The sequence below is a fragment of the Oncorhynchus nerka genome, linkage group LG15, assembly GCF_034236695.1.
Source record: "Oncorhynchus nerka isolate Pitt River linkage group LG15, Oner_Uvic_2.0, whole genome shotgun sequence".
Classification (NCBI taxonomy): Eukaryota; Metazoa; Chordata; class Actinopteri; order Salmoniformes; family Salmonidae; genus Oncorhynchus; species Oncorhynchus nerka.
This window is the reverse complement of record NC_088410.1, coordinates 29,250,525-29,320,214: the sequence shown is the minus strand read 5'-3', so window position 1 is coordinate 29,320,214 and position 69,690 is coordinate 29,250,525. Positions and strand designations below refer to the sequence as shown.

General features: G+C 44.4%; 5 protein-coding genes and 2 non-coding genes across 7 annotated transcripts in view; 4 read left to right on the top strand and 3 right to left on the bottom strand.

Moving 5' to 3' along the window:
* Positions 1-14,411: 14,411 nt before the first annotated feature.
* On the top strand, positions 14,412-22,223 carry LOC115142385 (TAF5 RNA polymerase II, TATA box binding protein (TBP)-associated factor). The gene is made up of 12 exons (XM_029681790.2): positions 14,412-14,821; positions 16,135-16,375; positions 16,649-16,796; positions 16,913-17,080; positions 17,260-17,423; positions 17,760-17,895; positions 18,134-18,254; positions 18,457-18,586; positions 19,099-19,263; positions 19,472-19,649; positions 21,205-21,382; positions 21,596-22,223. The coding sequence occupies exons 1-12, from the start codon at positions 14,422-14,424 to the stop codon at positions 21,808-21,810; spliced, it is 2,244 nt and encodes a 747-aa protein (XP_029537650.2). The 5' UTR covers positions 14,412-14,421; the 3' UTR covers positions 21,811-22,223.
* Positions 22,224-22,232: 9 nt separating this feature from the next.
* Positions 22,233-23,584, bottom strand: LOC115142386 (ATP synthase membrane subunit K, mitochondrial-like). The gene is made up of 4 exons (XM_029681791.2): positions 23,477-23,584; positions 22,736-22,834; positions 22,557-22,647; positions 22,233-22,357 (listed from the first exon to the last, which is right to left on the bottom strand). The coding sequence occupies exons 2-3, from the start codon at positions 22,820-22,822 to the stop codon at positions 22,558-22,560; spliced, it is 177 nt and encodes a 58-aa protein (XP_029537651.1). The 5' UTR covers positions 22,823-22,834; positions 23,477-23,584; the 3' UTR covers positions 22,233-22,357; position 22,557.
* A 137-nt stretch (positions 23,585-23,721) lies between these two features.
* LOC115142387 (protein RRP5 homolog) lies at positions 23,722-49,671 on the top strand. Its single transcript, XM_029681792.2, has 35 exons — positions 23,722-23,822; positions 25,000-25,130; positions 25,328-25,465; positions 25,728-25,892; positions 26,641-26,802; positions 27,110-27,230; positions 27,549-27,724; positions 28,017-28,124; positions 28,309-28,515; positions 28,943-29,067; positions 29,631-29,694; positions 29,960-30,106; positions 32,405-32,656; positions 33,103-33,228; positions 33,439-33,633; positions 33,901-34,074; positions 34,386-34,599; positions 34,801-34,953; positions 35,190-35,299; positions 35,602-36,095; positions 36,245-36,307; positions 36,399-36,495; positions 36,593-36,682; positions 36,863-36,968; positions 37,219-37,396; positions 37,827-37,883; positions 38,094-38,216; positions 38,541-38,663; positions 38,928-39,096; positions 39,553-39,825; positions 40,590-40,840; positions 46,281-46,449; positions 46,698-46,851; positions 47,205-47,370; positions 49,146-49,671. Exons 2-35 carry the CDS (start codon positions 25,023-25,025, stop codon positions 49,315-49,317), a joined length of 5,430 nt encoding a protein of 1,809 aa, XP_029537652.2. The 5' UTR covers positions 23,722-23,822; positions 25,000-25,022; the 3' UTR covers positions 49,318-49,671.
* On the top strand, positions 26,872-27,019 carry LOC115143811 (small nucleolar RNA SNORD15). The gene has a single exon (XR_003865708.2). It is a non-coding gene; the product is annotated as a small nucleolar RNA SNORD15 (small nucleolar RNA).
* Positions 44,737-44,926, top strand: LOC115143825 (small nucleolar RNA SNORA53). The gene has a single exon (XR_003865721.2). It is a non-coding gene; the product is annotated as a small nucleolar RNA SNORA53 (small nucleolar RNA).
* Positions 49,672-49,722: 51 nt separating the features above from the next.
* Positions 49,723-55,892, bottom strand: LOC115142389 (RING finger protein 122-like). Its single transcript, XM_029681795.2, has 7 exons — positions 55,703-55,892; positions 54,695-55,109; positions 52,860-53,017; positions 52,054-52,096; positions 51,781-51,822; positions 51,455-51,537; positions 49,723-51,166 (listed from the first exon to the last, which is right to left on the bottom strand). Exons 3-7 carry the CDS (start codon positions 52,961-52,963, stop codon positions 51,046-51,048), a joined length of 393 nt encoding a protein of 130 aa, XP_029537655.2. The 5' UTR covers positions 52,964-53,017; positions 54,695-55,109; positions 55,703-55,892; the 3' UTR covers positions 49,723-51,045.
* Positions 55,893-67,726: 11,834 nt separating this feature from the next.
* LOC115143548 (zona pellucida sperm-binding protein 3-like) overlaps positions 67,727-69,690 on the bottom strand; it is a 3,860-nt gene continuing 1,896 nt past the window's right edge. Inside the window, exons 5-9 of the mRNA XM_065001479.1 lie at positions 68,620-68,731; positions 68,419-68,510; positions 68,260-68,339; positions 67,878-67,982; positions 67,727-67,780 (exon numbers count right to left, since the gene is read on the bottom strand). Of these exons, the coding sequence (XP_064857551.1) occupies positions 67,761-67,780; positions 67,878-67,982; positions 68,260-68,339; positions 68,419-68,510; positions 68,620-68,731 (409 nt within the window). The 3' untranslated portion in view covers positions 67,727-67,760. The remainder of the gene's footprint in view (positions 67,781-67,877; positions 67,983-68,259; positions 68,340-68,418; positions 68,511-68,619; positions 68,732-69,690) is intronic.

Here is a 69,690-nt window from a genome sequence, read left to right as displayed (position 1 = left end):
GGGGAGAGGAGATGGGAGTGGAGGAGGGAAGGGGAGGGGACAGGAAAGGAGATGAGAGAGGAGGGGAGATGAGAGGAGAGAAGAGAGAGGAAAGGAGAGGAGCGAGGAGAGGAGAGGGCAGGAGAGGAGGAGGGTGGAGAGAGGAGTGGAAAGGAGAAAGGAGAGGAGAGTGGAGAGAGGAGAGAGAAGAGGATATGAGAGAGCAGAGAGGAGAGGGGATAGAGAGGGGTTAGAAGAGGATATGACGGGCATGATAGACTAACACAGGATGCCGCGCGGTAAAACATTCATTTCAATGGAAGGAAAGCGGTGAGAAGCGGAGAGGGGGGGAGGACCTTTGGGGAGTGCAAAATATCAACTTGCACCAACTTTATCTTAAACACCAGCGGCGAACGCTAGGCGGTGACCAATCATATTGAGTGGTTCCCATGACGAATTTGACACTATGCGACCCAAGGCTGGAGACTTTCTTCAGCAAATGATGACTGAAAATTGCAAAAAATGTACAGTTGACAGGAATATGTTAGTTAATGTTAGTTAATGATTATGCATATTTTTTTTTATCATAAAGTTAATATACGAAAATTGTGATTTAGCAAACTAGCTGACTAGCTAACAATAGCCAGCTAGCTTTATGGGTGTTGTGACATGAGTATGAAATTGTAATTCTGGTTGTTTAAAGTTTTAGGGACAGAAACAGCCAGCAAACCAGGCTGTCGTTGTGTGAAACAGTGGATGTAAAGAATCTAGCTAGCTAAAGGATTCATGTGCAAAATGTAATGTAGCAAATACCTTGCCTGTGGATGTGTAGCTTGCCTGTGGATGTGATATTTGTATGCCTGTGGATGTGTAGCAAATGCAGATGCCTGTGATGAAATAACTGTATGCCTAGGATGTGTTCTTGCCTTGGATTGTGCAGTGGAGGATAAATAATGCCTGTGGATAGCTAAATACCTGTATGCCTGTGGATGTGTAGCTAAATATCTGTATGCCTGTGGATGTGTAGCTAAATGGCCTGTGGATGTAGCTAAATATCTGTATGCCTGTGGATGTGTAGCTAAATACCTGTATGCCTGTGGATGTGTAGCTAAATACCTGTATGCCTATGGATGTGTAAATATCTGCTAAATACCCTGTATGCCTATGCCTGTGTGGTATGCCTGTGGATGTGTAGCTAAATATCTGTATGCCTGTGGATGTGTAGCTAAATACCTGTATGCCTGGATGGATGTGTAGCTAAATACCTGTGTGGATGTGTAGCTAAATACTGTATGCCTGTGGATGGATGTGTAGCTAAATACCTGTATGCCTGTGGATGTGTAGCTAAATACCTGTATGCCTAATGTGTAGCTATACCTGTATGCCTATGGATGTGTAGCTAAATACCTGTATGCCTGTGGATGTGTAGCTAAATATGCCTGTATGCCTGTATGCCTGTGGATGTGTAGCTAAATACCTGTATGCCTGTGGATGTGTAGCTAAACACCTGTATGCCTGTGGATGTGTAGCTAAATACCTGTATGCCTGTGGATGTGTAGCTAAATACCTGTATGCCTGTGGATGTGTAGCTAAATATCTGTATGCCTAATGTGTAGCTAAATATCTGTATGCCTGTGGATGTGTAGCTAAATACCTGTATGCCTGTGGATGTGTAGCTAAATACCTGTATGCCTATGGATGTGTAGCTAAATACCTGTATGCCTGTGGATGTGTAGCTAAATACCTGTATGCCTGTGGATGTGTAGCCTGTATGCCTGATGTGTAGCTAAATATCTGTATGCCTGTGGATGTGTAGCTAAATACCTGTATGCCTGTGGATGTGTAGCTAAATACCTGTATGCCTATGGATGTGTAGCTAAATATCTGTATGCCTGTGGATGTGCTAAATAGCTAAATGTGTAGCTAAATACCTGTATGCCTGTGGATGTGTAGCTAAATACCTGTATGCCTATGCCTGATGGATGTGTAGCTAAATACCTGTATGCCTATGGATGTGTAGCTAAATACCTGTATGCCTGTGGATGTGTAGCTAAATACCTGTATGCCTGTGGATGTGTAGCTAAATACCTGCCCTGTGGATGTGTAGCTAAATACCTGTATGCCTGTGGATGTGTAGCTAAATGTATGCCTGTGGATGTGTAGCTAAACACCTGTATGCCTGTGGATGTGTAGCTAAATACCTGTATGCCTGTGGATGTGTAGCTAAATACCTGTATGCCTATGGATGTGTAGCTAAATACCTGTATGCCTGTGGATGTGTAGCTAAATACCTGTATGCCTGTGGATGTGTAGCTAAATACCTGTATGCCTGTGGATGTGTAGCTAAATACCTGTATGCCTGTGGATGTGTAGCTAAATATCTGTATGCCTGTGGATGTGTAGCTAAATATCTGTATGCCTGTGGATGTGTAGCTAAATACCTGTATGCCTATGGATGTGTAGCTAAATACCTGTATGCCTGTGGATGTGTAGCTAAATACCTGTATGCCTGTGGATGTGTAGCTAAATATCTGTATGCCTGTGGATGTGTAGCTAAATACCTGTATGCCTGTGGATGTGTAGCTAAATACCTGTATGCCTGTGGATGTGTAGCTAAATACCTGTATGCCTATGGATGTGTAGCTAAATACCTGTATGCTATGGATGTGTAGCTAAATATCTGCCTGTGGATGTGTAGCTAAATACCTGTATGCCTGTGGATGTGTAGCTAAATACCTGTATGCCTATGGATGTGTAGCTAAATACCTGTATGCCTGTGGATGTGCTAAATAGCTAAATACCTGTATGCCTATGGATGTGTAGCTAAATATCTGTATGCTGTGGATGTGTAGCTAAATACCTGTATGCCTGGATGTGTAGCTAAATACCTGTATGCCTATGGATGTGTAGCTAAATACCTGTATGCCTATGGATGTGTAGCTAAATATATGCCTGTGGATGTGTAGCTAAATACCTGTATGCCTATGGATGTGTAGCTAAATACCTGTATGCCTATGGATGTGTAGCTAAATACCTGTATGCCTATGGATGTGTAGCTAAATATCTGTATGCCTGTGGATGTGTAGCTAAATACCTGTATGCCTATGGATGTGTAGCTAAATACCTGTATGCCTATGGATGTGTAGCTAAATACCTGTATGCCTATGGATGTGTAGCTAAATATCTGTATGCCTATGGATGTGTAGCTAAATATCTGTATGCCTATGGATGTGTAGCTAGCCATCTAGCCAATCTGTGTATGGACCCAAACGTTTGTTATACATAAAAGTTCAGAACCGAGCTATGAACCTCAGCTCTCATAGCCAGTAGTATCAACTTCAAAACAGTCTGAATGATATTAATGAAGCCTATGGATTGAGTAGAATATAATATCACTTTGTGTCAAGGATGCAAGTCGTATATTCATGTAGTTATTACCATGTATGAGATCCCCACATTGTAGCCTGTACATTTAATATTGTTACGGATACAGTTATCCTGTGTGTGTGTATCCTGTGTGTGTTTCTTTTCTCTCCTTCTCCCCTCACAGGTGAAAACCATCACTCCCCAATCAGTCAACAATCAATCATCAATCAGAAGACACACCTCCTCCTATTTCCTACCCTATCACAGTTCCTTCCCCATGGTTTAAAAACCCCATCATTTGTTTTTTCTAGAGCAATCTCTAGCTCAATCTCTAGCTCAATCTCTCTGTAAATGCCATGTCTGTAGGTCTCTGTGTTTCACTCTCGCTTTGTGTCTTAACCTCTCTTTTGTTTAAGCACCACATAGCACTTTGTCATCACCTGTGAGTATTGTTTTTGGGTTATGGTGTTTGTTTGTTTGCTGGTGGGAAAAGGGGAAACCAAGACAAGTCGCCCATGGGCATACACTACCCGTAGGTAAACTTTGTTAAATACACTAGTTAGAACTGGGCGGACCACCCACTGTATTTTTGGTTAGTTAGTTAGCTGTTGTTAAAGTAGGCTAGTCTAGCTTAGGGGTGTTTTGGATGCTTATTGTTTCTTTCCTTGGGTCCAGCTCAGCCCCTTTTCCTGCTCCCCCCATTACCGTGTGTTTATAAATAAACCTAGAGTTTGACGGTAGATTTCTGTTGTCGTGGTTATTTCGTGCACACTTTTACTTTGTCACAATAATAATTTGCATGAGTTATGTTACGGGTCTCATTACCATCCCCCCTAGACTGTCGGGCCAAAAGGGATTCGTAACAAATATAGTGACTGGTCATGTACTCTACCTTGGCAAATAAAGGTGCAATTCAGGTATGAATGTCTTTGAGATTATTGTTCAGTCATATCCAATACCAGGACTATCAAATTCCAGTCTTTGAATGATGCTGTGTCTGCATGTATGTATTACAATTATACACTTCAACAGTGTTTACCAATCTTGGTCCTGGGACATCAATGGTTACATATTGTAACTAGTAGACTAGAAACAGGATTTAGCTAGTTAAAGACTGATTTGTCATTCATGTATACAGAAATATAATTTAAAAAACAGTACACTGCACTTCCTATGCATCATGTAAATAGCCTAAAACCGGTTCTTCTCAATATCTAATGCCCTTCATCTGCATTGATCTGATAAACACAGGATAGGTGTAGTATTTCGTCAAATGGAGAGACCAGTAGAGAATGTCAAACGCTTTATTGAAAGAAGTTCATCATCCAAGTGTTATAAATACATGCATTCTAAATATTATAATTGTAACATTATAAATACAAGTTCAATCTGTACTTCAATGCACATCTGTTGTGTATCATAAAAACAGAGGAAGAAAGAGAAGGTGGAGAGAGAGGTGTAAAAGCAGGCGAGGTGGCGATGACGGGACTGGGGGTTGGCATCTTCTCTCACATCAAAACATATCTGCGGACGAGATGCAGAGGGAGAGCGAGAAGGTGGAGAGAGAGGTGTAAAAGCGGGCGAGGTGGCGATGACTGGACTGGGGGTTGGCATCTTCTCTCACATCAAAACATATCTGCGGACGAGATGCAGAGGGAGAGAGAGATAGCATTGTTTAAGCCTTGTGTTTCTATTTTTTATTCTAACACTGTCAGTCATCATAATCATCAGGAGGTGAAATGCAAAACTGACCTTGGATCATTATCTCTGGGACGACTGCATCTCTATCTGCATTTCAATCTGAGGCATCTCATTAATAATACTTCCTGTTGACCTGACCAAGTGACCTCTCACCTCTGATCATGCTGTGCCCTCTACGTAGCCAGTTCAGATGCGGGAGGGGTTCACCGACACAGCTGATATAACCTAGAGGATTTATGGAGAAGATGAGAGAGGGATGAAGTGAAGGAGAGAGACTTATTGAGAAAAGAAGGTAGTTAAAGAGACAGTGTTCAACAGGAATCTGTGTGTGTGGCCTCACCTGGTGTCCACACTGAGTGGCTGCAGAGGACTTTTATACTGAAAAACATGAACGGACACACGAGGACAAACAATATAGCGTAGTTATAGAAATAATGAAGAGTCTTACTATTCTCCATGGGTGGCCCTCTTGCCTATTCTTTGAAGGTGGAAGGAGCCACAGTTATACACCTGAGCCTGCTTACTGCACAACACAATCCATAAATCAGATTGATACATGAATGTGTAGGTGTGGGTTATAGGGTGTCTAATTGTTCTACATTTTTCAATATGAGTGATTTAAAATAGCCTGTTTTGTTTTTGTACGGACATCACACCCTTACCTAAACAGCACCCTCTCTTGAGAAGTAGAAATCAAAGGGAGAGAAACTGGGAAATGAATAACTGCAGTTGACATAGCTAAGTAAATGGAAGAATACTCTTATTGCAATGTGAATGGCTCTAAAAAGAGCCTCTGGTGGTGCATAGTGTAGTCTATGGTGTTACCAGGGAACAGCACCCTCTTCCAAGAAGAGAGAAGAGAGAGGAGAGAGAAGAAGAGAGGAGAGAAGAGTGGGGGAGGTCAGACCGGAACCACACAGAGAGATGAGGGAGTGTTTTTATCAGACCTGAATTCAACAGCATTTGTTTTCTTTCAGCATTCTTTGAGTGTTTGATTGAGACTGCCTGGTGTGCCAGGTGGGAGTGTTTTGCACTTTTGGGACTAATCCATTAATTCCATTGCGCCAGGCAAGTCCAATCAAGCTCAGCTAGAATATTTGTAAGAAAACAGATACTATTTGAACCTAGGTCTGGTGAGAGGGCTAGCCCAAGGCTTTACAAGGGAGATGAGGGGGTGTCCTTGAACTTACCCTCTTCACCATCAGATCTGTCTTTGAGGTTGGCAATGAAACAATGTGGGGGTTGGATGGAACAGTAATTGGATGTGGGGGATATGGAGTGGGTTGCCAGATTGACAGATGAAAAGGTTCATATAATGACTGGTCTGCTGGTGCCTCAGCTTGCCAGGTGGGGGATATGGAGTGGGTTGCCAGATTTACAGATGAAGGGAAAATAAAACAATCCCACTAGGTCACCTGTGTGACTCAGGTGCAAATGAAAGACAAGAGGCTGGTATCTGCTGTGATGTGAGGCAGCTAGGTGAAAGCATCTGTTGGTGCATGCCCGTTAGGCATTCAGGGGTTGCCCTGGTAGCCATAGGCGAGGGATTAATTTCTCTCCAATAGGTTTTGATTAGGGAGGATGGGGGCTGATGAAAGAGGTGTGCCTCAAGGTGAAAGAGGGAAGGTCTCCTGGATTCGCTCTCTCTACCTCCTTCCCACTTTTCTACATCTCTCCCTCTCTCTCTTTTCTACTACATCTCCACGTGCCATATTCATCTCCACCTCCTCCCTTTCTACCTCTCACTCTCTCCTCTCTCTCTCTACCTCCCTCTCTTCGACACATAGCCCATTTCCACTTTTCATCCCCATCACTCTTTCTACCTCTCACTCAATTTCTCTCTCTCTCCTGCACTCTCCTCTCTGCTACATCCTCCACCTCTCTACATTCTCCATCCTCCACCTCTCTACGTCCTCCACCTCTCTACATCCTCCAACTCTCTACATCCTCCACCTCTCTACATCCTCCAACTCTCTACGTCCTCCACCTCTCTACATCCTCCAACTCTCTACATCCTCTACCTCTCTACATCCTCCACCTCTCTACGTCCTCCACCTCTCTATGTCCTCCACCTCTCTACATCCTCCACATTATCCACCTCTCTACATCCTCCACCTCTCTACGTCCTCCACCTCTCTACGTCCTCCACCTCTCTATGTCCTCCACCTCTCTACATCCTCCACCTCTCTACATCCTCCACATCATCCACCTCTCTACATCCTCCACCTCTCTACATCGTCCACCTCTCTACATCCTCCACATCATCCACCTCTCTACATCCTCCACCTCTCTACATCCTCCACCTCTCTACATCCTCCACATCATCCACCTCTCTACATCCTCCACCTCTCTACGTCCTCCATCTCTCTACGTGCTCCACCTCTCTACATCCTCCACCTCTACATCCTCCACCTCTCTACATCCTCCACCTCTACATCCTCCATCTCTCTATGTCCTCCACCTCTCTACATCCTCCACCTCCACCTCTACATCCTCCACCTCTCTACGTCCTCCACCTCTCTACGTCCTCCACCTCTCTACGTCCTCCACCTCTCTACAGCCTCCACCTCTCTACATCCTCCACCTCTACATCCTCCACCTCTACATCCTCCACCTCTCTAAATCCTCCACCTCTCTAAGTCCTCCACCTCTCTACATCCTCCACCTCTCTACATCCTCCACATCATCCACCTCTCTACATCCTCCACCTCTCTACATCCTCCACCTCTCTACATCCTCCACATCCTCCACCTCTCTACATCCTCCACCTCTCTACATCCTCCACCTCTCTACATCCTCCACCTCTCTAAATCCTCCACCTCTCTACATCCTCCACATCATCCACCTCTCTACATCCTCCACCTCTCTACATCCTCCACATCATCCACCTCTCTACATCCTCCACCTCTCTACATCCTCCCCTCTCTACATCCTCCACCTCTCTACATCCTCCACCTCTCTACATCCTCCACATCATCCACCTCTCTACATCCTCCACCTCTCTACATCCTCCACCTCTCTACGTCCTCCACCTCTCTACATCCTTCACCTCTCTACGTCCTCCACCTCTCTACATCCTCCACCTCTCTACATCCTCCACCTCTACATCCTCCATCTCTCTACGTCCTCCACCTCTCTACATCCTCCACCTCTAAGTCCTCCACCTCTCTAAGTCCTCCACCTCTCTACAGCCTCCATCTCTCTACATCCTCCACCTCTACATCCTCCACCTCTACATCCTCCACCTCTCTACGTCCTCCACCTCTAAGTCCTCCACCCCTCTACATCCCCCACCTCTCTACGTCCACCTCTACATCCTCCACCTCTCTACATCCTCCACCTCTCTAAGTCCTCCACCTGTCTACATCCTCCACCTCTCTACATCCTCCACCTCTACATCCTCCACCTCTCTATGTCCTCCACCTCTCTACATCCTCCACCTCTCTACATCCTCCACCTCTCTACATCCTCCACCTCTCTACGTCCTCCACCTCTCTAATCCCTCCACCTCTCTAAGTTCTCCACCTCTCTACATCCTCCACCTCTACATCCTCCATCCATCCATCCACCTCTCTCTCTCTCTCTCTCTGACTACCCTCTCTCTCTCTCTCTCTCTCTGGGTGTTTTCTGCTTCATCTGTGAGCCACACCTCATGAATTATTCAATGTGCAACACAGTGGGAGGTGAGGAGCCGCACCCTCACCATTTGCACATGCACACGCACAGCTCAAATACACACACTTCAGCAGGGACCTTTCAAACAGCCGATGCATAGACGCTCGCTTACTAAGGGTAAGCAATGCCTCGAATACTCACGACTTTGGCTAAAAGATGAAAATCTGTGTTCAGTGAGCAGTAAGGACAAATGTTATGATAAACTACAACCCAGCACTGAGGAAGGGCAGCAAACACAAGGCAACCAGCATCTTATCTTTCGAGAAACAGCTTGAGGAACTAGTTCACTGACCAGGGGCTTGAGCATTGACAGAACACAGCTTTTACAGAGTCTGAAGGCAGTTAAAGACAGCAAAGCAAAGGCCTTCTCTCACAGACTGAACAGATAGGGAGGGATCAAAGACTGACAATACTGCATGGCTATTATTTTACACACACACACACAACTAAAATAATTTTGCCAGTGTGTATCATCCTCTCACAGAAGACCTAATAAATGATAAATGATAAATATTTTGTTAAAAAGTATAACATACAACTTGTTATCAGGATTCACTGTATCTTTTTGCATTTCTTTGTCAGTTCCTTGTTCTCTGTGCCATGTGATTTCCCTGAAACACAGACACACACACCTAACAAGAGGGGTAGTGAAAAGGGGGAAGGGAAGTGTGGATGTACCACGCCCTATCTCAGTCCTCCTCTGTCATAGAATGGTGTTACATTGCTCTCCTCTGCCAAGTGGAAAACATACACACACATATACACACACACACATACACACACACACACACCCTTCACACATTTCAATCTAATAAGAAAGAAGACTATTCACCAGACTGGGCATTGAAGGGAATTACATGATGTATATCAACTCAATGACTGCAGATTGATATCAGACTAATTGGAAAAGCCCAGCAGGGAAGAGGGCTCTAGAGAGTTCTGCCATCAGAGTACCTAGCGAGCACCTGAGTGTGACAAAGGAGATCTCTATGGTTACAGTCACCAATGCTGCCGACTGCAGTGCACTTAACTGACAATGGCTGTAAAACTCCCAAACGATCTCATCATCAGGGCAGCATTTTACAAACAGGTTAAACAAGACAGCTTTAAAGGGTCATTCATCAGATCTTTTAATAATGTTCCGTTTGGCATGTGGTTTAGATCTACGCAGTGCTGCTGAACTGTAGATAAAATAGTCCTTCTGGTTTCTTGGAGTGCTGGCGTGAGTGTGTGCGTGGTTGCGTTTGTTTGTTGTGCATCGTTGGTGGTGTTGTTTTTGTCATGCGGTGCGACGGTGGTAGTGCCACACCCTGTTGTGTTTCCATACAGTCAACGTGAGGGAGGTGTTGTAAATGCAGGAGGGAGGGAGGGAGGCGGGTGGGAGGGGAGGCGGGTGGGAGGGAGGGAGGCAGGGAGGGAGGGAGGGAGGGGGAGGGAGGGAGGGAGGGAGGGAGGAGGGGAGGGAGGGAGGGAGGAGGGAGGGAGGGTGGGAGGGGGAGGGAGGGAGGGAGGGAGGGAGGAGGGGAGGGGGAGAGGGAGGGAGGAGGGAGGGAGGGAGGAAGGGAGGGAGGGGTGGAGGGAGGGAGAGAGGGGGGCGAGCGGGAGGGAGGGAGGGAGGGAGGGAGGGGGAGAGAAAAGAAAAGAGGAGAGAGAATGGGTTTGTTCTGACACCCAGCGTGTGACTGGGGGAGTTGTCACTTTCCTGTGAAGCTACTGAACATGTGAACCCCCCCTCACACACAACCAGCGGGCAGACACACACAGGCGCTCGTGAGAATATGAGAGAGTGCACTGCACACGTATAATATGGAACAGCACGCAACCCGATGGTATTAAAGCACACCAGAATACACACACACACACAAATACACGCTCACAGCGCACCGCATGAATATTCATAGGACACTAAATCCAACAGCACTGCAAGTTTGGGCACAGAACACATGACCGTATAACATTACACATCAACATGCATCCACTTCCTCTCAAAGTATCCCACAGAGAAAGAGTAGCAAACTGTAAAACAATAGTAGCGGAAAAACAATAGGAAAAATACAGGAAAAAAACACGTTGGCATGGTTACCTCTTTAATCAGTTGGATGCTTTCACAAGATTTACTGGCGTCCAGGGTGTGTTCATTTCACAAATCAATCTGGCACTGAATGTCTTGACTAAAAATCAAATTACTCCGTTTTATTTCAAATTACTGGCAGCCGCAGTGCCAAGATACTTTCAAGCTCTTAGACAAGCATCTGGGTCATTGCCATCCAGAACATCATTCATTTGTTTCTACCAAGCAACATTTCTGTTTCATTTCCTACGACAAACAAACTACTACTACATCCATTCCCCAACAGTCTGTTGAATTTTGTAACGGCAGGAGCAAATGAAACAACTAAGGAGAAACAGAACAGACAGAATAGAAGCATTGATCTACATATTGATATGTAAAGGATGGGCGCGTTTGAGACGGACGACCTTGTGCTGCACATGATCCCTGATCTACAAATCACCTTGCACACACACACACACACGCACGACAAAAAGATTCAACGATGCACCACATGGACACTCAGGAAGAGAGAAGCTGCTGTCTGTACGTTGATGCTATAGGCGGTCTGCAGCATGTCTATGTGGCATTTCAGGAGGCAGGCGGCAGATTCCGCATTAATTAAGACGACACGCTGCAGGTCCAGTCTCTGGTAATTGCTTTTGGAGGGGAGGAGCCAAACAGCCTTGATCTAAAATCAATAACCTTAGGCCCTTTTACGTGTGCTTCAGCCCTGAGCCAGCATTAGTAGGGGGCAGATCTACAGTTCTATACATTATAGATCTATCTGGGGGGGTATTAGCAAAAAACATTCTAATTTTGTTTTTAGGTGATGAAGAAATCATTAATATCGCTATTAACAGAAAAAGTAACCCATCTAGGAAAGTTTTGCTTATTTCTAGGGAGTTGTCTGCGTGACAGGTTCCTCCTCATCTCCAGCAAACTACTGATGTCCAGATACTCTGTAGACCGCTGCTTCCTCCTACCTACAGGGTGTCATTACACTGACGTTCCAGCACCAGGTTTTACATGGACCAGGGTCCTTTTACAGGGGAGGAGGAGGTGTAGCTGGAGCACTGCGTTTGTTGCATAACAGCTGCAGCAGTCTAGGGCGGTGTGGGGGCGAACGCACAGACGTTAGCATTACCCAGCCCAGGGTGTTGGCCATCAGTGCTTGACTTGGCCAGGAGCTGAGGATGAGTTGACTTCAGAGTGAAGGAAAAGCAGCCAACAAGTGCTCAGAATATGTGGGAACTCCTTCAAGACTGTTGGAAAAGCATGCCAAGAGTGCAAAGCTATCATGAAGGCAAAGGGTGGTCTACTTTGAAGAATACTTTTAACACTGTTTTGGTTACTACATGATTCCAAATGTGTTATTTCATAGGCTTGATGTCTTCACTATTATTCTACAATAGAAAATAGTCAAAATAAAGAAAAACAGTGGAATGAGTAGGTGTGTCCAAACTTTTGACTGGTACTGTATCTACATTAAAATACAAAAATAGTCATGGGAAGCATAAATATAACATCACAAATCACTCAAAAAAAAAAAAACATTCCTCAACTAAGTCCCCAATCAATGTTTTAAATTGACCGACTGGCATCAGAACATCAAGATGAAATGTACACTACCGTTCAAAACTTTTGGGTCACTTAGAAATGTCCTTATTTTTGAAAGAAAAGCACATTTTGTGTCCATTAAAATAACATCAAATTGATCAGAAATACAGTGTAGACGTTGTAAAAGAAGGGCCGCATCCCAGAGTGGCCGCTTCACTGTTGACGTTGTAAAAGAAGGGCTGCATCCCAGAGTGGCCGCTTCACTGTTGACGTTGTAAAAGAAGGGCTGCATCCCAGAGTGGCCGCTTCACTGTTGACGTTGTAAAAGAAGGGCTGCATCCCAGAGTGGCCGCTTCACTGTTGACGTTGTAAAAGAAGGGCTGCATCCCAGAGTGGCCGCTTCACTGTTGACGTTGTAAAAGAAGGGCTGCATCCCAGAGTCGCAGCTTCACTGTTGACGCTGTAAAAGAAGGGCTGTCCGGAGTGGCGCTTGTTGACGTTATAAAAGAAGGGCTGCAGCTTCACTGTTGACGTTGTAAAAGAAGGGCTGCATCCCAGAGTCGCAGCTTCACTGTTGACGTTGTAAAAGAAGGGCTGCATCCCGGAGTGGCCGCTTCACTGTTGACGTTGTAAAAGAAGGGCTGCATCCCAGAGTCGCAGCTTCACTGTTGACGTTGTAAAAGAAGGGCTGCATCCCGGAGTGGCCGCTTCACTGTTGACGTTGTAAAAGAAGGGCTGCATCCCGGAGTGGCCGCTTCACTGTTGACGTTGTAAAAGAAGGGCTGCATCCCAGAGTCGCAGCTTCACTGTTGACGTTGTAAAAGAAGGGCTGCATCCCAGAGTCGCAGCTTCACTGTTGACGTTGTAAAAGAAGGGCTGCATCCCGGAGTGGCCGCTTCACTGTTGACGTTGTAAAAGAAAAAAACGTTTTTTTTTCTCCATATATAGTTAATTCATGATTCAGAAATCTGTGAAATGTTGTTTTATTGAAAGCCTCTGGCAGAATTAGCTATTTTGGTCAAAAGTACTATAGGTTTGAGTCAGGAAATGTTTACTTATTCACCTACATTTCTCCTTATTGACCGATCAGGTAGCCTGATTTCAGATGTGTCCATGTAAACTGGATTATTAGGAAAATCGTTCTTCTTGCAAAGCATGTTAACAGTTTAAACAAACTATTACATTTATCTGTCTTTGCCCAATAATAAAATCAAAATTGCATTATTGTATTATTGTGTGCATGTAACCGTACTCAATATGTCTTTCTCGTAGAATAGATTGACAGCACAGCATTGCTGAAGGAGCAGCAGGTAGCTCAGCGATTAAGAGCGTTGGGCCAGTAACCGAAAGGTCGCTTGGTCGAATCCCCGAGCCGACTAGGTGAAAAATTGGTCGATGTGGCCTTGAGCAAGGCACTTAGCCCTAATTGCTCCTGTAAGTCACTCTGGATAAGAGCGTCTGCTAAATGACTAGAATATAAAAATGTATTGCTTTTTCTGTCTTTTTTTACACCATTTAATTGAAAACATCAGCAATAAAAAATATACTGGTATTGCCGAATCCCTTTAAGGAGATTTGATCTCTCAAACGTCAGGGAAAGTGACAGTGGGCACAAAGCGCCACCTACTGGTACAACTGACACATGACTGGCACATATAGATCACAGATCCCCAGTCAAGGATAATCATTTTTTGTATATTTTTGTCAGCAGGTGAAAAATATATACTAACTAAAACTAAAAGCAATTCAAGTAATGCAAAACATATTTACCTCTAAGCTATTAGCTGTCCTCTTCAATAATGTTAAGTTACAAATACAAGATTTTCATATAATACAAAAATGTAAACATCATAGCACAATATTTCTACAAGCTAGAAATAGGATTTGGCCATAATAAATCGTTTCTAAAATATAAACTCGTATTTTGATTGGCTGCTGTACAGGAATGACGGTCCACTAAGAATTCGCCTACACCACTGAGAACCAACGAAACTACAATTTCTTATTTGGGAGGACCAATCAGAATTTTAGATATTGTGCGGTCCACGTTTTTTTTTTTTTTGCCCGTACATGCGCACTTCATTTCGAAAATGGCGGCTGTGCAAGATGGTCAGCTCAATATGGAGGTCGAAAAAGACATAAAAACAGAAATAACAAACGATGGGTCTGGAAACATCAATGCAAACTCTTCGTCACCCGGTTCTACGTCTTCAGGCGGTAAATCGAAATCTCCAGCGGGATCGGGTGAAGATCAACAGACACTGCTCGCGGTGTTGCAATTTCTCAAGAGGAATAAATTGACCGAGTCGGTCGACATTTTGCGGCGAGAAGCGGGCTTATCTGCAGATGATTCCCCTGTATCCGATTCGGCGGGAGCTGGATCGGGTGGCGTCCCAAATGTCAGTGCTGATGGGGGGGATGCCAACTCTCTCCTCAGCCGAGTGTCAATCGCCACCCCCGTCGCACCCCCGGCCACCGCACCCCCAAAAGGTCTCGTGCGATCACATTCAAAAGTCATGCGTATTGTTTTGATTTGCCTTGTTAGCTAGCTACCCAGCTAAGATACCAAAATACATGATATTATGCATATTCACAAGAGCATGCAATGCAATTGATTTGTTATTGCCAGTTGGCTTACTGTTGAATGAATGAGACACGAGGGAGCTTGACAGCCAGCCCTGAAACTGCTGTTTTTGTTCCTCATACTGTTGCTGGTAGATGTATGAAAACAGTTCTTGCGATAAGACCATAGCCGTGGGAAGTATGGGTGCTGAGTTTGTGCAGCACCCCCTGAAAAAAACATAATAAAACATTTAAAAAATAGCAATGCAAAATAGTAATATTTTTGGAAAAAATATTTTCACAAAAGTAGTGCGCTCGGCCTTTATTAGTATAAGCGGACTGATATAGAGGTATGTTACCGCGAAGCACTTTTTTCCCCTCCAGCTTCTCTGCTTTGTCAAAAAAAAGGTAGTTGTATCATTGCAGGATTCAATAGTTGGAATTGTAAGAGTTGTTGCCCTGTCCCTTTCTCTGAGATTGTCATTCTAATGGAATCCAGAAAGAACAAGACCCTGTCCTCAATAATTTACATCAAAAGGTAGAAAGTTATGGGCAAAGACACAAAACATCCAGTTCAAAATAAATATTTTTCTTGACCAAATAAAATTGAAAAACCACAATTTACCATCCTTACAAACCACTTAATGTAAATGTACATTACTGTATTGTACATAGGCTAGTCATCTAGGTTTGTACCTGTAGACCTTCCATCACCATGAAGAACAACAATGCACAATACAGTAATTGAGAACATTGAGACATCAAGTGGTTTCTGATATGGCTCAGTTGGTAGAGCATGTCTCTTGCAGTGCTAGGATTGTGGGTTGGATTCCCACGGGGGGCCAGTATGAAAATGTATGCATCACTACTGTAAGTTGCTCTGGATAAAGAACGTCTACTAAAATGGAAAAGGAAATAACAGACTATTTCAGTTTTCACAAAGAAATAAGTTGCATATTTTTAGTATTTCAAGAAACTGGAAAACATATATCAAGCAAGTATTTTTATGTTCCACAAGTTAACGGTTTTGTACAGATAATTATCAGACTCGGGTTACAAATGCAGGTAAACACTCAAAATAGATGTAGCTTCTGTTTTCACAAAAGTAGTGCACTGGGCCTTTACTAGTCGCAGCACCCCAACCCCCAAACTACTATGGATAAGACCAATAGTTATATTTACTATTAGTTAGCTACTCTAATATATTCATTCTTCTAACAACTACTACTGTGCTTATACAGTGGTGGCAGCATCAGGTGGGGAAGACCAACCAGACGTCAACGTTGTCTTGTCGGCCTATAGCCAGCAGGGGGACCCTGTCCTCTACCCACTCTACTATAACGGCCTGAAGAAGTTTATAGAGTCTGTCCTGGACTGCCACAGAGCTGAACTCTCCCAGGTCTTCTACCCACTGTTTGTCCACATGTACCTGGAGCTGGTCTACAACAACCACGAGAATGAGGCTAAACAGTTTTTTGAAAAGTAAGTGTTGTGGACTGGTAGTGTTGTTGCTCCTTTGTAGCGTCTCCAAAGTTCCTGCCTGTCAAGTACATGTCTTTTATTGATTTTAGGTCCAACTGGTGTATTGATTTGTCAGGGACTTTTATGAGTTCCACAATCAAATGGGAAACAACCTGTTCTATTTGTAGCTGCCTAACTCGGTGTAATGTGACACTATGCATGCGTTATTTCGATGTTAGATCCACTGACTCTGCTCTGTCTGCTGTCTGAGACTGCTGTCTCTCCCTACCTCAGGTTCAGCGGTGACCAGGAGTGTTACTACGAGGAGGACCTCCGCATCCTCTCCAGCATGTCCAAGAAGGAACACATGAAGGGAAACGAGACCATGCTGGACTTCAGGACCAGCAAGTTTGTCCTCCGCATCTCCCGAGACTCCTACCAGGTAAGTAGCCTTCATGGGCCAGAAACTTCAAATCCCAGCACTGACTGGGGGGGGAACCAAAAATGTCAAGGTCTCTGTGGCAGTTGACAATAACGTATCGTATGTTATCTTACCAGCTGTTGAAGAGGCACCTGCAGGAACGTCAGAACAACCAGATCTGGAATATTATACAGGAACATCTCTATATTGATATCTTTGACGGGATGCCTCGGAGTAAAAGTCAGATTGATGCCATGTCGGGCAGTCTGGCTGGGGAGGGCAAGAGAGATGCCAACAAAGCCAAGGTGAGTGATGCAGAAGCAAAAATCTGTTATAGCTGGTTTGTTTTAAAGTGATAGTGTTGTCAATGTATGTGTGAGCAAGCCAGTGAGTAATACTTTTTCATTACTGTATCTTCTGATTTGAGAGATGAAAACTATCTGTACTGACTAGACTTACTGTACCACTCCTGGCTGTTGTGCAGGTGTTCTATGGTCTTCTGAAGGAGCCAGAGATCGAGGTACCTCTGGACGATGAGGATGAGGAGGCAGAGAACGAGGAGGGCAAACCCAAGAAGAAGAAACCCAAGAAGGACAGCATGGGCTCCAAGAGCAAGAAACAGGACCCCAACGCACCCCAACAAACTAGGTACGTCACCACGGACACGCATTTCTTTAGTTACACGTTGTTTTCCTTAGTGCACACGCCCTAGCGAACCGTTTTGCTAGGGGAAATGTTTATTTTTTATTGGACCAGTCCAGGTAGTCCCTGTTTCAGTTCGTTTTCATTTGGTGCCTAATGAACACAGCCCAGATTTCCTTGTGTTTCAGAGACCACGAACAACATTTTTACTCTATTCTGCACTAGAGTTAGCCACGAAGCTTGTTAGCATTTGCCGTCCTTCCCCATTGAAACAACTGTTACTGCCTGATTATGACTTATGAATGATGTATAAATTGACCATGTTAATTTTTAATATCCAAGAATCCCCCTCCCCGAGCTGAAGGACTCTGACAAGCTGGACAAGATCATGAACATGAAGGAGGCCACGAAGAAGATTCGTCTGGGCCCAGACAACCTACCCTCCATCTGTTTCTACTCCTTCCTCAACGCTTACCAGGTCAGCCATGCTTGGATATGGATTTTGAATGTTTGAATGATAACTTTATTAGTATTCAAGCATAACTTGATTTCAATGTTGACAAAACCTTATTCATATTTTTGTGATGAGCTCAGTGTTATCAACATGAAGCTTCTAAAGCATCATTATTTAATATTGTGAATGAAACTTTACTCACAGTATTACCACAAAACAATGCGGTAACATACAGTATTCTGTCTTGACCTTTGACCTGTAGGGTCTGACAGCGGTGGACTTCACAGATGACTCCAGTCTGATCGCGGGGGGCTTCGCTGACTCCACCGTTAGGGTGTGGAGCGTCACACCCAAGAAACTACGCCGGGTCAAATCTGCAGCAGGTAAATGACAATGGTGACCACAGAGATAAACATACAATACATCCTGCACACATCCAAACACATGTTATGACCAAGGCTGAAAGTAGCATTCCACAATCCATCTATAACCATTGTTGAACTTGAGATCATAAGCTTGCACATAAATTGATAGTAACCATGACTTTAAATCTGCTCCCTCTCTCTCTCTCTCATCTCCCTGTAGACCTGAGTAATATTGATAAAGAGTCTGATGACGTGTTGGAGAGGATCATGGATGAGAAGACGGCCAGTGAGTCTAAGATCCTGTACGGACACAGTGGACCAGTATACGGCATCAGCTTCAGCCCTGACAGGTAAGATGTTATAAAGTGATCAGTGGGGGGGACACTTTCCCGAACTCAGATTGAACCTGGTCCTGGACTATGAAGAATGCCTAAGGTAGGGGTGTCGGGGGCCCCGGGGGCCGCATTCGATCTTCAATGAGGTCTGGAAGGCCGCACTGAAACTGTCTTATTTCCTTGCCGTCAAATTTTTCTAAAAAGGAGTCCACTATACATCGTTAATGGAATTTTTTATGCTCCCTGACAGTCTAGTGTTTAATTAGCGAGCTGGACAGTCAAGAAACAGTTTTTATTTTTTATTTGACACCCCTGGTCTAAGGGCTTTTTAGTCCAGGACGATGATTAATCTGTGTGTGGAGAACTGGACCTGGGTGTATCATGTAGTGTGGCGTATTGGACTAATGTTAAAGAGGAGGCACGGATGCATAGTTTGAATTAATGAACCTCATAGAGATTTGAAACACTAGAGTTACTGTCTTTTCTAGTGTTCTTATTTCTACGGTTAACTTCAATTGTATTTTTAGGAACTACCTGTTGTCCAGTTCTGAGGACGGTACAATCAGACTGTGGAGTCTGCAGACGTTCACCTGTCTGGTGGGGTATAAAGGACACAACTACCCTGTCTGGGACACTCAGTTCTCACCCTATGGTTACTACTTTATCTCTGGGGGACATGACCGAGTCGCTCGGTAAGAACCCTCATTAACACCTAATGTTCCATTTGTTTCCATATAATTGATGAATGGCATTCTTTGGGCCTGTTTCCTGGACAGGACTTTCAAGGCTTAATTTATGTCTAGAGAAAAAGCCTGACTGTAATTTGGTTTTGTTTACTTGATGGGTCGCAAGAAAACAGCCACTGGTCTTTTTGAGGTTTTGTGTCGTCTTCTTCCACAGTCTGTGGGCGACTGACCACTACCAGCCCCTGCGTATGTTCGCTGGTCACCTGGCTGACATCACGTGCACCCTTTTCCACCCTAACTCCAACTACGTGGCCACGGGTTCAGCTGACCGTACCATCCGCCTCTGGGACGTCCTGACTGGAAACTGTGTCCGCATCCTCACGGGTCACAAGGTACGAAGAGTTCAAGGTCGTAGGGCACCTGGTGGTCTGTTCTCTCCCAATAGAATGTGTATAGGATGGTTTGGTGTTCAAGGTCATGTTTAGTAGGCACGAAAGGAACAACCTGAATTCATTTTTTTCACAGCCCTGAGTAACATGTCCTTTTGGACAAATGTACGCTGCTCAAAAAAATAAAGGGAACACTTAAACAACACAATGTAACTCCAAGTCAATCACACTTCTGTGAAATCAAATTGTCCACTTAGGAAGCAACACTGATTGACAATATATTTCACATGCTGTTGTGCAAATGGAATAGACAACAGTTGGAAATTATAGGCAATTAGCAAGACACCCCCAATAAAGAGTGGTTCTGCAGGTGGTGACTACAGACCACTTCTCAGTTCCTATTCTTCCTGGCTGATGTTTTGGTCACTTTTGAATGCTGGCGGTGCTTTCACTCTAGTGGTAGCATGAGACAGAGTCTACAACCCACACAAGTGGCTCAGGTAGTGCAGCTCATCCAGGATGGAAAATCAATGCGAGCTGTGGCAAGAAGGTTTGCTGTGTCTGTCAGCGTAGTGTCCAGAGCATGGAGGCGCTACCAGGAGACAGGCCAGTACATCAGGCGCCCTGTGCTCTTCACAGATGAAAGCAGGTTCACACTGAGCACATGTGACAGTCTGGAGACGCCGTGGAGAACGTTCTGCTGCCTGCAACATCCTCCAGCATGACCGGTTTGGTGGTGGGTCAGTCATGGTGTGGCATTTCTTTGGGGAGCCGCACAGCCCTCCATGTGCTCGCCAGAGGTAGCCTGACTGCCATTAGGTACCGAGATTAGATCCTCAGACCCCTTGTGAGACCATATGCTGGTGCGGTTGGCCCTGGGTTCCTCCTATTGCAAGACAATGCTAGACCTCATGTGGCTGGAGTGTGTCAGCAGTTCCTGCAAGAGGAAGCCATTGATGCTATGGACTGGCCCGCCCGTTCCCCAGACCTGAATCCAATTGAGCACATCTGGGACATCATGTCTCGCTCCATCCACCAACGCCACGTTGCACCACAGACTGTCCATTAGTTGGCAGATGCTTTAGTCCAGGTCTGGGAGGAGATCCCTCAGGAGACCATCCGCCACCTCATCAGGAGCATGCCCAGGCGTTGTAGGGAGGTCATACAGGCATGTGGAGGCCACACACACTACTGAGCCTCATTTTGACTTGTTTTAAGGACATTACATCAACGTTGGATCAGCTTGTAGTGTGGTTTTCCACTTTAATTTTGAGTGCGACTCCAAATCCAAACCTCCATGGGTTGATAAATTTGATTTCCATCGATAATTTTTGTGTGATTTTGTTGTCAGCACATTCAACTATGTAAAGAAAAATGTTTTCATTAAGAATATTTCATTCATTCAGATCTAGGATGTTATTTTAGTGTTCCCTTTATTTTTTTGAGCAGTGTATATTGTGTGTATGATTTAAAATAGCTTGTTGCATACTGTACACAACAAGAGTAGTGTGTGTGATGTTACTGAACCTCCATCTCAATAAACCGATTTGGTTCCCAGGGTCCCATTCATTCCCTGGCCTTCTCCCCCAATGGGAAGTTCATGGCCTCGGGAGCAACTGACAGCAGGGTTCTACTGTGGGATGTTGGTCATGGCCTGATGGTCGGAGAGCTGAAGGGACATACTGACACCATCTACGCCCTCAAGTTCAGCAGGGACGGAGAGATACTAGCCTCAGGTTGGTGCCCCTTTAGTCTAACTGGCATGTAATAGCCTTTTCACACTACTGAGCCCTTTGTGCTGGCCTGGTCATGCACCCACCATACTTGAAAGGACAATGTGAAAAGAAAATATCTGAGCAAGCACAGTATGGTTTAGGAGGATATTGGGTCTACAAGAAATGTATGCTTGTAGTTTTCCACCACTCCACTTATTATATAATATTTTCCAGGCTCAATGGATAACACTGTTAAACTGTGGGATACACTGAAGGCCTTTGATGATGTGGAGCTGGATGACTTCACCGCGGCAACAGGTCACATCCATCTGCCAGAGAACTCCCAGGAGCTGTTGCTAGGCACTTACATGACCAAGTCCACCCCTGTCATTCACCTGCACTTCACCCGCAGGAACCTACTGCTGGCCGCAGGGGCCTACAACCCATGAGGACATTCAGAGAACCCCCTGCTAAAAAAAAAAGACTAGGGTTGTGTGAGATGAGAAATTACAAGTCTTATCCAACCACAGTTAGACAGTGGATCAAAGCAAAATGCCCAACCAGTTGAATTGGCTAACTGAAGTTTATCAACTGTGATGCAGACCTAAGGACCTTGCTTGTTCCAAAAGCTGATCTAGGATCTGATTGAGCCCACCCAGCCTAAAATTACTCTGGGGTGAAATTGCCCCTAGATACAGATCCAGGATAAGCTTGTCCTCGCAAAACTGACCCAGGACCAGTGTCACCTTACTCGCCTAAAGAGTGCCATTACTAGCCTATTAAAGAGACAGTTTTATGTGGCTGTCATGCTATAGTCTTTTATAACGGTGCATATTGTGTAAATAAAACACTTTTTTATTGACTTGGTGGGTTAAAATTTACATCGTTTTTATTGTTAATAACACGGCGATGCCAAGTAATATGGCCTTAATTCTTGCAAGCACATCCAGCTGCCGTCAAGCTTCCAACCACTATACTACAGAACAGTCAGGACACCTGTGGGGAAACGAGAACACATGGGATATATACAGTTAGCTTTCCACCAGAAACATGTATTGTCCATACAAAGACTCCTGATTATAGTCAAATACACATTTCTGAATAAAACAGTGTAGTCTTAACACAATTATAAAATGGTAAGTTTGCTAGACAAAATGGGTACGAGAAACTGACGAATCCTATGCAATACACTCACGTCACTTTGCCGTGACAGCCGCCTGTTTCTTGGGCTTCAACTTGAAGAAGAGGGCAATGGTGGCTATGCTTGCATATGTGAGCAAGACACACTGTGGACAGAATAACACACGTGTGACCTTTCTGAGAATGTGAACTGGTTGTACACCATCTTGCACAGTAATTCATGCATTGACTTACGTTCCTCCTGCCTGTGATTGTGTATGCATTGAAGTACTTGGCAAAACCAGTAAACTGGTGACTGGTTCCTGCGTCATGTCCGCCCATGTTGGATAGTAGCTGGTCCAGAGAGAAATAGATTACTCAGTCAATTACAATGCATTGAGGATGACAGAGGGCAAGTAAAAAGTAATGCCAACCACAAATGATGGATAGGCTTATTTCTAAACACCCACGAGCAAGTAGTTATCAGTACTCATTGTGTACTTATTGTACTGGGGGGAAAAATGATTACTCAAGACAACTTGCCTGTCAAACATTGAAGCTCAGTAGCCCTAGTTGACAAGCCTGACGGCCTGCAAGCCAGACAGCTTCATCCCACAACAGTGGAAACAAATGGGCTAACAACGTTAGCTAGTTACAGTAATTGTATAATGTAATTGTGTGGTACCATTCAACCCAAAGCGGAATGCTATATTTGTGTGGGTATTGTTTGTTAGCTGGTTCACTTTCATTCCAAAACAGTCGCTGGCCAGGCAGTAGTTAGCTAGCTACCGCTAGAGGTTACAGTTAGCAAACAATCTGGCTTGTCTTGAGCTACCTCGCTAACGTTAGCAATATTGGCTAGCAAGATTAGTTGGTACTGACAAACTAAACGGGCATTTTAGAGACACCACAAGCAACAGCGTCCTGGACAAGGCTGTTATAAAACGTAGGAAAATTAATAAAGCTAGATGTTATATTGATTGTCACTATTCTTACCTTGTGCACGGAATTGTACAAGTGCCCTTCAACGAGAGAGGCCGAAATGCTAAAAGTATCAGGAAATCCCGCCTACTCTCTACAGCGCATGTTCAGTGGTTAGTATTTAGTGAACCAATGTTTGTGGACGAAGCTAACGTCAGTCAATTAATAACCCCGCCTTTTTCAAGTAAATTTGAACAGTGACAGGTTTGTTGAAACGTCAATCACTCGAAAGATGGACGTGAATGGACACTTAGGGAAACACCTACTCAAGACCGTTTCCGGTTTGAAAACATTGCGTGCTTCTGATCCACACATGTGAGCTTGCGTACCAACTTCTGAACTGGATATTTAAAAGAAAAAGGTAGAGTTTGCTGGTGGATGTTACATTTTTATAAACATGCACAATCGAGGAAAATGGTGGCACGTATTGATTGTTGTAGTTTTGTGTTTTAACCGATTGTCTGGTACGTATAGCTTGCATGCTAATGGACTGTAGCTTACTAGCTAACGTTAGCAATGTTGCCGTTGCTTTGGGATGTGCTAGTGGGGATGTAGCTAGCTAACAAGCCATCGAGATTCTAGTTAAATATTTTGTGAAGCAGAAGGTAAATAATACACTCAATGCGCATGTAGCAATGCCGAAGTGTTCACAATCAAAAGCTTTATCATAGTTGTATTATAAATAGTAGATATATGAAACCGTACAATCATACATTGCTTGACATGTGCAGTGGTGTAAAAATACTTTTAAGTAGTACTTTAAGTCGTTTTTTGGGGGTATCTGTACTTTACTTTGGTATTCATGTTTTTGACTACTTTTCTAAAGAAAACAATGTACGTTTTACTCCATACATTTCCCTGACACCCAAAAGTACAAATTATATTTTGAATCCATAGCAAGACAGGACAATTGTCCAATTCACGCACTTATCAAGAAAACATCCCTGGTCACCCCTACTGCCTCAGATCTGGCAGACTCACTAAACACAAATGCTTCGTTTGTAAATTATGCCAGTGTTGAACTGTGCCCATGGCTATCCTAATAAAAACAAGAAGCTGGGGCGGCAGGGTAGCCTAGTGGTTAGAGCGTTGGACTAGTAACCGGAAGGTTGCAAGTTCAAATCCCCGAGCTGACAAGGTACAAATCTGTCGTTCTGCACCTGAACAGGCAGTTAAACCCACTGTTCCTAGGCCGTCATTGAAAATAAGAATTTGTTCTTAACTGACTTGCCTAGTTAAATAAAGGTTAAAAAAAAAGAACACTGATTTGCTTAATATAATCTATTTTAAATTATTTATACTTCTAATTTTGATACTTAACTACATTTAACACCCAATACTTTTAGACTTTTACTCAAGTCGTATTTTACAGGGTGACTAACTTTTACTTGAGTCAATTTCTTTAAAAGTATCTTTACTTTTACTCAAGTATGAAAATGGGTTGCTTTTTCCACCACTGGCATGTGTTCTAAAAGAGCCCTTATCACCCCCCTTTCCTCTCTGATTGATAACATTCACTGTGTATTTTGTCTCTGTAGACCTTTAAATCAAGTAAACAACCATGGCATCAACGGAGGAGGACTTCCCTCGCGGAGGTAAAACCAAGCAGCCCACTGAAAGTAAGGCAGAACCTGTGAGAAGGCATACAGAAGTGGACAATCTGTTCGAGGTAAAAACACGAGTCTTGTCAATCATCAAGGTGATATACGAACCTTATTGCTGTTCTAACTCAAATTCGCTCTGGTCCAGAGATTAGTTTGCGACGGTGCAGCCGACTGACACTCTGGACCAGAGCTAAGCTCAAATGTGCATCTCAAACAGTATTCTGTCTGTCAGTAAAGATACTATTGTGGTTGACTCTTTCAGACACATACAGCAGAGGAATCCAAGAAAAGGAAGGGACAGAAAGAGGGTGCCTTGAAGAAAGCTAAGAGGCAAAGGACGAGCAAAGAGGAGGCTCTGAAGCTCAATACAACAACTTCTGTAGATATCCTACAGTTAAAAGTAAGTTCAATCAGCAACATACTTTTTAACATTTTATATTTCTCTGCCATCTCATTTCCTTTGCACACCCATTGAATGTGAGCTGAACCTGGGTCATGCTCATAAGGGCACAACGTTGCAATTTTTTTTTTAAAGGTGTAACAGGGAAAGGGGTAAAAAAGCGTTTCTTATTGGACAAGTCCAGGGAGTCCCTCTGTTTCAGTACATTTACTTCTGTTTGATTACTAATGAACACAAACCTGTTTGTTTTTTTTACCCCCAGAGCCTGAAGGTGGGTACCCTACTGCTGGGCTGTGTGAAGGAGGTGGCCGATTTTGAGGTGACAATTAACCTGCCCAGCGGCCTTTTGGGATACCTGAACATTTCCAATATCTCGGACTCGTACACCAAGATATTGAGTGACCACCTGGACTCTGCTTCTTCAGAGGTAACACATTTAATGTAACTCCTACCGTGGGGATTGTTCCGTCTTCTATAGGTAAAAGGCTATGCACTAGTTTCTGAGATGTCTAATAAGGCAGTTCTAAGGGCATGTCTACACTTGACACATAGATGCTACTTCTGCTATCCGAATATGATAATCACTGAAAAGACAGTTCTAGGCGCACAAAAGTCGCACTAGGTTCATATAAGGCTGATCACCCCAGGGACGTATTGTGAGGATCGTGTTTGCTGGCTTCATAAATGCAACCCAGCTGGCTAATATTCTGAAAAACACAATTGTGTTTGGCTAGAGTTCTAGAGATGGTTATGCTAACCCCTTTAGCTTTCCGAGCTTGCTGGCTAGCTACAGGGGCTAGTTGACTAGTTACAGTATTTTACTACTGCCATCAAGTTCTTGTGCTATTATCATCTTTTGCCTATGCCACCGTTTTGCAGAATGCTTACTGACATTTGAATATAGTGCGGGGAAGGGATTCCGGACACGGTAGACCATGTTTAAAAGTGGCGTAGTTGCATGATCAAAACTCCTCGATCAGAATACAAAAACTGAATTAACTGTGGAGTGGAGTGGTGGAAGAACTGTGCTCTGAGTTCAAAAAACCGTATACAGCTTTAATTATATATTTTTTTGCTTGGTGCACCTCACAGAGTTCAGAAGACAATTCCTGATACTGTACGAATGAGGTGTGAACAACACATCCTAATGGATCCACTTTGCTCTTCCTCTCCAGGAGATCTTCTCTCTCCACAGTCTCTTCTCCCCGGGCATGTTGGTCAGGTGTGTGGTAGCCAGGTTGGACACTGCCAAAGGAGGATCGGTCAGCATTCAGCTGTCAATCAACCCCAAAGAGGTCAACAAGGGCTTGAGTACTGGCTCTCTGAAGGCTGGCTTGGTGAGTCAACACCTACAGTATACGTGATATAGTACAAATTAAAAACAGGCTCCGGGCCCGGGATCTCCTCTTCAGTGATGATACGATGGCGAGTCGGAACGGGGCACAGTCTGTCTCGGGGGGTCACTGAGTCAGAGTCATGTTTTGTGTCTCTGGGTTCAGTTCCCCAGAGCAGTGTCTCTTCAGTTGAAGACATAGAGGCATTTGTCTAAGAAGAGCTAGAGAAATAAAGAAAAGTTGTGATATCCTGTTTATGATTTGAGGTCATGTTTTAGGCTTAGACGGATGTGTCACGTTTTTGTTTCAGATCCTGAGTGGTTGTGTGGAGAGTATTGAGGATCACGGCTACCTGGTGGACCTCGGCATCAAGGGAACCAAGGCCTTCCTGCCCAAGCAGGCAGCCAAAGACCAAACGAATAGTCCGAAAGGTATCTAAAGAGTCCCCTTTCACATCAAATATAGTACGCTTTCCATTCAATGTCACGCTGTTAGTTTCTCCAGAAGTCTGATACATTTCTTCAATGTACTCTGTAGACGTCAAAATGACTAATGTGTTATTAACTGTGTTGAATGTGACTTTTCTGGGTCATGTTCATTGTGGCTCGCAATTGAAAAAGTTAAAAATGTTTTGCAACGGAAAATATAAATGAGTATTTCTTGTGGGACAAGTCCCGGTAGCCCCTTCCTGTTTCAGTCTGTTTTCTTCCGTTTGATGCCTAACGAACACAACAACCCTGGTGTTGCAGAGCTGAAGGTGGGCCAGTATGTGACTTCTCTGTTGGAGGAGGTGAAGAACGATGAGCGTGTGGTCCGTCTGTCCATCAGCCCCACGGCGGTGGCCCAGGCCGTTGCAGACACAGCGCACGGCTGGACCCTTACCAACCTGCTGCCTGGCCTACTGGTCAAGGCCCAGATCAAAAAGGTACATTGACTGAGTACTCTTGTATTCTAATAACAATCTTCTACATATTAGTAGTCTAAGTCTAAGCACAGAGAAGTGTTGGCTTACACCTATGATTATAAATGAACAATTACACAGTTTCGTGGTTTAGCATTGTTGGCAAATGTCTCTTGTTGCTTGACGTATAAACTTGTTGTAATATTGATAGCAACTAGAGAACTTGCAATTTTGTATATCCTGAGAGGTCTCTTTTTTTATAAAGTCAATAATATGTTGATGTCCTGTTTCATTGTGGTTGACCCTGTGGTTCTAGGTGACCCCACATGGTCTGATTCTGGAGTTCCTCTCCTCCTTCACCGGCCTGGTGGACTTTATGCACCTGGAACCAGAACAGGCCCCCACATTCAACGAGGGAGACAGCGTAAGAATTTACAGTCTATTAGGCTAGATGCAAGAGTTGTACTCATTTCTACCTCAAATAACAAAACAAAAACCAAGATATTCACGAGAATTTCAAATTGGCCGATTATGACTGTAATCTAATTTAGACATTACATTCAGTTGACCTTTATTGGCCTTTGACCTCTTACCCCTTTCTCTCCCAGGTGAAGGCCTGCGTCCTTTATGTGGAGCCATCCACCCGGCTGGTGGGCCTGTCCCTGCGCAGCCACCTGCTGCAGCCAGGGGGCGACGTGGACCTGGTGGCCACTGAGAGGATAGGGGAGGTGGCGCATGGCTGCAAGATGACCGCTCTCCATCACCTGTCTGGAGCCATGCTGGAGCTGCCTGACCAGACTGTGGTGTTTGTACATGTGAGTCCGTGTTGTTAGACCATACCTGCGTTGCGTCTTGTGAGTTTAAGTACCAACTCGGGTCTTCGTACATGTTAGTTCCTTTTGTTGGTAGACCATATTGTTGGTGTACCATACTAACTATAGCCAAGGCCCTCTTTGTGGACCTGGTAGAGCACCTTACTACTGCCAAAATGCTAAGGATCAGCCACTATAGGACAAAGAGAATATTGTGCTGGGTTTTGAATGAGGAAGTTCTTCGGCTATGGTGAGAACATAATGGTGAGCCCATGCCCCTTGGATCATGTGACAAGCCAACATTAAAAACAATACAAAACCTCAAACCCATGGTTGTTTTGACCTGGCCCAGTGAAAGTGGACTAATGTGGTCTGTGACTGGCCTAGTGGCAGTGGTTTGATTTGATCCGTCCGTTTCTCCCGTCTCCAGAGGAACCACATGAAGGAGCCCATGAAGGCGTTCAACCTGAACCGTGTCATGGCCAAGCCTGAACACACCTGTAGGATCATGGACTTCAGCCCCATGGAGCAGGTGCACCTGGTCAGCCTGCGTCAGTAAGTGTGGTGTGTGTGTGTGGATGGGGATCCTGTAGTGCAGTGGTATTCAAATGTTTTCATTTTCTTGACCAGATTTCTCGCGACCCCCCCACCCGCCCAAAATCAAATGATTTACATCGACACTTAACCATCAATTCATTATATTTCAATATTTTCTATCAAAATTAGGAGAACCAATAAATACATTAATTAAATAAAATAGTATTTTCAAATGATCTTTCTCGAAAACGTTTTGTACATTGTCCCATATAATAATCTGTATGTTTGTTCCAGCTTGTAAAGGACGTATGTTTGTTCCAGCTTGTAAAGGACGTATGTTTGTTCCAGCTTGTAAAGGACGTATGTTTGTTCCAGCTTGGAAAGGACGTATGTTTGTTCCAGCTTGGAAAGGACGTATGTTTGTTCCAGCTTGTAAAGGACGTATGTTTGTTCCAGCTTGCAAAGGACTTGTTTGTTCCAAAAGGATGTTTGTTCCAGCTTGTATGTTTTGTTCCAGCTTGTAAAGTTCCAGCTTGTACGTATGTTTGTTCCAGCTTGTAACCTTGCTGTCTCTCCTATAGGAGCATCATTGATGCCCCGTTCTTCAGAAGATACCATGACATCCAACCTGGACAGATTGTTCAGGTAAGATATTTTATATTTTTAGTTTGTCTCTCTCTCGCACAACACCTGAAAGGTCTTCAAAAAAAGATACCACATTAGCCCATTGAAGCGTCATTGGTAGTGTGTGCGTAGGGTGGCAAAAATCTGGTAACTTTCCTGGGTTTTCTAGAAATCCAGGTTGGGGGATTCTGGATGATTTGCTCCTGATTCCAGGAACCTTCCAATAGGAAATTGTGCTTTGCTAGTGGCGTGTGTTTTAACCCAGTTTGTCCTCCCTCTCTCCCAGGGCATGGTGACGTCCCTCCAGAGCCATGGCATGATGGTGAAGGTGACCGACTACATCAGAGGCCTGGTTCCATGGACACACCTCTCTGACATCATCCTCAAGAACCCAGAGAAGAAGTACACAGTGGGCATGCCCATCAAGTGCCGGGTCAGTAGTACTATGTAACCGCTCACCTTTAGAAAGGGTCAACTGTGGTGACCTTTAACCTTGGGGAACCAATCATTGAGGAAATAAACACCTACTCATAATTCTCTTTAGCAAATATTAGGTGTAGGTTAATCTACCTAATAAGTGTCTTGTAAGGATCTGACCCTTTTGTTCAATTTTAGGATAAATTACATACCCAAATCTAACTGCCTGTAGCTCAAGACCTGAGGCAAGAATATACATATTATTCATACCATTTGAAAGGGAACACGTTGAAGTTTGTGAAAATGTGAAATTAATGTAGGAGAGTATAACACATTAGATCTGGTAAAAGATAATACAAAGAAAAAAACATGCGTTTTGTACCGTCGTCTTTGAAGTGCGAGAGAGAGGTCATAATGTATTATTCCAGCCCAGGCGCAATTAACATTTTGGCCACTAGGTAGCAGCAGTGAATGTGCAAAGTTTTAGATTGATCCAATGAAACATTGTATTTCTGTTCAAAATTGTCAATACTGCCCAAATGTGCCTAATTGGTTGATTAATAACTTTTCAAGTTCATAGTTGTGCACGCTCCTCAAACGATAGTATGGTATCTTTCACTGTAACAGCTACTGTAAATTGGACAGTGCAGTTAGAGTAACACGAATTTAAGCTTTCTGCCAATATCAGATATGTCTATGTTCTGGGAAATGGTCTTGTTACTTACAACCCCATGCTAATCACATTAGCTCAACCGTCCTGCGGGTGGAACACCGATCTGTAGAGATCCTTAACTTCTCTGGGATATGTGGGACTGTAGCGTTCCACCTCGCCAACAGCCAGTGAAATTGCAGGACGCCAAATTCAAAACAAAAGAAATCCCATAATTAAAATTCCTCAAACATACAAGTATTTTACACCATTTTAAAGATAAACGTCTTGTAAATCCAGCCACAGTGTCCGATTTCAAATAGGCTTTACGGCGAAAGCACACCAGACGATTATGTTAGGTCAGCACCAAGTCACAGAAAACCATACAGCCATTTTCCAGCCAAGGAGAGGGCTCACAAAAATCAGAAATACGATTAAATTAATCACTAACCTTTGATGATCTTCATCAGATGGCACTCCCAGGACTTCATGTTACACAATAAATGTGTGTTTTGTTCGATAAAGTTAATCTTTGTCCAAAAACCTCATTTGAAATTGGTGTGTTCAGAAATTCATGGTCTCAAACAAACATCCGGTGAAAGTGCAGAGAGCCACATCAAATTACAGAAATACTCATAATAAACATTGATAAAAGATACACGTGTTAAAACATGGAAATATAGATAAACTTCTCCTTAATGCAACCGCTGTGTCAGATTTCAAAATGGCTTTACGGCGAAAGCACACCTTGCGATTATGTTAGGTCAGCGCTAGTCGCAGAAAAACTCCAAAGAAGGCGAGGTGTCAGAAAAGTCAGAAATAGCGTTAATAAACATTCACTTACCTTTGATGATCTTGATCGGAATGCACTCCCAGGAATCCCAGTTCCACAATAAATGTTTTTTTGTTCGATCAAGGTCATAATTTATGTCCAAATACCTCCTTTTTGTTTGCGTGTTTAGCCCAGTAATCCAAATGCACAATCACTTGTTCCGACGAAATATTTTAAAAAGTTATATTACAGTTCGTAGAAACATGTCAAAGAAAGTATAGAATCAATCTTTAGGATGTTTTTAACATAAATCTTCAATAATGTTCCAACCAGAGAATTCCTTTGTCTTTAGAAATGCAATGGAACGCAGCTACCTCTCACAGGAGCACGCGTGATCAGCTCGTGGCACTCTGCCAGACACCTGGTTGAAACCTCTGTCTTTCTCTCCCCCTCACAGTAGAATCCTCAAACAAGGTTCTAAAGACTGTTGACATCTAGTTGAAGCGTTAGGAAGTGCAATATGACCCCATAGACACTGTATATTCGATTGGCTATGACTTGAAAAACTACAAACGTCAGATTTCCCACTTCCCCGGTTGGATTTTTTTCTCTGGCTTTTGCCTGCCATATGAGTTCTGTTATACTCAGACATCATTCGAACAGTTTTAGAAACTTCAGTGTTTTCTTTCCAAATCTACTAATTATATGCATATTCTAGCTTTTGGGCCTGAGTAGCAGGCAGTTTACTCTGGGCACCTTTTTATCCAAGCTACTCAATACTGCCCCACAGTCCCAAAGAAGTTAAGAGGTTTTAACGTACTCTGTGCTTGCTTGTCTGGTTTGCTGTTTAATCTCTTAGTTTAAAACTGTTTCCCTCCATCCCTCTGTCTCAGGTGTTGTCGGTGGACCCACAGGCGAAGAAGCTGACCCTAACCAGGAAAAGGGCCCTGATAGATTCCTCCCTCCCCCCGTTCCTGACCTACGAAGATGCCCGCCGCGGTCGCGTCTCCCACGGGTTCATCGTCTGTGTCAAGGACTTTGGCTGCATCGTCCGTTTCTACGGCGAAGTCAAGGGGCTGGTGCCCCCCAACGAGCTCAGCACGGAGCCAGTGGTAGTTCCTGAGAACATGTTCTACGTCGGACAGGTGAGGGGAAACAAAATGGCTGCCTGGAACTTTTCTGTATCTTGATAATTCTTATGCGTTGTAGATTTGCTGTTGTTTTTCTGTGTTCTTCTTGCGATATAGGCTAATTGTCCTCTTGAATAACTTTGAAGTAGCCTACTGATAGTTATTGAACTTTGACACATAAAACAGTCACTTTAACTGAAGTTCTTCCACCAGTTTGTCTTGCCGGTGTCAGAAAAGGTTATTTTTTAAACTTCTGTATCAAAACAGGGAAGTCTTAGTTTAGTTTGGATTTCTTTTTCATTAATTGGTCTTTTGACCAATCACATCTGAAAAAGATCTGATGTGAAAAGGTCTGATGTTAATTGTCAAAATACCAATTATTGTAAAAAAAAATATATCAGAATTGGGCTGCCTTTCTAAACGCAGTCTTAACAGCTACCTTGGTTCTCTGTTCTGTTCAGGTGGTGAAGGCTAAAGTGTTGAACTGTGACGTGGAGAAGGAGAAGCTCCTTCTTTCCTTCAAGGCAGTGGCAGGAGGAGACACTGAGAGACCGCCTAAACCCAAGTTTGACTTTGAGGTTGGGAAGGTAAGAAAATGGCAGCACGTCCTTTCATATTGTTAACACATATAATCATTTCTGAATTTGTAAAAAAAAAAGAAGAAAAAAAAGATGGTCTCTCTTTTATATAGTTGCATGTTCTATGCAGTTGTTAAATGTGTTGGGTTAATCTCTGTTGTTGGCTTGGAGTCTAGACTGTTCTTTGCTTTCTGTTTTTTGTATTTTTTATTGTTTTAGAAAGTGGAGGTTAAGGTGGTGAGTAAAGTCCTGACCGGTCTGGAGGTGTCCATTCTGCCAGAGGAGACCACCGCCTTGCTACCCATGATGCACCTCTCCGACCATGTGTCCAACTGTCTACTGCTGTGGGAGGGGCTGCAAGAGGGTGACATCATCTCCAACATTGTCTGCCTCAGCGAGAAGAAACCGAATATTGTATCCTTTTCATGCTTTTGAACTTCAGATCGCTCACTTACCTCCACACATCGATTTCAGACACATAGGCCAAAACATAACAGAACGCTCATCGGTGTGGCTGAATGCTGTGTTCGTCTCACCATTGTGGTTGGCTGTCGTGGTTGTGTTTAGAATGTAGTGCCTATACCAAGGAAATGACTACCTCTTACTAAAGGACATCGTAACCACTTTTTACTGTAGTACGACTACACAGTACTTCTTTCCCTTAACCCTGCCTGTCTCAAGACCCTGACTAAAAAGCCCACTCTGAAGTCATTCCTGGAGGAGGGGGGCATGGTGGCTAAAGAGTTCTCTGACATCACAGTTGGGATGCAGCTGATTGGCTGGGTCAAGAACATTATGCCCTACGGAGTGTTTGTGGAGTTCCCCTATGGTCTGGTTGGCCTGGCCCCTAAAGCGGTGAGTTGGTAGGGAAGGAGTTACTAGTGACCCCTACTAACTCTTAGTAAATTCCAATTTACTCCCACTAACTCCAATTGAGTTAGTGGGAGTAAATTGGAATTTACTAAGAGTTAGTAGTAGTAGGGGTCAATGGGAGTTAGTAGGGGTCAATGGGAGTTAGTAGGGGTCAATGGGAGTTAGCTAAGAATATATTATGCAGTTTGTTGAAAAGGTGCAGCTCAGCTCACCTCTCCTTCAAATCATCAATAACATTGTCTAAAAGCCATTACTCTAGAATAATTTATATTGACATACTCTTTCTCCTCTAGGCCATGAGTGACAAGTTTGTCAGTGACACGACATCTCACTTCCAGTTGGGCCATACGGTGTTTGCCAAGGTGACCAACTTGGATGAGGAGAAGCGCAGGTTCCTGGTCAGTCTCAAGGTGTCAGAGGTCCCCTCCCCTAAGAGAGACTGCCAGGCCAGGCTGATCCGAGGCCTGCAGGAGAGGAAGGAGGTGATGGAGATGATGGCCAGCAGAGGTACGTGGGTTGAGTTGTAACGTTGTTGTCCACTGTTCTAGGAAATATGAGTTTTCTTCCGTTTGCTAAGTTCCCTTTTCCTAGTAGGTTCAAAAGTGCTATTCCAATACATTTAAATTGATCAAAATGATTATGCTAAGAGTTACCTTTAACTCCCTCTTTTCTCTTGTTCCTCCTTTCTCCTCCCTCCGTCTCTGACAGGTGACTCTGACCTACTCAAGCAGCTGTCTGCGGTGACCATAGGCCAGAGGATGAAAATGAGCGTAGACGAGGTGAGGGAGGATGGGAGTGTCACCTTCAAGTCAGACGAACTCAGCGCAGCCACCGTACTGGCCACCAAGGACCATGCGCCGGGTGAATATTCACTATATGTCCAATCAGGGTTGGGCTCAATCCTCTTTCAATTCAGGAAGTGAATTGAAATTACAATTGTAATTCCTGCATTGACTGAATTTAAATGGAATTGACCCTGTACCCAGTGGAACTTCTACCAGACACAACATGAGGAATCTTTTGAGTGTGACACTTGGGGAATGTTTTGACTGTTACATCATAGGTATAATGTAAACTAAATGTGTGTAATGTTTCAGGTAAGTTGGCGACGGGACAGGAGTGCATGCCGGTAATCCTCCACGTTGACCTCGTGACCTCTGAAGTCTACGTGTCCCTCTTGGCTAAACTGACCGGCAAGAGGAAAGCGGTGAGTACAAGGCTGCATCTCAAGTGACACCCTAGTTCCTATATAGTGCGTTTGGAACACTGCCCTACTATAGCTAGTATGGTTTGTGACTACGTGAAGCTTCTTTATGAGTGGTTGGGTGGCTGAGAAGTCAATAGTGGTTCATTTGGTTTTAAACATTTTCATTAAATGAGCAACTATTCAATGCAATAGATCTGTATTATCCCTCAAGTTGAAACTCCCTGTTTCATCCATAAGGGTGCAATATTTTCCACTTTGAAAAGCCTTCAAATCTTGATAGTTCATAACCTGTGTCCTTATAGGTGGAGGCAGGGTCCACGCACACTGCCACTGTGCATCACGCCGACCGCGACTTTGCCGTCATCTCATTGGGCGACACAGCCCAACTGACGGTCATCCAAACCACCAATCACCTCAACGAAACGTTCCGCTTTGACTCTGAGAAACTGGCCGCCGGTAAAACCCTGACGATCACCGTCACCAAATCCAGCTGCGAGGAACTAGAAGGGCTCCCCCTAGTGTCCTGGGAACTCGCCCCGCCCATAAGCAAAAGATTAATCTCCAACTCCAAGAGGTCGAAGGGCATGTATCGCTACGGCGACGTGGTCAAGGGGAAGGTGAAGACAGTGAAGCCTACGTGTGTGCTGGTGACGCTAGAGGACGGGAGCACGGGGTGCGTGCACGCGTCCGAGATACAGGAAGTGGTGTGCGTGGGAACGTTCCCCACGTCCCTCCTCAAGATAGGAAGTGAGGTCACAGCCCGGGTCATTGGAGGACGGGAGGGCAACAGTCACAGGTAAGGATAACAATATAGTAACAGATTTAAGTAGCCACTTTTTGTTATATAGTTTGATAATTTGAAGGATATTTCTGAATTACAGGTATTCTGTTTGAAATATCTGCGTTATTTTAGAGTTGCAAATATATATTGTCTTTTTTTTTTAGGTTCTTGCCGTTCTCCCATCCCAACTTCACGTACTCCATGCCTGAACTCTCACTTCTTCCCAGGTAAATGTTCTGAACATTTAGAAGAACGTATTCTGTTATTATAGTGCCTTTTTGGTTTCTTGTTAGATAATCTTTCCCTCTCTGGTCACAGGAACCTGAAAGAAGACGCAGATGTTAAGCCTGTCAAGACCAAAGAGAAGCTGAAGCGTTATCAGGTCGGAGACGACGTCATTTGCTTTGTGTCAAAGGTGAGTTTGAACAAATGTTAAGTGACTTGTTATACAGAATGTGTGAAACATGTTTATTAGTAGTACTAGTTGTGTTAAATGTGTATTTCTTCCTCAGTACTTTCCAAAGAGGAAGTGTCTAGAAGTGACTACTGGTCCCTCAGTAACTGGAACTGTAGAACAACTGGCCATGACCTCTGACCCTGAAGTATGTTTTATATACACTTAACTCAATGTTTTTCTCATTAATTCTATGGGGAATTCCCTCAAAGACCTCAAGACAATTTTGTGAAACGGTAAAATGAAGATGGTGATGTCCCTTATACTGTATGGATCTGTGTTCACCCTAATAGGTTCACGAAAATCATTTTTAATTGTACTTATTCAGGGTGCCAAACACCCAGAGAAGCTGTTCAAGCTGGGCCAGGCGGTCAGTGCTAAGGTGGTGACAGTCAGCTCCTCCAAGCCCTCACGCCTCTCATTGTCCCTCAATGGTAAGGACACAAAATAAACACAAGAAACACAACCCTCTTCTGACCGTCAATACAGTGAATATAAGACCCTTCCAACCATCAATAGTACATTGAAAATAGGCCCTTCTAACCACCAATACAGAAATATCAACGCATAACCAACTTTTAACCTTTGAACCATCAATACAGACATGTCGACTCACCATATACAGCTCTCTCGCTATGTTGTGGTTGCATTTACTCACTCGTGTTGGTTGTCAATCGCTGTCAGGTGTACACAAGTTGGAGAAGGGCCATGTAATCATGGGGTTGGTGCAGAAGATAGATCCAGTCCTGGGTCTGCTGGTGAAGCTGCCGTTCAGCGCCATGGGAACTGTTGCCATGGAGGACCTGGCCGACAAATATAAGCCCAAACCTCTGGAGCGGTACAGCAAGGACCAGCTGGTCAGGTCAGTGGCACACTTTAAACCTGGGTTAAAGGCTAACTGGACCAGCTGGTCAGGTCAGTGGCACACTTTAAACCTGGGTTAAAGGCTAACTGGACCAGCTGGTCAGGTCAGTGGCACACTTTAAACCTGGGTTAAAGGCTAACTGGACCAGCTGGTCAGGTCAGTGGCACACTTTAAACCTGGGTTAAAGGCTAACTGGACCAGCTGGTCAGGTCAGTGGCACACTTTAAACCTGGGTTAAAGGCTAACTGGACCAGCTGGTCAGGTCAGTGGCACACTTTAAACCTGGGTTAAAGGCTAACTGGACCAGTCTAAAAGTTAGTCAAGTTAAAATGGTTTTGGAGTGTAACTCTCTAAAGCTGGTCTTTTTATTTATGTATTTCTAGGTCATACTAAGTAATGTGTTAATGTTTTTGTGCTCTCTTTCTAGGTGCTGCATTGTAGGAGAGGCGACGAGCAATTGGCAGTTGTCCCTCCGCTCTTCGAGGTACGATTCCCCAAAATTAATTAGAGTTCAAGTGTATTAGGAAATGACTCCCAAAGCAATCACGACACCCTATTCAACCCTATACATGTCTCTCTCTTCGTTCTTCTGCTCTATTCTACTGGTCCATTCTAACTATCATATATCTATGTTAGGCACTTTGAGCACTGGAAAAGGGCATTTTCTAAATGAATAATTTGAATGATCTTTCAGGACGAACCCAGAGAAGGCCTCGGTTGTAAAGGACCCAGAGATTGTGTCTCTAGAAGACCTGTCAGAGGGGCAGATCGTCAGAGGCTATGTGAGGACTGTCAATGCACAGGGAGTCTTTGTTAGGTAACTCAGTACATTATCTATTTATAGAAACCAACCCTTTTATTAAAAATTTTAAAAAATGACATACCTTTACAATGTCCTGGAAAGATATGAAACTATGAATGGAAAATACATGTAAGTTATTCATTACTTCTGTATTATACTTAGACAATATATCTCAGATTCACAGTCCCTTTAGTATACATGTACAATGGTCTGGGAAGGTATGACATTATCATGCAGCTTTTTCCTGAAGAACGATTGTGATTATGAAAACCCAATGTAGAAAAGCTGTTGCTATGGTAATATAGCTAATTGAAAATGTTGCCTTTTTGTTTTTGACAGTTTGTCTAGATCCATACAGGGCAGAGCCCAGTTCCAGAAGGCCACTAAGTACTTTGTGGCTAGCCACCAAGACTATGCCAAGAAAGTACCGCAGGCCACACTGCTCACCACCATGATCCTCAGGTAAGACCCCCCCCCCCCCCCCCCCTACAATAATTTGGTACAACCCCACCATCACTTCTAGGGGAATAGGTCGGCCCTTCCTGACCATCTCATTCTAGAATAGGGGTGTTCCATAAAACAAGGAAGTTGTTAGTCATATTTTTGTTATATTGAACACGTCTGTGACCCACAGGGTTATTATGGAGCAAACGCGAGCACCAATGTGTAGGAGTTTTTAGGTTTCTACATTTATTTATTTTTTTAACACAAATGTGTTCCTCGCAGCATCGACAAAGAAAGCGGGCTGGTGGATCTGTCTCTGCTCCAAGAGGACACTGGGAGACCAGACGTGCTCCCAGAATCCCTGGGGCTGCACCTGCGCCTGACAGGAGAGGCCAAGGAGAAGCGTGACGCCACCAAGAAGAGGAAACGCACGGAGTCGGAGAGCAAGCAGGTGTCTATTTGTCCCTCTTTTCTTAATACAAGGTCATCTAACGTAGCAGGCGTCTGAGCGGGGTCACCACATCCAGTTTTCAGAGGTAAAGGAAGCTATGTTGGAGCTGCTGTACCCCTGAAAACCAGATGTTCCTGGTTTCTAGTGACCCCACTGAGGGTGAAATACAAGCTAATCCTTTTTAGTTTGAATAAACAAAGTGATAGGACACCTGCAACAATATAACTGAGATGTGCGAGTGCTTTTTAGTTTGAAAAATGTATACATATAATACAATTTTAAATAATTAGCTATTTTAAAAGGAAACCTGTCCTCTTCCGTGATGTCACTGATACTAATACTACTACACAGAATAGAGGAAGCACTGATCACTGTATAACTTGGGTTGCCCTAGCAGTTTGACCGGGTACTGGAATGTCTAATCCATATAATCACTTATCTTCTGTCTTAACGCAGGGAACTGCAGAAAATGTTTCAACGGATAAGAAGAAGACGAAGGGGAAAGGGGAGGACAGCGACAGCAGAGTGGAGGTGTACTTCAGAGAAGAAGAGGAGGAAAATAAGTGTGAGCCTGCGGAGGTAGAGAAGCCCGTCCCAGTGCAGCCGGCCAGACTGCAGGTGACCGGAGGGTTCTCCTGGGATGCAGCGCTGAGCGCCCTGAAACCAGCGTCCGCTGCCCTGGGGGGAGAGGACTCCAGCGACGGAGAGGACGGCGAGGTGAACACTAAGGTAACGAGTAATGCTGGGGTTGTACGGCGAGGTGAACACTAAGGTAACGAGTAATGCTGGGGTTGTACGGCGAGGTGAACACTAAGGTAACGAGTAATGCTGGGGTTGTACGGCGAGGTGAACACTAAGGTAACGAGTAATGCTGGGGTTGTACGGCGAGGTGAACACTAAGGTAACGAGTAATGCTGGGGTTGTACGGCGAGGTGAACACTAAGGTAAGGAGTAATGCTGGGATTGTACGGCGAGGGGAACACTAAGGTAACGAGTAATGCTGGGGTTGTACGGCGAGGTGAACACTAAGGTAACGAGTAATGCTGTGGTTGTACGGCGAGGTGAACACTAAGGTAAGGAGTAATGCTGGGGTTGTACGGCGAGGTGAACACTAAGGTAAGGAGTAATGCTGGGGTTGTACGGCGAGGTGAACACTAAGGTAACGAGTAATGCTGGGGTTGTACGGCGAGGTGAACACTAAGGTAACGAGTAATGCTGGGGTTGTACGGCGAGTAGCACCTACTAAAGGAAATCACTTAGTAAAGGAATGTTTGCTTTGCATTTGCTATGAGGGTTAGAATGGCTGTACAGCCTCAAATGTTCATGGAGGTGTTCGTTTGACCTCTCCCTTGGATTATTTATAGTACTGGTATTGTTTTCATGACCTTGTATGACCTTTCTCTATCTATCTTCAGCTGCCACTCTCTAAATCCTTTCGTTCTTTCCTTTTTCCTTTTCTTCTTTCATTGCTTTCATCCCCCTCGTCCACCCAGCCCCAGAAGAAGTCTCACCATGAGCAGGAGGTGGAGAAGCGGGAGGCTGAGAAGGCCCTGACCAAGCTGGAGACGGAGCTGATGGACCCAGGCCTGCGACCCCAGACGGCGGCTAGCTTTGAGCGCCTGCTACTCGGCTCGCCTGACAGCTCTCTGCTCTGGCTGCAATTCATGGCCTTCCACCTGCAGGCCACACAGATAGAACAGGCTAGAGCGGTGGCTGAGAGGGCTCTGAAGACTATCTCCTTCAGGTTAGTGGTGGGGTGGGGACAGGTGTGTGTGTTCATAACACGCTCCTTAGATCCACTTCTGGAGGGTTCTCCTGTGCTGGTGCTGTCGTCGCTCTGAGTTTTTAATTTTTAATTTTTTATTTCACCTTTATTTAACCAGGTAGGCTAGTTGAGAACAAGTTCTCATTTGCAACTGCGACCTGGCCAAGATAAAGCATAGCAGTGTGAACAGACAACACAGAGTTACACATGGAGTAAGCAATTAACAAGTCAATAACACAGTAGAAAAAAAATGGGCAGTCTATATACAATGTGTGCAAAAGGCATGAGGAGTTAGGCGAATAATACAATTTTGCAGATTAACACTGGGGTGATAAATGATCAGATGGTCATGTACAGGTAGAGATATTGGTGTGCAAAAGAGCAGAAAAGTAAATAAATAAATAAAATAAAAAAACAGTATAAAAACAGTGTGGGGATGAGGTAGGTGAAAATGGGTGGGCTATTTACCAATAGACTATGTACAGCTGCAGCGATCGGTTAGCTGCTCGGATAGCTGATGTTTGAAGTTGGTGAGGGAGATAAAAGTCTCCAACTTCAGCGATTTTTGCAGTTCATTCCAGTCACAGGCAGCAGAGTACTGGAACGAAAGGCGGCCAAATGAGGTGTTGGCTTTAGGGATGATCAGTGAGATACACCTGCTGGAGCGTGTGCTACGGATGGGTGTTGCCATCGTGACCAGTGAACTGAGATAAGGCGGAGCTTTACCTAGCATGGACTTGTAGATGACCTGGAGCCAGTGGGTCTGGCGACGAATATGTAGCGAGGGCCAGCCGACTAGAGCATACAAGTCGCAGTGGTGGGTGGTATAAGGTGCTTTGGTGACAAAACGGATGGCACTATGATAGACTGCATCCAGTTTGCTGAGTAGAGTGTTGGAAGCCATTTTGTAGATGACATCGCCGAAATCGAGGATCGGTAGCATAGTCAGTTTTACTAGGGTAAGCTTGGCGGCGTGAGTGAAGGAGGCTTTGTTGCGGAATAGAAAGCCGACTCTTGATTTGATTTTCGATTGGAGATGTTTGATGTGAGTCTGGAAGGAGAGTTTGCAGTCTAGCCAGACACCTAGGTACTTATAGATGTCCACATATTCAAGGTCGGAACCATCCAGGGTGGTGATGCTAGTCGGGCATGCGGGTGCAGGCAGCGATCGGTTGAAAAGCATGCATTTGGTTTTACTCGCGTTTAAGAGCAGTTGGAGGCCACGGAAGGAGTGCTGTATGGCATTGAAGCTCGTTTGGAGGTTAGATAGCACAGTGTCCAATGACGGGCCGAAAGTATATAGAATGGTGTCGTCTGCGTAGAGGTGGATCAGGGAATCGCCCGCAGCAAGAGCAACATCATTGATATATGCAGAGAAAAGAGTCGGCCCGAGAATTGAACCCTGTGGCACCCCCATAGAGACTGCCAGAGGACCGGACAGCATGCCCTCCGATTTGACACACTGAACTCTGTCTGCAAAGTAATTGGTGAACCAGGCAAGGCAGTCATCCGAGAAACCGAGGCTATTGAGTCTGCCGATAAGAATATGGTGATTGACAGAGTCGAAAGCCTTGGCGAGGTCGATGAAGACGGCTGCACAGTACTGTCTTTTATCGATAGCGGTTATGATATCGTTTAGTACCTTGAGCGTGGCTGAGGTGCACCCGTGACCGGCTCGGAAACCAGATTGCACAGCGGAGAAGGTACGGTGGGATTCGAGATGGTCAGTGACCTGTTTGTTGACTTGGCTTTCGAAGACCTTAGATAGGCAGGGCAGGATGGATATAGGTCTATAGCAGTTTGGGTCCAGGGTGTCTCCCCCTTTGAAGAGGGGGATGACTGCGGCAGCTTTCAATCCTTGGGGATCTCAGACGATATGAAAGAGAGGTTGAACAGGCTGGTAATAGGGGTTGCGACAATGGCGGCAGATAGTTTCAGAAATAGAGGGTCCAGATTGTCAAGCCCAGCTGATTTGTACGGGTCTAGGTTTTGCAGCTCTTTCAGAACATCTGCTATCTGGATTTGGGTAAAGGAGAACCTGGAGAGGCTTGGGCGAGGAGCTGCGGGGGCGGAGCTGTTGGCCGAGGTTGGAGTAGCCAGGCGGAAGGCATGGCCAGCCGTTGAGAAGTGCTTATTGAAGCTTTCGATAATCGTGGATTTATCGGTGGAGACCGTGTTACCTAGCCTCAGTGCAGTGGGCAGCTGGGAGGAGGTACAGGAGAAGGCTTGGTTCTCTCTCCAGGAGAACCTGGAGAGGCTTGGGCGAGGAGCTGCGGGGGGGGCGGAGCTGTTGGCCGAGGTTGGAGTAGCCAGGCGGAAGGCATGGCCAGCCGTTGAGAAGTGCTTATTGAAGCTTTCGATAATCGTGGATTTATCGGTGGAGACCGTGTTCCCTAGCCTCAGTGCAGTGGGCAGCTGGGAGGAGGTGCTCTTGTTCTCCATGGACTTCACAGTGTCCCAGAACTTTTTGGAGTTGGAGCTACAGGATGCAAACTTCTGCCTGAAGAAGCTGGCCTTAGCTTTCCTGACTGACTGCGTGTATTGGTTCCTGACTTCCCTGAACAGTTGCATATCACGGGGCTATTCGATGCTATTGCAGTCCGCCACAGGATGTTTTTGTGCTGGTCGAGGGCAGTCAGGTCTGGAGTGAACCAAGGGCTGTATCTGTTCTTGGTTCTGCATTTTTGAACGGAGCATGCTTATCTAAAATGGTGAGGAAGTTACTTTTAAAGAATGACCAGGCATCCTCAACTGACGGGATGAGGTCAATGTCCTTCCAGGATACCCGGGCCAGGTCGATTAGAAAGGCCTGCTCACAGAAGTGTTTTAGGGAGCGTTTGACAGTGATGAGGGGTGGTCGTTTGACTGCGGCTCCGTGGCGGATACAGGCAATGAGGCAGTGATCGCTGAGATCCTGGTTGAAGACAGCGGAGGTGTATTTGGAGGGCCAGTTGGTCAGGATGACGTCTATGAGGGTGCCCTTGTTTACAGAGTTAGGGTTGTACCTGGTGGGTTCCTTGATGATTTGAGTGAGATTGAGGGCATCTAGCTTACATTGTAGGACTGCCGGGGTGTTAAGCATATCCCAGTTTAGGTCACCTAACAGAACAAACTCTGAAGCTAGATGGGGGCGATCAATTCACAAATGGTGTCCAGGGCACAGCTGGGAGCTGAGGGTGGCCGGTAGCAGGCGGCAACAGTGAGAGACTTATTTCTGGAGAGGGTAATTTTCAAAATTAGTAGTTCGAACTGTTTGGGTATGGACCTGGAAAGTATGACGTTACTTTGCAGGCTATCTCTGCAGTAGACTGCAACTCCGCCCCCTTTGGTAGTTCTATCTTGACGGAAGATGTTATAGTTGGGTATGGAAATCTCTGAATTTTTGGTGGCCTTCCTGAGCCAGGATTCAGACACGGCAAGGACATCAGGGTTAGCAGAGTGTGCTAAAGCAGTGAGTAAAACAAACTTAGGGAGGAGGCTTCTGATGTTGACATGCATAAAACCAAGGCTTTTTCGATCACAGAAGTCAACAAATGAGGGTACCTGGGGACATGCAGGGCCTGGGTTTACCTCCACATCACCCGCGGAACAGAGAAGGAGTAGTATGAGGGTGCGGCTAAAGGCTATCAAAACTGGTCGCCTAGAGCGTTGGGGGCAGAGGATAAGAGGAGCAGGTTTCTGGGCATGGTAGAATATATTCAGGGCATAATGCACAGACAGGGGTATGGTGGGGTGCGGGTACAGCGGAGGTAAGCCCAGGCACTGGGTGATGATGAGACAGGTTGTATCTCTGGACATGCTGGTTGTAATGGGTGAGGTCACCGCATGTGTGGGAGGTGGGACAAAGGAGGTAACAGGGGTATGCAGAGTGGGTCTAGGGGCTCCAGTGCTGCAACTCCAGCCTGGAGGCCCTCAGCAGCTTTCTGGCTGTACAGTTGGAGGTGCTTGAGTCATTGGTGTGTGAGAGCAGTCTACCTGCCCCGCCCGGCCCACTGTTGCTCTGGCAACCCTCAGTCCTACTGGGGGGGATTCTACCAGCGCAGCTAGGCTGGGGGGGCGGACAACACGAAGAAGAAAGCGGGTCCTGTGGGTGGGTTGGCGTGGGGGGATATGAATGTGTTGATTAGGGCTGGGCAGTGTACTGTATCTTATGATGTATTGATGCACGGACTGTTTTTTATTTTTATTTATTTTTAACTTGGCCTTCTAAAACGGTATTTGAAATGGTTTGTTAAATGTGATACCCTGTGTGTAACGTCCATTTTTATAGTTTACTTCCCTACTTGGATCATCTCTCTGCTCTCTCTCTCTCTCTCTCTCTCGCTTCATGCCCGTTTCCCACACACCGAGCCCCGCCCCCCCCCGTCACTCAAGGAGCGCATTTGTTGTTCCTCGACCACGAGACACTTGAGTTCAGTCTGCATGGTTGAAATGCAACAATGACAATGATGCCGTTTTCACTTTGCTTCTTAATATAAATCCACTAGTGTTCTACAATTACACTTCATTTTTGTTTCTTACATCTGCAAACAGCTAATTTGTCTTTTCTTAGAAAAATTGGGCCTTAATCTTATTTGCCGCTAATGCTAATCCCTAGTTAGCTGGCTAGCTAGCTAATAAATGTACTGAGTCAGAGCAAACATAATCAGCTATACAGCCTGATAATACGTGTATCTTCTAAATCAGAGGAATACGCAAAGCATGAATATTTTAGCTAAATTAAGTAGCTTAAAGAAAACATTCAATGTAGCCAAAGATTATAGGGTCCCCAAGGAAACACTTGTCAACACTTTGGTTGCTACCCTGTCACAATAACTCCTCCCTGGCATTTTCATTCATTGTCATGTCAAACAACACTATTCAAAGTGCCCACTATTACATTCCAACTATAGATTTAGAATAATCATTCTATTTCCATAGTTCCAACAGTTCACCCAAGTGTTTTGCTCTGAATTGCAAGTCAAATCGCAGTTGCAACATTTGGTTAAAAATAAGGCCTAGATTGTTTGCCCGTATCGTGCAGCCCTACGTGGCAGTATGGAAATTATCTCAAATTAGAGCAGGAAATACAGAGATTTATAAAAAACGTAGAAAAATATTTTTGGTTGAATTGAACAGTATAAAACAATCAGAATGCAGAAAGACCCAGTTGAAATCACTTAGGATGATGTATGTGTTGTCACCCTAGGGTCACGCACTACTCATAAAGCACATTTACAACTTTTATTATTCAAATAGATAAAATACCATCATACTGCCTTTAAAAAAATATATCAAAAAGTGTTGATTGTGTGTCATGTCTGTATACTGTCTGTCATCAAATAATTCTTACAAAAATTGTATCACAAAAAAAAGAGTGAAAGAAGGAAAGTGTGTATATAATGTATGTATTATATAACACGTGTGTATTCTCCCTCAGAGAAGAGCAGGAGAAGCTGAATGTGTGGGTGGCTCTGTTGAACCTGGAGAACCTGTATGGGACAGAGGAGAGTCTTCAGAAGGTGTTTGAGCGAGCCGTGCAGTATTGTGAACCCATGCCCGTCTACCAGCAGCTGGCTGACATCTACGCCAAGTGTCAGAAGACTACGGTAGCTTACTGCCAGGGCTCACAAACATTCATTACAACGGCTAACATTCCTCAATTAACAAAAAGTGATACGCGAAGTATATTTACTTTGTCGTATTGAAGCACGTTAGATGTTGTATTGGGACGTTTTTTTTCTTGAGCTTCTTGTACGTTTTCTTCTGTTGAATGGTCCTGCTAGCTCGCTGTTTTTACTGGTACGGTTTGGAGTAGGTTCTCATCAATTCTGTGTGTGTGTGTCTGTGTGTGTAGGAGGCGGAAGGTCTGTACAAGACCATGGTGAAGCGGTTCCGTCAGGAGAAGGCTGTGTGGCTGAGCTACGGGACCTTCCTGCTCCAGCAGGGTCAGAGTGACGCGGCCAGCGCCCTGCTACAGAGGGCCATCAAGAGCGTGCCTAACAAAGACAGTAAGGCCCCTGTTATCGCCTTTAGGGCTCATACACACCTTTTGGGAGCCCCCTACCTCAACACATTCCCTATTCGACCTCTAGCTCCTATTGGACACTGGGTTGGATTGATATAAACAAGATGGGAAATAGCACCATCTTGTGGAATTTTGGCTGTATTGCTTACGCCAATCTTTCCTGTCCTGATTCTACTCAGTCCGTTTATCTTTCAACAGATCTACTCACCAAGTCATTTGTCCAGGTTGACAGCTCTTAGTTAGTACCTTTTTGTCATAGAGTCTAAAAGGTACTAACACCTTACATACAGTATCTCCATGTTAACCATCCACCTTCTCTGTCGTCGTCCTCTTCAGATGTGGATCTGATAGCGAAGTTTGCCCAGCTGGAGTTCCGCTACGGAGACGTAGAGCGAGGAAAGGCCATGTTGGACAGGATCCTGACCAGCTACCCCAAACGCACCGACCTGTGGTCCGTCTTCATAGACCTCATGGTCAAACACGGCTCCCAGAAGGAAGTCCGGTGAGTGAGCCCGACGGCGCCTCACTGGTTTTGTTTTGTTTACGAAATGACGTTGGAATAGCCTGATCCCAGGTCTGTTTGGCATGACAATGACCATAGGAGTTGGCAATAAAGCACCAACACATCTGGGACCAGGCTGACCCGGTAATATTTCATTTATGAAAACATGTCATATTTGAATATTAAATATGATCAACTTTAGTCTAGGAAAGTATGTACATGTAAGTTCTTCACCACCTCAACTGACAAACTTGTATTCATTCATTTGGGGGCGGCAGGGTAGCCTAGTGGTTAGAGTGTTGGGCTAGTAACCGAAAGGTTGCCAGATCGAATCCCTGAGCGGACACGGTACAAATCTGTCGTTCTGCCCCTAGGCCGTCATTGAAAATAAGAATTTGTTCTTAACTGACTTGCCTAGTTAAAAAAGGTAAAATAAATTAAAAATAAATGTGACTTTTGTAACACATAACTAGTCATGAATTTAGGTGTTATTAAGGGCATATGCTAACTACCATATACAGTGCATTTGGAAGGTATTCAGACCACTTGACTTTTTCCACATTTTGTTACAGCCTTATTCTAAAATGAAGATTTACATTTTTTAAATCCAATCTGCACACAATACAAAGCGAAAACAGGGTTTTGGAATTTATTTTGCACATTTATTCAAACTAAAAAACAGATGCCTTATTTACATAAGTATTCAGACCCTTTGCTATGTAACTTGAAATTGAGCTCAGGTGTATCCTGTTTCCATTGATCATCCTTGATATGTTTCTACAACTTGATTGGAGTCCACCTGTGGTCAATTCAATTGATTGGACATGATTTGGAAAGGCACACACCTGTCTATATAAGGTCCCACAGTTGACAGTGTATGTCAGAGCAAAAACCAAGCCATGAGGTCGAAGGAATTGTCCATAGAACTCAGAGACAGGATTGACAGGCACATAAACGATTCTCAGACCATGAGAAACAAGATTCTCTGGTCTGATGAAACCAAGACTGAACTCTTTGGCCTGAATGCCAAGCGGTATGTCTGGAGGAAACCTGGCACCATCCCTTCGGTGAAGCATGGTGTTGACAGCATCATGCTGTGGGGATGTTTTTCAGCGGCAGGGACTGGGAGACTAGTCAGGATCGAGGGAAAGATGAACGGAGCAAAGTACAGAGAGATCCTTGATGAAAACCTGCTCCAGAGCACTCAGGAACTTAGACTAGGGAGAAGGTTCACCTTCCAACAGGACAGCGATCCTAAGCTCAAGGCCAAGACAACACAGGATTGGCTTTGGGACAAGTCTCTGAATGTCCTTGAGTGGCCCAGCCAGAGTCCGGACCTGGGCCTGATCGAACATCTCTGGAGAGACCTGAAAATAGCTTTGCCTTGACGCTCCCCATCTAACCTGGCAGAGCTTGAGAGGATCTTCAGAGAAGAATGGGAGAAACTCTCCAAATAAAGGTGTGCCAAGCTTGTAGCGTCATACCCAAGAAGACATGAGGCTGTAATCGCTGCCAAAGATGTTTCAACAAAGTACTGAGTAAAGAGTCTGAATACTTATCTAAATGTGATATTTCATTTTTTATTTTATAAATTTGCAAACATTGTCATTATGGGGTATTGTGTGTAGATTGAGGGATTTTTATTTCACTTTAGAATGAGGCTGTAACGTAACAAAATGTGAAAATAGTCTGAATAATTTCCGAATGCACCGTCATTGGTAGCACGGTGTTTCCTGTCATGTGACCTGGTCTAACATCCTGTTTGCTGTGTTCAGGGCTGTGTTTGACCGTGTGATCCACCTGAGTGTGGCGGTGAAGAGGATCAAGTTCTTCTTCAAGCGTTACCTGGAGTATGAGAAGAAGAGCGGCACGCCAGAGAGCATCCAGGCTGTCAAGGACAAGGCTCTGGAGTACGTGGAGTCTAAAGGGACAGAGGCCGCCAGATAGAGAAACACACACGTCATGTTTTGGGTATTTTCCAACAGCTGTGGGAAAAGAAGCAAACTGGCAAAGAGCTCAAGGGGGAAGCCTGACCTGAGTGTCGTAACAGCCTCGACATACACACAGATGTAGCCACACAGATATACACCCTGCTGTTGGATATTCAGAGGAGACATTTTGTTAATTGCGTGAAAACTTTCAAATGGTGACATGTCACACATGATATGGACTTGGGAGGTTGTTCTACCTGGTCGTTTTAACCCATTTTGTATAAATAGCATAATTTAAAATAAATATACTTTTTGTGTGTATGTATGGATGAAATGACAATTTTGTAATCAAATAAATGATACTAAATAACCTGATTGTCTTATATACCATCTACTAATCATCCACAGAAGATGCACCACAGAGATGATACATATTTTATTTAAAAGCGACAAACGATACAAAATTACAAGATTGGGGGGTCACAACGTTACGTACATACATACAGGCAAGACTAGCTGTCTATCAGTTTGAGGTTATGGACCTGTTTGTGTCAAATGGCACCCTATTCCCTATATAGTACACTACTTTTGACCAGGGCCTGCATAGGTTTTGTGTAAGGAATAGGGTGCCATTTCAGACACACTCCTGGATATATAGTTCTGTACATCAGAGAGCTGCTGTGATGTTGGTATTGGACTGGTTTTGTGATTCCAGCCTTTGGCTGCGTTCCAGACCAACTACTTTGCAGTCGCTTGCCAGATCACCACGCCTGGATAAGTGTTTCACATATCAGCTAACCGCATACGACTGCACAGTCTGATGTGGCATAGAACCATTTGTTGCTGCGTGTGGCGCGACTGCAATGTAGTCGGCCTGGAACGTGACCAATGTTTTGACTACCTCAGTATAGTGTTGCCTTGGCAGTATTGGACATGTTCTGTGTGTGGCACATGGTATTGAATGGCATGTTTGTGCTGGCTTGTATTGTAACACCCCTGAGGTATGAGAGGTATCCATTTACATCAATCCTGATACTCGACCAATGACCTTCTCAGAATGCCAGACGTGTTTGTGATTGGCTGTTTCTGGCAGTGTTGTACCAGGCATCGTCCAATGACGGGGAGAACTCTGTATTCTAAAGTGGCTCCCGTTCCTATGTCACTTTCCCCTCATTCTCACTGGAGATACTATTAGTACGCTGCTGAAAAATGAATATTTGGGTCAGGAGTGTCCGTATAGCCTTTACTCATTCTCACTGATCTAAAGGGGGAGGCTAGACGGCAGCTTTATGAAGCTCCACTGCTAAGCTAGGAGGGCCCAATCCCAAACTGACCTGCTGCACCTGACCCCCTACCCTATCCTTCATTTCTTGCAGGAAGCCCCATTGGCATGCTAGTATGGCCACATTGCAAGCACCACATCCCTCAAGGTTAGAGTTATCATGTTGTTTTTAGGTTCCATTGCTAAACTAGTAGGTCCCGATCCTAAAACACCCTCTTGTGCCCTGCCCCCTCGGTCATCGCTGACTTTCTTGACGATCTGAAAGGCCTGGACGGGTGTAATCAACATCCATATACAGTACCCAAACCCCAGCCATATTGATTAATGCTCACTCAAAGACTAACACCATGGAAGCCACTTTAAGAATACAATCAACTCTGTGTGATGTCCATAAAATGACCATCAATTCCATGTAAATGCGTACAGGTGCGTATGGCGGTCGTGGTGGCCCCTGAGGGTCCTTCACACCTCCTCTGGGTCCTGGGGCCCCTCAGTTCCCTGTGTGGGGTCTGGGTGGAGCCTGAGGATGGGCTTATTACACATGGGGCACACGCTACGGATCTCCAGCCACTTCAGCAGGCACCTGGATGGGACACACAAAATAGACCGATTTTGCTCAAAAAGTGCATAACCTGTTCAAATATTATCGAGATGCATCCTTCATTTATTCTGTCTGTCCTTCATTCCTTTCTTCCATGAGCTAATCATTGATCTGACAAGGATGTTAACTTCAAGGAAAGGGGGGATGGAACCAGAAGGATTTATGCTGTGATCATGTTAGTTTCAGCTGCCTCTTGAACGTCATTATGACCACAGACGTGTTGACATTCTGTAAGCTCTGACTATAAGGTGAGCCTGACGGTTAACTCACTTCTTGTGAAATGCGTGTGAACACGGACACACGGCTAGCTCATCTCTGGTCCGAAACTCTTCCAAACATACTGCACACGTTTGCTTTAAGGGCAAGAAGAAAAAATTGTGTTAGTGTGTGTGTGTGTGGTCACATTTACAAGAACAATGATCGAGTCAACCTGCCCTTAGCACGAAGTTAAATACATCATCTGAGTTCAAACACTCGACACCAGGTTAAATGAAAGGCATTGCATCGCCAACACAGACATGGGTCAGAAAATGTTACATTATTTTCCAAACGATCTGCATTGAAATAAAAACGTCACACAGAATAACACGACTTACTCCTAGAAGGCTCAGCTTCTTGCCTGCCCCTTTAAGAACCACCTATTGAGAACAAAAGAGCAGTTTGTACATATGTTAGAGGGAGCTATAAGCTACTTGACACACACACCGGTATTGGTACAAATCCAAGGTTGACGTAATGGAAGGTTAACTACAAAGAGTAGTGGGCGTTGTTTCAACGCACGCTGACGACAACAGTGTGGAATACTGTAGTAGTAGTTGAACCCTGGTCAGACCCCAGTGCTACATGTGCTCGTGTAGAGAAAGGCCTACCTCGTTGTAGCTGAACTGCTCCCTCGTTCCTTGCTGTTTCAACCTACAAAGAGACCAATACAAAATGGCTGTGTTTAAAGATGGAGTCCGGGAAGCACTTAAGTTGACAAATTTGAAAACATATTGTGTGAATTGGAATTCATAACATTTCTTATTTGGCGGGGGGGGGGGATAACATACACGAAATGGATGACGTAGTACACAATTTGGCATCACTTTAAAATGTCATCAAGGCAAAGGGTGGCTACATTGACGAATCTCACATATAAAATATATTTTGATTTGTTTAACACTTTCTTGGTTACACGGAATCATGTAATGTGTTATTTCATAGTTTTGATGTCTTCACTATTAGTCTACAATGTTGAAAATAGTAAAAATAAAGAAAAACCCTGTAATGAGTAGGTGTGTCCAAACTTTGGACTGATACTGTATACAAATCATATCATAGGCCTATAATATGATATAATACACCATTAATAATAATTATGCTCTTGAAGCATAGTAAGTGAAGCCTCCATGTGGATAAGTCTACATGTTAATATCCTGATTGCTATGGCAACCAGCCAGCAGCCATCTTTGTTTGGGTCCTTCCCCCTACGGTTTCCAAGCCACAAAGTCAAAATTCACTATATCGTAAAAATTAATGAGCACAAAAAGGACCTTTTTGGTCTTAATTTAAGGTTAGGGTTAGGCATAAGGTTAGCAGTATGGTTAATGTTACATTTAAATTCAGATGTTAAATTGTAGAAATAGGCAGGGTTCATCACTTTGTGGCTGTTCCAGCTAGTGATGACCCTACATACCTGAAGAGGTAGCAGCAGAAGATGAGGCTGAGCATGAAGACGAACAGGCCGATGCCCAGCACTATCACGTAGACATTGAGTGGCAGGTGGTAAGTGGTATCCATCTTGCTATGTCCACAGTACTTCTCAAAGTGCTGAAGACCTAAACCACAGGCATCCTGAGAAGAAAAATATATATTTGCACACAGCTTGTTGTCATGAAAGAGGTTGTCAAAACAACAGAGGGACATGAACGAAAACATGTCACAGCTGACCTCACTTACCATATAATGAAAGTGTTATAAATACTAATATGTTTTCCCCTCTCAAAACAGAGGAGCCGGGGACATATCCCCCACATGCAAACGGCTCACAGCTTCTTGTTTACACACGCAGACTCTCTCGCTGGTTCACTTCTCACGTAGGTGTTATAACTAGAGACATATTTATACATGGACTAATATATTTCAGTCTAAATATAGGGCTCTCGTTATAACTGCGTTGCTTATTGTATGGTATTCCTCCCGTAGACATCTCCATTATACCCTCCATGTAGGACACCAGAGCCACCGACATGTGTTTTACTATCTCGGGCTTCATGTTAGAAAGCCTAGTAAGCCTTGTATTGACAATCCAAACGACAAGGTCAATATTAGGTGGGGAGGGAGGGGGAAGTGACTGCCTGGTATTTGGCTCCCATCCCACCCGTACTGCTCTGTATTGCTCTGCTCTGACTGGAGCCGAGGCACGTAATTGGCAGTGAACTAAACCAACATGGAGTACGGTGGCTCCACTTCCGTCGGTGGGCCATCTGTTCCACAGACTCCCCTTCACAGACTAGGTGGCTGGTCTGTGGGTTGTGTGTGTGTGTGTCATGGGTGGGGGTTGGTTGGGGGCTTTAGCTAGCCTTTTCATGAACAGACACACAACACTCTAGGGACTGAGGCACCATTTGGCAAGACAATGGTAACCAGGAAGCACCACTTCCACCCATATGCCCCATGTGTTCTGTTCTTGTGAATTTGCCTCACCACGGACGAGATGCCCCCTCACCCCCCTCTCTTTGCCAGTCTGTTTTAACGGCCATGGCCGTGTCACTTCATTTGGAGTGATAGAACGGGTACAGCTTGAGCACAGTGGGGGGAATGGGGTCATTCATTTGACATTGGGGTAAAGGGAGGGGAGAATGAGAGTAGGGGGTCTTAGAATTGAAACATGGTTACATAGACAGTTTATTTTCTCAGATGTAGAATGGGCCATATGCAGAGACTGGCTAGGTATTGAATAGCTAAACAACCTCTAGTCCTACCGTTAGTTACAGTTACATGATGGTTGCTATGTAGCCTATATGCAGTGGGGCAAAAAAGTATTTAGTCAGAAGTTACAGGTCTGTGAGAGCCAGAAATCTTGCTTGTTTGTAGGTGACCAAATACCTATTTTCCACCATAATTTGCAAATAAATTCATTAAAAATCCTACAATGTGATCTTCTGGATTTTATTTCCCTCATTTTGTCTGTCATAGTTGAAGTGTACTTATGATGAAAATTACAGGCCTCTCATCTTTTTAAGTGGGAGAACGTGTACAATTGGTGGCTGACTAAATACTTTTTTTATAACTAACTAAACTTCATCCTGGAAAATTGAATTATTTTGAGTGCCGTTTCACCCTTTCGACAAAACCCAACTGAACCCACATTCAATTTCGTCATTTCTCAAGCATATCAATTACAGAAGCCCTGTTAGCAGTAAGTAAAGAGCTGAAGGGAGGGGGGAGAGTTATAGTGGAACACACAGGCTGTGTAAACTACAGACTGCGTTGCATTGACTTGGCAGAAGGTTGGGGGAAAACACTCACCGTTACACCATTGGAATGGTTGCATGAAACCTGACTCCCAGGACTGCAGCAGTAAATCCAGGCCCAGTCAGGAGAAGGCTGGACCTGTGTGAGGGCCAAACTACCAGGTTACCCCGACGCCCGGAAGCCCACAATCAGTCTCTAAACTGGGGCTAAAAGAAGACAAACGAGTCGCTGGGGTGGTTTGAGGTCGTGGTGGATCGTGCAAAAACAAAACCATGAAGATGATCAGAATTCCGAGAAGAAGAGTGTGCAGATTCTGGCGGTGCGGTTTTGTCCACTCAGCAATCCATGCGCGACATTCCCAAATCTGGATTAGCTCCCGAGGGTTAGTATTGGGAGATGTGGGATTGGGAGTGCTGCAGTCCTCGTGTGTGCTCCTTCTCCTCTCTCAACATTGACGTCCAAGTGATGACTGTCAGAGAGACGAAGAAATCAGTTTAGTCACATGGCTCTTACCTCATGTCAATGTCCACTGTTGAAGTGGTGAAATCTGCTCCTCGACACGGAGCAAAACAACACACATTTCCCTTCCTCCCAATCAAAACAACAAATTCAGGAGAAAAACAGCCCCATAAATTGCAATCCGGTAAACAACTACCCAGTTCATCACAGTGACAGAAAACTATTCCAAACGACAGAGTCCCTGCTCTTATTCCAGTGTGGGAGGTATTAGTCCCTGCTTTGTCCCCCTCCAAATCCTTCTGAACAGAGGGATTTTCACAAGCCTTATCCCCTCTGTCTGCCCTCTCTTCTCCTCCTCTTCCTCTACTCCTTCAGGGCTCTGATCTACTAGGGGGGGTAGAGCGTACTCTTCACAGCACGAAAAACATAATTCCCCAAAACACAAAGAACAGTCTTCTAGCTGGGATATTTTGCTAGTATGTACGTGTCTGTGTGTACGTGTACGTGTCTGTGTGTGTATTTAGGAGGGGGAAGTTCCTACTCTCCCTCTAACCATCTGCTGCTTCGATTGTGAAAAATGTTGAGATAAAGACAGTCTCCCACCTCCAGCTGGCCTGGTCATGGTGGCAGGGTTCCCTCTTCGTCTCAATCCATAATGGTGGTCTAGAAATCTGCCTCGATCCTCCTCTGCTGCTGCTGCTGCTTTTCCTATATTTCTGCCTCTGCCTCTCTCAATTCAATACAAGGGTCTCTCTCTCTCTCTCTTTGGTTTGTAAACAGAGCTCTGGCTGTTGGTCATGTGACCAGTCCTTTGCCTCGCAACTCTCGTTTCCCTCCCCCCTCCCTCTCCTTTGGACCCTCCCCCTCTCCCTCCGTCCTCCAATCCCTGTCTCTCTCCCTCTCTCCCTGGGAGAGATGAAAACAGGCATAGGCAGGAGGGTAGGCAGAGGGGCTTAGACATAGACGAATGAGACGACTGGATACGGTGTGAGGGATGTGAGTTTCTCCCTCGGTGTGTGTTGGAGTCTTGCAGGAAAGACAGGGAGGGCCCAGTCAGTGACATGTGCACTGCTGCTGTCCAGACAACCAAACAACATCCCAGTTGCTCATTAATTATGTGCTATATGTACGTTGCAACCCAGCAATGCAAAGCCAGGCAGGGTGAGGGAAAGGCCAGCAGCCAGCCCTTTTAGTCAAAACAACAAAACTATCACTGGGTAACAAAACCAACATGGCTACCACAGCCAACACATATAGGGGGATTGGGAAGCTAGCTCTATCAGTCAAAGCCCTGATTATTTTCCAGTTTTGTTTCTCTTGATCTATAGTCTATATATAAACGTGTTGCTATCATGTTGGTAGAGAGACAGGAGCCGAGTTGGAGAGAGGGAAATACAGAGAAAGGGAGATCAAGAGAAAGCAGAAAGAAAGACAAATACTAGAGAGTGAAAGATGGCCAGAGACATCCATCCTTCCACCCACACATGTCAGTCCTGCCAGGCCAACAGGCCTCAGAGACAACAGCTGCAGGATTTGGGCTGTAGGGTAAGGAGCTAGGAAGGAGGATATATGCTTTCCTGGCACCCTGGTTCCCTGGGCCATGTTCATTAGGCACCAAACAGAAGAAAACAGACTAAAAGAGCCCTTATGGGGGGAAAAAAAAACAAATTCATTTCACATGTGAAGGTTCCCTGGGCCATGTTCGTTTGGCACCAAACGGAAGAAAACAGACTAAAACAGCCCTTATGGAGGAAAAAAGAGATTCATTTCACATGTGAGGTATTCCAAAAACACGTTTTCATGTTATCATGTGATCTTATGTGAAGTTAATGTGTTAACATATGACAACATGAAACTACACGTGAAAACGTGATCACATGCAGTGTTCCAAAAACATGTGTTTTTCTGTCATGTTTTTTTTCTAGAAAACCATTTTTACATCAGCAGATGTCACACAGTGATTATACAGAAACTCAGCTTAAAACCCCAAAGAGCAAGCAATGCAGATGTAGAAGCCCAGTGGCTAGGAAAAACTCACTAGAAAGGCAGGAACCTCGAGGGAAACCAGGTTCTGAGTGGTGACCACTCTTCTTCTGGCAGTGCCAGGTGGAGATTATAAGAGTACACGGCCATTATAGCCAGATTGTTCTTCAAGATGTTGTAAAAGTTTAATAGATGACCAGAAACGTCAAATTATATTCACAATGGTTATAGAGGGTGCAGCAAGTCAACATCTCAAGAGTAAATGTCAGTTGGCTTTTCATAGCTGAGCATTCAGAGGTCGAGATAGCAGGTGCAGCATAGAGAGAGAGGGGTCAAAACAGAAGATCCAAGATAAGGTATCATGTCCGCTGAACAGGTCAGAGTTCCATAGCCTCAGGCAGAACAGCAGAAAATGGATCAGCAACATGACCAGGTGGACTAGGGGGTGGACAGCCAGGAGTCCTCAGGCCAAGTAGTGCTGAGGCATGGTCTGGTCCTAGGGCTCAGGTCCTCTGGGAAGGGAGAGGAAGAGAGAGAGAGAGAGAGAGAGAGAGAGAGAGAAAGATGGGAGAATTCGAGGAAGCATACTTAAGATCACACAGGACACCAGATAAGACAGGAGAAATACACCAGATAGGACAGACTGACCCTAACTCCCCCGCACATCGGGGAACACTGTGGCCCTGTCTGACGATACCCTGCTCTCCCATAGCATACCAGGGAGGGAGTGACTCCCTGAACCTACCTAATGAGAAACTGTTGTTTTCTTACTAATGAAAATGACTAGTGTGTGGGAGGATACCCTGTTCCCAGATCTGCTCTATAGCTAAGCCCTATGGTCATACCAGTTGGCTATACAGCCCAAACTGATCTGGGACGAGCTGCTATGAGGAGGAAGTAGAGGCTTTCGCGGGATCCGGGGGATTCATTACATTCTCATCATCCTATAATTATGACATCATCATTATCCAGCACAGCTGTATTGTCTGTCGGTCCAAGATGAATCTCTGCTCCCAGAACCAAATCAGCTACTCTGTTCAACGCTTCCACGAGAGTGTAGTACAAAACAAGATGAAGATGTTCAGTCGATATGGACGTTTTTGATTTATAAGGATGCCCTAGGCTCCATTAACATCCTCAAATCACATTTCATTGGTCAACTACACGTGTTTAGCAGATGTTATCGTAGGTGCAGCAAAATGCTTGTATCTGGTGTCCTGTGATTTTAAAATGAGCAGGGTATTGACCATTCTTTTATACCTCAATGGTGTTGACAAGCAGCTTTGGGAGGTTAGACTTGGTATTTGTAGTTTTTCTACCCTCTAGTGGTATGCTATGGGAGAGCAGTGTTATGTCAAACCGTCAACAACTCACTGATATACATTTACATTTAAGTCATTTAGCAGACGCTCTTATCCAGAGCGACTTACAAATATATGAGGATAAATGTCATCTATCGCCATGCATATGTAATTAAATAAATGGCATTTTAAGAAATGTTATTTTAAAAGCTTTGTGACAGTGAAGTAAACATTGATTGCCAAAAGGCTTTACCTGAAAGCTTGGGGATAGGATGAAACGAAAGAGAGATGCAAATCCTGACCCTGTTTCTATCCCATCATGTAAATTGTTATGGCCGAATGTGTGTGTGTGTGTGTGTGTCCAGTTAACATGCAATGACTGAGTGAGATGGATTATCAGGTCATGAGGACACATGTCATGGTTGAGAGAAGGCTTGGAATTCTTAATTGAGTCACAACTGTAAATACCATATGGAATTACATACAGTATGCTGATGTTTTAGTATCTGGGTTACAGTTGACAGATGTTCTTCAATTTGTAAATTCTGTTTTTTACAGAATTGTGACAATCAATAAAAGTTCATTTTGAGTGTGTCAAAGAACATTCCAGAACAACAATCTAACACTCGGTCAGCATTAGAGTATGAAATACAAACCGTACTACTCATGGTAGCTTTTAAGCCAGCATTCAGGGCATTCTGATCAAAATCAAATCAAATCAAATGTATTTATATAGCCCTTCTTACATCAGCTGATATCTCAAAGTGCTGTACAGAAACCCAGCCTAAAACCCCAAACAGCAAGCAATGCAGGTGCAGAAGCAGGGTGGCTAGGAAAAACTCCCTAGAAAGCCCAAACCCTAGGAAGAAACCTAGAGAGGAACCAGGCTATGAGGGGTGGCCAGTCCTCTTCTGGCTGTGTCGGGTGGAGATTATAACAGAACATGGCCAAGATGTTCAAATGTTCTTAAATGACCAGCATGGTCAAATAATAATAATCACAGTAGTTGTCGAGGGTGCAGCAAGTCAGCACCTCAGGAGGAAATGTCAGTTGGCTTTTCATAGCCGATCATTAAGAGTATCTCTACTGCTCCTGCTGTCTCTAGAGAGTTGAAAACAGCAGGTCTGGGACAGGTAGCACGTCCGGTGAACAGGTCAGGGTTCTATAGCTGCAGGCAGAACAGGTGAAACTGGAGCAACAGCACGGCCAGGTGGACTGGGGACAGCAAGGAGTCATCATGCCAGGTAGTCCTGAGGCATGGTCCTAGGGCTCAGGTCCTCCGAGAGAGAGAAAGAAAGAGAGAAAGAGAGAATTAGAGAGAGCATACTTCATCAATTCACACAGGACACCGGATAAGACAGGAGAAGTACTCCAGTTATAACAAACTGACCCTATCCCCCCGACACATAAACTACTGCAGCATAAAAACTGGAGGCTGAGACAGGAGGGGTCAGGAGACACTGTGGCCCCATCCGATGATACCACCGGACAGGGCCAAACAGGAAGGATATAACCCCACCCACTTTTCCAAAGCACAGCCCCCACACCACTAGAGGGATATCTTCAACCACCAACTTGCCATCTTGAGACAAGGCCGAGTATAGCCCACAAAGATCTCCGCCACGGCACAACCCAAGGGGGGGCGCCAACCCAGACAGGAAGATCACGTCAGTGACTCAACCCACTCAAGTGACGCACCCCTCCTAGGGACGGCATAAAAGAGCACCAGTAAGCCAGTGACTCAGCCCCTGTAATAGGGTTAGAGGCAGAGAATCCCAGTGGAGAGAGGGGAACCGGCCAGGCAGAGACAGCAAGGGCGGTTCGTTGCTCCAGAGCCTTTCCGTTCACCTTCTTTGTTTGGTATTCTACAAAGGGTTTAGTAAAGAAACAACAATGCTTTTAAGGAAGACAACAGTTGATTCCACAAGCATGAGACGCACCCAACAGGATCATTCTGGCTCGAAGTCTCATTGGTTTTGGAATTACAATATCTTTGTCGTGGAACCTCTCATAGCCAAGTTGATCACACCAATGCTGCATTCATACAGTTGAAGTCGGAAGTTCACATACACTTATGTTGGAGTCATTAAAACTCGTTTTTCAACCACTCCACAAATGTCTTGTTAGCAAACTATAATTTTGTCAAGTCGGTTAGGACATCTACTTTGTGCATGACACAAGTAATTTTTCCAACTATTGTTACAGACAAACAATTTCACTTACAATTCACTGTATCACAATTCCAGTTGGTCATAAGTTTACATACACTAAGTTGACTGTGCCTTTAAACAGCTTGGAAAATTCCAGAAAATGATGTCATAGCTTTAGAAGCTTCTGATAGGCTAATTGTCATCATTTGAGTCAATTGGAGGTGTACCTGTGGATGTATTTCAAGCCTACCTTCAAACTCAATGCATATTTGCTTGACATCATGGGAAAATCAAAAGAATTCAGCCAAGACCTCAGAAAAAAAAATTGTTGACCACCACAAATCTGGTTCATCGTTGGGAGCAATTTCCAAACACCTGAAGGTACCACGTTCATCTGTACAAACAATAGTACGCAAGTATAAACACCATGGGACCACACAGCCGTCATACCGCTCAGGAAGGAGACGTGTTCTGTCTCCTAGAGATGAACGTACTTTTGTGCGAAAAGTGCAAATCAATCCCAGAACAACAGCAAAGGACCTTGTGACGATGCTGGAGGAAACAGGTACAAAAGTATCTATATTCACAGTAAAACAAGTCCTATACCGACATAACCTGAAAGGCCGGTCTGCAAGGAAGAAGCCACTGTTCCAAAACCGCCATCAAAAAGCCAGACTACGGTTTGCAATTGCACATGGGGACAAAGATCGTACTTTTTGGAGAAATGTCCTCTGGTCTGATGAAACAAAAATGGAGCTGTTTGGCCATAATGACCATCGTTATGTTTGGAGGAAAAAGGGAGAGGCTTGCAAGCCGAAGAACACCATCCCAACAGTGAAGCACTCGGGTGGCAGCATCATGTTGTGGCGGTGCTTTGCTGCAGGAGGGACTGGTGCACTTCACAAAATGGATGACATCATGAGGAGGAAAATTATGTGGATATATTGAGGCAACATCTCAAGACATCAGTCAGGAAGTTAAAGCTTGGTCGCAAATGGGTTTTCCAAATGGACATTGACCCCAAGTATACTTCCAAAGTTTTGGCAAAATGGCTTAAGGACAACAAAGTCAAGGTATTGGAGTGGCCATCACAAAGCCCTGAACTCAATCCTATAGAAAATGTGTGGGTTTGGGTTGAGTGGATAAATAAAGTCAAAGTGTTAGTATTATTTTCTCCTTCACCATTAGTCAAAACCTCAGACTATCTTTTAAGCCTGGTCAAAGAGTACACAGGGTGACACAGTGAAATATACAAACAAAAACAGCTTTTGGTTCAAGGGAATCACTACCTACACTTGAATTCAATTTCAAATCATGATACTTTAAATATATTCTCTAAAACTGAGTCAGTCAAACACTAAAAGGCCACAAGGCAATTTCCCCCTACCTGCACCTTTCCCCCATACGGCCATACCCTTAAAAAAAAGAGACCCTAATTTAAAGAAACAGTCAACCACTGAAATTAAATCAAATTGTATTTGTCTCATGCGCCGAATACAACAGGTGTAGACCGTACAGTGAAATGCATACTTACAAGCCCTTAACCAACAATGCAGTCAAGAAAAATACCTAAAGAAATAAGAAATAAGGTAACAAATAATTAAAGAGCAGCAGTAAAATAACAATAGCGAGGCTGTATACAGGGGGGGTATACAGTGCGGGGGCACATTGAGGTAATATATACACACATGTGAGTTGAAGTGACTTATCCATAGATAATAACAGAAAGCAGCAGCAGTGTAAAAAGAGGGGGGGGGGATGCAAGTAGTCTGGGTAGCCATTTGATTAGATGTTCAGGAGTCTTATGGCTTGGGGGTAGAAGCTGTTTAGAAGCCTCTTGGACCTAGATTTGGCACTGCGGTCCCACCTGCCTTGCGGTAGCAGAGAGAACAGTATATGACTAGGATGGCTGGTGTCTGACAATTTTTAGGGCCTTCCTCTGACACCGCCTGTTATAGAGGTCCTGGATGGCAGGAAGCTTGGCCCCAGTGATGTACTGGGCCGTATGCACTACCCTCTGTCGTGCCTTGCGATCGGAGGCCGAGCAATTGTCATAACAGGCAGTGATGCAACCAGGCAGGATGCTCTCGATGGTGCAGCTGTAGAACCTTTTGAGGATTTGAGGACCCATGCCTGATAGATGAGAATTGTCTGTTAATTGAATGATTAGAATATTCCGCCCTGAAACATATAATTGTATGGAGTTGATTAGAATGTATAAAAACATTATCAATAAATGTGTTGTCCTAGTCAGAATTAGGGTAAAACAATATGTCTTTATGGTATTTTAAACACAGACTGTCTGAGCTTGGTGCCGACCTGACTAGAGATTTGGGAGAGAACGGTGTCACGCTCGCTATCCTCAAACTCCCTGTCATAAATCGTCCAAGGCGCAGCGTGCATGTAGTTCCACATCTTTTAATGAAAGTGAAACCGAAACAACCAAAAAACAAACAGGTTAACAGCAAAGAGCGTGATGCAACCGAGGTGCACACAAACACACACCGAAATATAACTACCCACAAAACACAGGTGGGAAAAGGCTACCTAAGTATGGTTCTCAATCAGAGACAACGATTGACAGCTGCCTCCGATTGGGAACCATGCCAGGCCAAACACATAGAAATAGAAAACATAGAAAAAACACGTAGAATGCCCATCTCAACTCACGCCCTGACCAAACCAAATTAGAGACATTAAAAAGGAAGTAAGGTCAGGACGTGACAAACGGGGAGTACGTCTCAAGGACACAGTGTGTGCGTAGCAGGACATGTGTGTGCGTATGTTAGTGTGTGCGTATGTTTGTGTGTATGTGTGGGCGTGAGAAGTCAGTATAAAATGAATAGTTTTGTATTGACGGGAGAACGTTCCCGTGAATAAACCTTTTTGACTATTTAGCTGGGCCTCCGTCTGTTTCTTTAAACCAGGATCTTACAAATTCTGGTCTGCAGACAGAGTAATATAATTAAATTGGGTTATGTAACGGGAGAACATAATTCTCTAATCAACGCCAAATCTTTTCAGTCTCCTGAGGGGGAATAGGTTGTCGTGCCCTTTTCACGACTGTCTTGGTATGCTTGGACCATGCTAGTTTGTTGGTGATGTGGACACCAAGGAACTTGAAGCTCTCAACCTGCTCCACTACAGCCCCGACGATGAGAATGGAGGCGTGCTCGGTCCTCTTTTTCCTGTAGTCCACAATCATCTCCTTAGTCTTGATCACGTTGAGGGAGAGGTTGTTGTCCTGGCACCACAAGACCAGGTCTCTGACCTCCTCCCTATATACTGTCTCGTCGTTGATGTTGAACAGACCTACTGCTGTTGTGTCATCCGCAAACTTAATGATGGTGTTGGAGTCGTGCCTGGCTGTGCAGTCATGAGTGAACAGGGGGTACAGGAGGGGACTGAGCGTCACCCCTGAGGGGCCCCAGTGTTAAGGATCAGCGTGTCGGATGTATTGTTACCTACTCTCACCACCTGGGGGCGGCCCATCTGGAAGTCCAGGATCCAGTTGCAAAGGGAGGTGTTTAGTCCCAGTGTCCTTAGCTTAGTGATGAGCTTTGAGGGTACTATGGTTTTGAACACTGAGCTGTAGTCAATGAATAGGATTCTCACATAGGTGTTCCTTTGGTCCATGTGTGAAAGGGCAGTGTGGCGGTATGCAAATTGGAGTGGGTCTAAGGTTTCTGGGATAATGGTGTTGATGTGAGCCAGGACCAGCCTTTCAAAGTACTTCATTGCTACAGACGTGAGTGCTACAGGTCGGTAGTCATTTAGGAAGGTTACCTTAGTGTTCTTGGGCACAGGGATGATGGTGGTCTGCTTGAAACATGTTGGTATTACAGACTCAGACAGAGAGAGGTTGAAAATGTCAGTGAAGACACTTGCCAGTTGGTCAGCACATGCTTGGAGTACACATCCTGGTAATCCGTCTGGCCCTGCGGCTTTGTGAATGTTGCCCTTTTTAAAGGTCTTACTCACATCGGCTGCGGAGAGTGTGATCACACAGTTGTTCGGAATAGCTGGTGCTCTCATGCCTGTTTCAGTGTTACTTGCCTTGAAGTGCCTGTGATAGTTTGCAAGCCCTGCCACATCCGATGAGCGTCAGAGCCGGTGTAGTATGATTCGATCTTAGTCCTGTATTAACGCTTTGTCTGTTTGATGGTTCGTCGGAGGGCATAGCGGGATTTCTTATAAACTTCCAGGTTAGAGTCCCGCTCCTTGAAAGCGGCAGCTCTACCCTTTAGCTCAGTGTGGCTGTTGCCTGTAATCCATCGCTTCTGGTTGGGGTATGTACGTCCGGTCACTGTGCGGGGGACGTCATCGATGCACTTATTTATGAAGCCGGTGACTGATGTGGTGTACTCCTCAATGCCATCGGAGGAATCCCGGAACATATTCCAGTCTGTGCTAGCAAAACAGTCATGTAGCTTAGCATCTGCTTCATCTGACCACTTTTTTATTGACCGAGTCACTGGTGTTTCCTGCTTTAATTTAGAATTATGGTCAGATTTGCAAATTGGGGGGCGAGGGAGTGCTTTGTACGTGTTTCTGTGTGTGGAGTAAAGGTGGTCTAGAGTTCTTTTCCCTCTGGTTGCACATTTAACATGTTGATAGAAATTAGGTAAAAACGGATTTAAGTTTCCCTGCTTTAAAGTCACCCGGCCACTAGGAGCGCCACTTTTGGACGAGCGTTTTCCTGTTTGCTTATGGTGGTATGCAGCTCATTGAGTGCGGTCTTAGTGCCAACATCGATCTGTAGTTGGCACTCATCCAATTTCTTTTCCAGTACTACGGATGGCAAGGGCAGATGAGCCATCCTCACAAGGCACCCCTATCTCTTTCCACAATATCTTTGCCTTCTCTTCCTCGTGCGAATGATGGGGATGAGGGCCTGTTTGCGTGTCTGGAGTAAATATCTCTCGTCCGACTCATTAAAGAGAATTTCTTCACCCAGTTCAAGGTGAGTAATCGCTGTTCTGATTTCCAGAAGCTCTTTTCGGTCATAAGAGACAGCAACATTATGTACAAAATAAGCCATCCTCTCCAGCGCCAATTACAGGATCAATCATTCAATTAGCAGGGTAGAAGCATGCATAATAATCAATGGAGGCTCATTGTCACACCTGTGAAAAGTTGAACCATTCTCCCTTACAAGTCAAAGTCTTCAGATTTTACTGACAAAAAAATGTTTAACAATTATATTACATAGGATTTTTTTCTACCAATGTACACAATCTACTCCACATTTCCAAAGTAAAAGAACAATTATAGAACATTTTCCAAATTTTGGGAGGGATCACTCCATTTAAAAGAAAACTCATTATTTATTTATCTCCCTTTTTGTGCATATTCTAATACTTTACCGTCAACGGATAATATATGTATATAAAAATAATGTTGACACTAGGATATAAAAGCATGCTGATGTCATTGACATTGAGATAACGAGTCAGATCTGCCTCTGTGTGCCATTGTATTTGACATGAATAGCTTTCCAAGAGGTGTTGAGTGTTCCAGCCTCAGTCCTGACTTACATTTCAGAGACAAGGAATGAATATTGCTGTCCATCAATTAATTACAACTCAATTTACTGAGCTTGAACAATTTTGACAAAAACAATGGGTAAATGTTGCCCTAAGACAGCTTTTCCCAAACTCGGTCCTGGGGACCTCAAGGGGTGCACATTTTGGATTTTGTCTTAGCATTATACAGCTGATTCAAATAATCAACTTAATCATCAAGCTTTGATTATTTGAAGCAGCTGTGTAGCACTAGGGCAAAAACCAAAACGTGCACCCCTAGTTTGGTAAACGCTGCCCTAGTAGTTGTTTAAAGTTGGTAGAATCTTATTCAAAACAATTCATAGCTGTAATGGCTGCCAAAATTGCTTGGGGTGTTTTAAAAATATATAATCATTTGAAAAATGTTCTGTAATGGCCTGTAAACCTCTTCCGCCCTCTTGGGGTACAAAATGGCAGCTACACCAAGACAGTAAAGCATTTGCAAGAGATGCTCAGGAACTCTTTCATGCTGACACAGGAGTATTTGCCAAAGCCGAAGGAATGCAAATGTCTGGACAAAACGTCAACTGGTATAGTGTTCAACAATTGAAGGTTAATACTGGACAATTAACTGTAAAGAGATGCCAAATCTATAATGACATTCAAATGGAGAAGAGCGTCATGAGGAAACATGCTTAAGTGGTTGTTAAAATGCAACAGAAGTTCCACCCCCAACCCGGACCCAAATAAATGCTTATTTGAAAGTTACCTGAAAAATTATTTTTCAAATGTAGGCCGAAACTACATTGAAACATGTCAAATAATTTCCTATAGTCTATTTGAAAAAGTAAAAATATTTCCAAATACCAAACAGACCAGGGTTCAACTGCATGGGAGTATATACACTGAACAAATGTTTACTAAGTTACAGTTCATAAGGAAATCAGTCGATTGAAATACATTAGGCCCTAATCTACATAGTTCACAGGACTGGGAAGGAGCACAGCCATGGTGGGCCGTCCCTCACCCACCAACTTAGGAACTAGGCAGAGCAGGGCTCAGAAATACTCCAGTTTCAGCTGTCTGAGTGGCTGGTCCCCGATGATCCTACAGGTGAAGGTTAAGGTCCCGGCTGGTATTGTTACTCGTGGTCTGCAGTTGAGGCCAGTTAGACAATGCTCAGTTCTAAAATGTGCAGCAGTTTATGGTAGTAAAATTTACAAAATTCTGCACACTCCCTCAATTTAGACATCTGTGGTCTTGTGTGACAACTGCTTATATAAGAGTGGCCTTTTGGGCCCCATCACAAGGTCCACCTGTGTAGTGATCATGCCATTTGATCAGCTTCTTGATTTGCCACACCTGCCAGGGTGATGGAATAGCTTGGCAAAGGAGAAATACAAACATGGATTTCAACAAATGTGAACACTTGAACAAAGCTTTGTACTTATGGAACATTCCTGGGTTCTTTCATTTCAGCTCATGAAATTAAGTTCACATGTTGGATTTATATATTTTGGGATTTTAAAATTGCATACCAAAAATTTCCAAACACATTCCAATATTCAACTACTTCAAATAACATATCCCCAAATATGTATGTCTGAAAGTAATCAACTTTAATATTTCAACCCAGTTCTGCCTGTATCTCTGCAGCCATTTTAAAGAACTGAATCCACATGATAGTTTAAAAGTTTATTTTATCAAAAGAACTGTCTACTGCTCAAAACCTCCCAACAGCACCTAAAACAATGAGGGAGAAAGCTATTATTTTCAGAAATTTGTGCTCATAATATATTAACACATGAAACATTAAGAATTAAGCAGAGGGACTGAATACCTTCAGTAGCCCCGTCGTTGAAGGTTTCCATGCTCCATGTTTTATTTTTAGCATGGTCGTCATGGGCCATCGTCGTAAAATGACTGGTCACAGTTTGTGCGTGAGCTATGAGAGCGTTATCAGATCAGTATTAGTCAAACCATAATGTCAAATGGTGGTATGAATGCCCGCATTAAGTCGTCAAAATGGCTTCCCATTCCCCATTCTCTAATGCGCTCAGATGAAAGGGTTGGTGACAATGAGACAAGACTGGTCATGAACCAGGCCTATGCCCCTGAACAGGTAGTTAACCCACTGTTCCTAGGCAGTCATTGAAAATAAGAATTTGTTCTTAACTGACCTGCCTAGTAAAATAAAGGTAAAAAATAATATATATGCTCACCGGAGGGTTGTAGAGAAGGAGAAGGACAAGAGCCGGCACAGCATGAGCAAACCGCAGCTTCACCATACAGTGCCACCCACCTAGGACAATCACAAGAAATATTAGTTAACCCTCATAGCAAGGAGTCCCTCAGAACTCAAGTCAATCACTCAGGTGAACCTACTTTTAGTCTTTGTGTCATAGTTGCAGGATTTGAAACTTGGAGTTGGAGTGACATTCCCTGTAGTTATTTCACAGTGCAAGTGGAGTTTCTGGAAGAAAATAAATGTACGTTCTTTAAGGTGCATTACTGTAGGCCTATAGTATTAAAGAAGCAAACCATCATGATACGTTGTTTGGAGATTCACACGTGAGTCAGACCTGATTGTCCAGGCCCTGGAAGATGAAAGCTCCGACAGTGAACCTCAAAGCATTGTTGGTTGTGTGTGACAGGAACTTTGACTGGACAGTATTCTTGCCATCCACCATGCATCTAGTGAAGAGAAGATTGTGTACTTAACACTGCAATTCGGGACAAGGTTCACTCGCTGGTTCTTATTCTGGCCTTGTAAACCAGGGACTGAGTTACAAGAGACACTAGGGCTGTTTACACAGGCAGACCGTTTGGATTTCTCTTGGTTGAGGTTTAACAGCACTTCACATCCAATATATTGCATTACCACCCCCAACTGAATTATAGGCCCATGACACTTTGATACGAAACAGGAACCAAAAACACTGAATATTACCCTACTTTAACCTCATCTGATCCTTCCCCAGGCCAATGGGCTGAGAGGACAGGACACTACCATGCTACACACGATGTGCTAGTCCTCTGCACCTTACTGAAGCATACATGTCAGTCATTGGCCTATCCCTCTGTGCTGTCAGATCCCAGTCACAGGAATTCTCAGAATTGCTCTCCCTTGACCCACTCTACTTCACTCCCTCAGCACTACTCTGACGAGCCAACAAACATTTCTGATCCCCAGCAACATGTGCACCCTACAGTTGACCACTTTATCCAACGACCCTACACAACCCTCTATCCCATGCCCTTCTGCACACATCCACATCTTGGAATCTCCCTCCTACACACTGTGACATGACCATAAATGTTGCAGCTGAAACAGCAGTGGATTCACCACAAAAGCTCCAACAGGATAACTGATACATCCTAACATGAGCTTGTCAGGTAAAGACTCAACTCAAAAGGGCTGACAGTGACACACCGTGTCGCCACTGGGTCTGCGTCGCACCAAACTTCACACAGGAATCTAACTTCCATTGCGCACCATTGAAGGGAGTGACTTCTGGGGTGGCGCAAAGCAAGACTATACTAGTTGCGGCGCACAGAGCGCCTGCTCCCTCTGATCTAAAGAAACAAGTCCACTTCACCGACTCAAAAGCACACTCTTCCACCCCTGGGTCAGCCAAAAGACCTGGTTCCAT

Excerpts from the sequence above, each read along its gene's own strand:
- LOC115142385 (XM_029681790.2), top strand. The coding sequence starts at position 14,422 with ATGGCGGCTGTGCAAGATGGTCAGCTCAATATGGAGGTCGAAAAAGAC. Across the intron at positions 18,255-18,456 it reads CCGGGTCAAATCTGCAGCAG|ACCTGAGTAATATTGATAAA; the intron begins GTAAATGACAAT and ends ATCTCCCTGTAG. Across the intron at positions 18,587-19,098 it reads ATCAGCTTCAGCCCTGACAG|GAACTACCTGTTGTCCAGTT; the intron begins GTAAGATGTTAT and ends TTGTATTTTTAG.
- LOC115142387 (XM_029681792.2), top strand. The coding sequence starts at position 25,023 with ATGGCATCAACGGAGGAGGACTTCCCTCGCGGAGGTAAAACCAAGCAG. Across the intron at positions 25,466-25,727 it reads TAGATATCCTACAGTTAAAA|AGCCTGAAGGTGGGTACCCT; the intron begins GTAAGTTCAATC and ends TTTTACCCCCAG. Across the intron at positions 29,068-29,630 it reads CACCTGGTCAGCCTGCGTCA|GAGCATCATTGATGCCCCGT; the intron begins GTAAGTGTGGTG and ends TCTCTCCTATAG.
- LOC115142389 (XM_029681795.2), bottom strand. The coding sequence starts at position 52,963 with ATGGATACCACTTACCACCTGCCACTCAATGTCTACGTGATAGTGCTG. Across the intron at positions 52,097-52,859 it reads TTCTGCTGCTACCTCTTCAG|GTTGAAACAGCAAGGAACGA; the intron begins GTATGTAGGGTC and ends GTCTCTTTGTAG. Across the intron at positions 51,823-52,053 it reads AGCAGTTCAGCTACAACGAG|GTGGTTCTTAAAGGGGCAGG; the intron begins GTAGGCCTTTCT and ends TGTTCTCAATAG.
- LOC115142386 (XM_029681791.2), bottom strand. The coding sequence starts at position 22,822 with ATGGGCGGACATGACGCAGGAACCAGTCACCAGTTTACTGGTTTTGCC. Across the intron at positions 22,648-22,735 it reads CAATCACAGGCAGGAGGAAC|TGTGTCTTGCTCACATATGC; the intron begins GTAAGTCAATGC and ends TTCTGTCCACAG.